This window comes from Silene latifolia, chromosome 11 (assembly GCF_048544455.1).
Source record: "Silene latifolia isolate original U9 population chromosome 11, ASM4854445v1, whole genome shotgun sequence".
Classification (NCBI taxonomy): Eukaryota; Viridiplantae; Streptophyta; class Magnoliopsida; order Caryophyllales; family Caryophyllaceae; genus Silene; species Silene latifolia.
In genome coordinates, this window is record NC_133536.1 from 198779352 (window position 1) to 198851440 (window position 72089).

Below are 72089 nucleotides of genomic sequence, written 5' to 3' on the forward strand. Positions count from 1 at the left end.
AATAAACGAACAGGAGAATCCGGTGATTTCAACTTCTCATTACTGTTTAGGATCTCACACCAAATATTTACAGCTTCAGAACATACTCGATCACCTTCAGGTATAGTCCTCAACATGCTCCTTGTCAATCTCTGAGTGTTACTTTGAAAAAGAATATCACTGCACTCAACAATCAAAACAATCAGATTCGCAAAACAAGCCGTCAGATTCGCAAAACAGTCTATTGGATTCACAATATAAGCCCTACGATTTATAAATTGTCTGATTCACAAAATGAGACCTGAGATTTACAAAACAAGTTCATAGTCAAATACCTTTGTTCTCTTTGTTGAGCAAAGCCCGAAATCCAACAAAGATTTTCTCCTCCCTATTAAAAGGAGTAATAACACCGATGTTTCTTTGGAGATACGGAGATCGATAGGCAAAGAAATTTGAATTATCTCTCTTCTAGGACGCACAATGGCAGGAGTATTGACATCAACATTATTGACATCAACATGATCAGAAACTGATGGTACCGAGAATGTAGGAAATCTGGTTCCCTCATCCTCTTCCCTCTGACACTGATCTATTCTTTCCTCACCTTGTATGCTTTCCTCACCTGGTCCCTCTTCTTCTGCTTTCTGGCACGGACCGGTGGTTTCATCACCGACAAACGGTTTCCATGATGACGACGAATGTACAGTGAGTGACCAATGGTTTTTCGTGCAATTGCTCGATTCTTCCACACACAGTTTCGGAGATGGTGGACGGACGACTGGAATCATTGGAGTATCAGGTAAATCAATAACAATTGGGGTTTCGGCTAGTTCGATAACTGGTGTTGGTGTTGGCTGGGACTGAGGATCAATAGATCTGTCTTCTTCAGAAGACAAAAAATGATCGTCGTCTGCTAGCAGCCTCCACCGTGGGCAATCTGATGGGGTTGGCAATCTTGGTTTACGACGTTTCCGAATGGGTTTGCTTGTCACTTTGGGATCTGGTGGACGAATCGGTACAAAAGTGTCATCCATAATTTCCAATGCCGCACGTAAATCAGCGTCGGACCATCCACCCATCTTGTCCACATCGTCATTAACAACGTGATCATTCTCCACAACATTCGCTGCAATGGATAACGTGTTTTCAACGATATTATTGACCACGTTGTCCAAATTCAGTTCACCGTCCTCATCCTTCTTAGCATCCTCATTATTACCCATCTCTATATTTTCCTCCTTATTCCCATCATCGGCATTTTCTTCATCCCTAACATTCTCATCAAACTCATCCTGTTGGGATGAAATATACCCGTCCGCAATACCATTAACGGCTGCCACCATAGTAGAAACCGCTGCTGAGGAAGGTAGCTTGATCGTAGCTTGAATAGCAAGAGATCTGCAGCTAGCGAAAGCTGCAGCCGCTGCCTTTGCGGCTTCAGCAAGTTTGTGAACAATCTCACACTTACTGTCACTAAGGCCATCAGTTTCCTTGTCACCACAATGTGGAATATCAGACCCTATATCTGGTTTGCCTTCTTCGTGGTATTGGATGGTTAATTTGGACTGAACATGCTCAATCTTTGTGACCGGTGGCTGAGGTGCGGGTGCGAGTGTGTGGTAGCTCATGACAAGGGGAGGCTCCACAAAACCTTGACCGAAACCTTTATTTGCCTTCAACTCCTGTTTAATTCTTTTTGCAATTTTTTCTTTCGTCCAATTACAACAAGTTGGAAACTTTCTTATGACCAATCTTGATTTGTAGACGAAACGGTCCAAGTAAATGTACACGAGCACCATAATGGGTTCACTAAAAAAATTATCTCCTTTCAAGCGTTTGACATCTCTCCACTCCTTGTTTTGCCAAGACCCAACTTGGTCAGCTAACTTCTGTTCGATGAAATTGCACCAATTGAATTCCGGAATCAGTGAAGTATCACCTAAACTTTTTAAAATCCTCAAACTTGCGCGATTCCCTTGCACACCACCCAACAGAGACGAGAATATGTAAACGATGAAATTTCGTTTAAAGTCATCTCCACCATCTTTCTGCATGGATAATTTGTTCAAGACGTGGTGATCATCGATATATTTGTGTGGATATTGCTTTCGGAAGTTTTCCAACGTAGCTAAATAAGCAGGACACTTATCCACATGTGACGCTTCCTCAACAGGTCTTGAACCCATTGGAATGCTCATGCAAAGATGGATGTCCTCCTCTAATACAGGGAGTTTTTTGTCAAATAACCATCCCTTTGCTGGGTTGTAATTTGACACTAGCCAATAAGCAAGGTCCCCGGGAACCTTGTCTTTTTCAATCATTAACAGACCGCCAAAGCCCATGTCTTTTATAGCTTGAATCTGCTGATCGCTCGGTGGATTTTTCGTATCTTTCAGAAAGTTGTACAACCCTTTTGGCGATATTCGAGTCCTCACTGTAGGCAGTCCCTCTGTACGCACCCTCTGTTTTTTTGCTGGCGGAGGAGCGGCAGCTTGCTCAACAATGCCTGGTGCAGAAGCGCCTGTGATGGTCGCTTCATCTTGTAGCCTGTTTCACAATAATCATCTTTAGCGTCACAAAATAAGCTGAAAGGATACACAAAAATAAGAACTAAGATTTATATAGTCTATTTTGGGGGATATGACCGAGATTCACAAAATAACTCTCCGCCACGAAATAACCTCAAGGATTCTTTTCAATAAGGCATAAGATTTATATAGTCCGAATGTTAGGAGAAGACCCGAGATTCACAAAATAACTCCCGCTTCACAAATTAACCTCTATGATTCACAAAATAAGGCATAAAATTTATATAGTCCGAATCCGGGGATAAGACCCGAGATGCACAAAATAAACCCCGCCACAAAATAAGCTATAGGATTCAAAAATAAGCTATATGATTTATAATCTGAAACTGTTCTTGATCCAACGCCAAGACCAAAAGACACCCTAGGAGGGGACGAGTGAACCCTTTTTGGGGGACGGGGTTAATAGTAGGGGCCGGGTGTCCTAAAACGGGACGGGAAAGGGTTTAGGGTTGGATTAGGCGGATCCGCCTAATCCAACCCTAAACCCTTTCCCTTGTACATAGTCATTCGACCAACGACCAGACCAAAAGACACCCTAGGAGGGGACGGGTGAACCCTTTTTGGGGGACGGGGTTAACAGTAGGGGGCCGGGTGTCCTAAAACGGAACGAGAAAGGGTTTAGGGTTGGGTTAGGCGGATCCGCTACCGCGGATCCGCCTAATCCAACCCTAAACCATTTCCCTTGTACATAGTCATTCGACCAACGCCAAGACCAAAAGACACCCTAGGAGGGGACGGGTGAACCCTTTTTGGGGGACGGGGTTAACAGTAGGGGTCGGGTGTCCTAAAACGGGACGGGAAAGGGTTTAGGGTTGGGTTAGGCTGATCCGCTACCGCGGATCCGCCTAATCCAACCCTAAACCCTTTCCCTTGTACATAGTCATTCGACCAACGCCAAGACCAAAAGACACCCTAGGAGGGGACGGGTGAACCCTTTTTGGGGGACGGGGTTAACAGTAGGGGCCGGGTGTCCTAAAACGGGAAGGGAAAGGGTTTAGGGTTGGATTAGGCGGATCCGCGACCGCGGATCCGCCTAATCCAACCCTAAACCCTTTCCCTTGTACATAGTCATTCGACCAACGCAAAGACCAAAAGACACCCTAGGAGGGGACGGGTGAACTCTTTTTGGGGGACGGGGTTAACAGTAGGGGGCCGGAAATGTCAACGGGGCATGAAGTTATTATTGAAGTTATTATTGAAATTGTCATTCGAAGTTATTATGAAACAATAGGGAACGCAAGGATTCACAAAAAACAAAGAACACAAAGCAAACTTCATTAGTAAAACATAGTAGTCATACATTATATTTATAAACTATCGACAATAGAACACGGCAAACAAGATAGCAACGTTCAATGCCGAAAATTACAAAGATAGTATTTTAGGAAAAGGGATGCAAATGTAGGCTATAGGTCCATAATAGAAGGTAAATCAATAGAACATGCATCTATACAATTGCGTAATAAGTTGACAAAGAATAGCAATTGCAAGGTGGCTCGTTCAAGACATCACGGAGGTAAAGAACATAAGTTCTCATAAATTGTAGCGCGATCAATAGCATTCAAAAGGTTCATGGCACTTGGATGGTTATATTGGTGAAAATGAAGGATGAATTTAGCTGACATATTATCATCGAAAACATTTGCACGTATGGAATATTAGGTTAGCACCCCTATGAATAATTAGAATACCCTCCACATGGTTGATTTCAAGAGAAAGCCAATATGCAGCGTTACACCGGAGCATTGGGATGAATAAGAAATATCTGAGACCAATTCCGACACACAATAGCCATCTTTGCCTTGTCTTCAAAGGCATCAAGTTTAGAAAATATATTATGCATAACTCCTTGAATATTGAAAACAGAATGTTGTGAGTGATAGCGAGGGGAAGATAATTTAACTTCGCCAAATCGCTTCCTTAAAAGACAAACTGATTGCGTTTTGTTTTTGACAGACATAAGTCGCACGAAATGACGATTCGTCTTCTTCAAAAGCATTAACGACACACCCTTTGCACCAAGACTCCATAATTCACTAAAAATAATAATAGGAACGCATAGTAGGTTAGTAACTAAATGAATAAGTTTCACAATGGCAGATCTAGGTTTCACAACAACTACTCCAAGATTCACAAAATCAAGTATAGGATTCACGTAATTATGAATCAACATTACAAAGATCGAGAGACAGAAATGAATCTCATCAAGTGCATGCCAGCTAAATTATTATGAAAGTTGTATTCGAAGTTATTATGAAAGATAGATGCTCGAGGATTGACAAAATAAAAGGAAAATAAACTTGATTAATAGAACATAGTATTCATACATTATGTTGATACAACATCCGAAATAGAAAACTACTGATTACATATTTATACAAGGGTGCCTTAGCAAGTATACAAAAGTAAGATTAAATACTAACGGTGATAGACCTAAGTACACCGACCGACAACTAAACATAATAGGTTCATTTGAAATATAATTTAGTAGCTACATCCCTATCACGCGAGGGTACAACTTTAAGTCCTACAATCAGTGTTCATAAGGTATTACTTGTCCTCATATTCAGCTGCTTACATGTAAATTCCTTGTGTTGTATTATAAGGGCATTGTAGGCAAGCTTTCTTTAGATGTACAAGAAAGCAAATATATCAAAGATGAAGATGAGGACGATGAAGATAATCGATCCCTCCAAAACAAGTCTTTCTCATGGCATATATGTTCTGCCATATCCCACCATTTGGTGTTGCTCATTTAGCTAGGAAACCGTCACAACTAGAAGGCCGGGCTAAATGAGCAACACAAATGTTGGGATATGGCGAAAAAATATAGGTCGTGAGAAAGGCTTGTTTGTAGGGATCGATCTTCATCGTTATCATATTCATCTATGATACATATTCTTTCTACTAGTACATGGAAAGAAAGGTAACCTAAAATTCCGTTTTAATACAACCCAAGGAATTGTACAGATGAGGCAGAGTTTGAGCATAGTAATACCTTAAGAACACATTTGTAAGACTTAAAAGTGTACCCTTGCGTGATAGGGAATGTAGCTACTAAATTATATTTCAAATGAACAAGATTAGTCCCTACAATTCAAGAAAGTCATCCGGCAAGATAGCATATCCATTTAATGAGCTCAAACTCTGCCTCTTCAAAGATATCGACTACCCGATCCGTACACCAAGTGTCCATAGTTGGCAATGTATACGCAGACAGGAGCAATTGACCTAGGCATATAAATAACTAAAACAGTTCAGACAAAAATAAATGAAAATAACTAAAACATAATAAGTAATACATTTCATACACATACACAAAATGTCATGTTTCGTATAAGTACATTCCAGATAAGTAGGATTAAAAGCCATATCAAAACAAGGTAAAGCATTCAGATGAAGTTTTACAAATGACCAATTATGGACAAAGTGGTCTATAGGTTTCGCAAGATAAGGTCTATGCTTCAGACAAGCATTCACATAAACTCATCATAAAAAGATTACAATCATGAGGCAGGTTTAACTTCCTGCATTATAATGAGAATGATTCGCAAAATATTCCACCAGATTCACAAAATATTCCACCAGATTCACAAAAACGACTACAAAATTCACAAAATTAACCCAGGTTTAACAACAACACATCAGTCCAATATTCACAATATCACCTCCAAGTTTCATGATACAAAAACACAGAACTATATCGACATTGCAGAATCAACAGAGCACCACAACAACAACAAGAAAAAAGCACAATATTAACAAAAACGAAACATATTAAGCAATGAACAATAAGAAAAACCTAATAAACGAAAATTGACGAAGTAAGTATTGAAGAGAGCGAACAGGACATACAAATAGTAGATCGAAAATGCTCCGAAATTGATTTTGTTGCGTTCGTACTGATCGGATAATTCTTCGAGGATGATTATAACCTGCATTATAATGAAAATGATTTAGCAATACATTATCGAAAAAAATAGTAGATTGAAAAGCGTCTGAAAATAGTAGATCTACAATAATTGATCGAAAATGAAGAAAAATAGTGATACGAATGAGAAGATCACATACCTAGATCCGAAAAAGGACGACCGAACAGAGATGATGATGATGACGATCGCGATCAAAATATCGATGATGAATCTGCGTGTGATTCGATTTATGATGAACGGTTAATCGCAAATCGGTAGTTGAGTGTTGAGAGTGAAGCGAGTAAATGAGTGAAAGACAGAGAGAGGGAGAGAGAGAGTAGAGAGAGAGAGTAAAATGTCGTAAATGAGAGAATTGGCTGGCATTTGCTTTGAGTGTATGATTAAATAGGGACACGTGGCGATCCGGAGTATCTTTAGTTATTAGATCCGACGGTTTAGAAGGTGTCCAAATAGCCTCACCCTAAGAAGGGTGCCTCACATGATTCAATCTCTCTCTCTCTCTCTCTCTCTCTCTCTCTCTCTATATATATATATATATATATATATATATATATATATATATATATATATATATATATATATATATATATATATATATATATATATATATATATATATATATATACTCCCTCCCAGTCACTATATTGTTCCCATTTGATATGAGCACAATACTTAAGGAAAAGTATTAAAATAGGAGTAAAGGAGTTGTGTGGGATTGGTGATAGGAGAGAGGGATGCATTATTAGTAGTTAAATAAAGAATTGTGGGGTCAAAACATAAAGGAAAATAATAAAATAGGAGTAAAATAGTTGTGTGGGGTTTGGTGATAGGAAAGAGAAATGAATAAAATAAGAGTAAAAGTTACTAAAAATAGAAAGGGGAACATTAGTTGAATAATCGGTTTCGGGAAAGAGGGAACATTATAGTGACTGGGAGGGAGTATATATATATATATATATATATATATATATATATATATATATATATATATATATAACTAGGTTGAAATGCTATGGATGCGCCACATGTCAACCCAGCCTTAAATACAACCATTTATGACAATTTAGTCATTAATTACATGCATTAATGTAACATGAATATCAATATCAACAATAATTTAATAAACTTATTTATTAGATTAAATTAAATAAATAATATAGCTAATTTTAAAAATATTTCAAGAAAAATTTCGAAACTGAAATTTTTAAATTTATAGCGAAAAATGCTTTCGTATGAGTATAATTTTCGTTAGAGTTATTAAAATATTAAACTCAATTAATGTGTGTTCCCTATAGAATTGAAGTAAATAAATTATGTGTATTGCACAAAAAAGATCAAATGTTATGAAATGTTTTTAAAACTTCATTTTTTAATTTAAATGCATGTATACAGTACAATACAAACAATCTTATATATCTTATCTTATCTTATATTTATATATATAATTGGGTTGAAAAAGTATAGATTTAACATGTGACATTTACCTTTTTTTTCCCCTTACATTTCCTAAATGTTATACTGACAGTTTTTTAATATGATTATATTATTTTCATGCTCCCATGATAGATAATAGAATTTGAATTCAATCATTAGTCAACGATACGTGTATGAATATCTATGCAATTCTATGTATGCTTCCCCAAAAAAATCAAATAGGGAGTAAATTAAATTTCCAAGAGTTATTAGTACATAAAACAAGGTGTATGCATGTGGACTCTATAGATTTTAGAGTATTCAACGCCTCATAGTCTTATACTGGTTTGTACACATTCAATGTTTGGTGTATTTTTTCTCAAAGCATTCACCCTATAAATTTATAGAATTCTTTAATTCTACCCTACACACCATCTTAAAACACTTTAATTTCTTCTTCACACTTTCAAAAGATAAGCTATATAAAAATTTGAGAAAATTTTCAACTGCTCTGTTTACAAACATAAAAGATACGCTCTATTTGGAAGATCGGTGAGAGGTCAAGTATCAATACTTTGGGATGTTGTGGAACGAAATGATAACACACTCATGTTTTTGTCGAATGGAAAAAAGGTTATGCGGTATAGGTAGGTACATATAAAAGAAAGAAATAAGGAGTGTAGATAATTTTTACAGTAACACAATGAAGCCGTGCTCCTAATTCATTTTAAATGAATTTTGTTTCAGAATACAAAAATAATTTGCATAAGTTTTGGCAAGTAATAATAAGGTAACAAACCTTCCTTGAATTACGATAGTGCGAGTATAAGAGATGGAAGGGTATATCCTACGTCAACAAGTGAAAGGAGTTCTGGGGTGATTAAGATTGCAATTAGCGAGAACAGTAGAGTTCAAAGGCGAGATTAGTTGTTTAAAAGATGATGTGGTAAAGTATAAGATACAAAGGCTATGTTCTTGATTTTTTTTTTTGATATGGTAGCGTTAGGGAGATGTACTATTGTTATTATTCCAGTGGTCTATATGTTGGTTAATAGTTGCTATTAGTATCCTTGCACAAGTTGGTTTTAGTTTAGATTTAATTATGATAAGATTTGTTTATAATAAATCATAAGAAATAAGCTAGAACAATTATATAATCATGAGAATGAGTTGACCATCATTTTATAATTTATGTTGAAAATATTCTTATTCGTCGGAATTATTAATTTAACTTTATTTTTCTTTGTAAGTGGTATTTTAGTCAAATCAAGATAAATATATGATTGAGACATAGGAGTCAAGGAGGTATCTAGATGACATTATTAGAGTATTTAAAATGTCTTAGTTTAATATTTTTCCCGTAAAAATAATGTAAAACGAGATGATGCATGTATAAATGTTGGCTTGAAGGGTCGGTTTCAAATATTGTGTACATAGTAAGTTCATTGGAATGATGCACTAGCAATCAATTGTTCGAAAATAAATGATTTGCAAGTCATAACATTTTGTCATATTAATATTCTTTTCGTCTCAGTTATTTGTTTATCTTTTATATTATTTGTAAGGGTGTTTTTAACAGTTCAACACTTTCTAAAATTAGGAACAATGAATTTTAAACAGTTTAACTTACACAAATGATTATGAATATTTTGAACAATTCAACATTTTAACAATTAATTAGCCTTTTTAGAATATAAAAATATGTTGTATTTATTTATTTTTGATAAATTTAATAAATTTATAATTAGTTAAATTGAGAAGTTGGGTATTTATATTGCGCAGTAGCCTCATGACATATCGAACCTTATGTGCAATATAATAGAAAATGATTTATTAATTACTATATAAATACAAAAAAAATGAAGTTTATTTTTATGCAAGTAATTTGAAAAAAATGGAAAGATGCAGTTTTATACTTTATCATGTTCTAATAATTTAAAATATATTTGTAAGTAAAAATAGGAATAACAATAATATTATAGAATACAACAAGTTATAAAAATAATGTTTTAAGTTAAAGATACATATCTCATATACAAAAAGAACAAAGTTGTTTTTGAGAAAATATATACAATTAGGTATTTAGTAAAGTAAGTCGAATGTAAAAATAAATTCTCATTTTAATAATTTAGAAATTACAAGTTTTAAGTTAAAGATACATATCTCATCTTCCTAGTGTTATTCTAAAGCTATTTTTTTATGAGCCGTCCTTGCTAAACAAATATCATATATCGACTTGGCAAACGGGTTAGTCAGGTCTGGCCAGGCATGTCACATTTTCTATTTTTCTTGTTAGTTCGGACCAGATTGAGGTCTTTCAAATGTCGGGTTTGTTGGTCGAGTCATTTTTGACTCAAGTGGGCGGGTTATTTTAGGCCCGGTCATTTTCAAATCAAGGATTTTTTTTTTGACCTATCCCTATCCTGCAACATTTAAAGTGATGTGTGACGTATCAGTTTCGTGTGTATGCAACTTGTATTAAATATGGCTTCACAGCGCATTTTCGCGACTGCATTATGAAGGCTTTCTAGGTCATGTCCGCTACTAGTCCAGTGAGGTGTAGAATGTGACTCATGTTAGTCGTAAATTGCAGTAACAATGAGAAAGATTAGAGATAACCGATTTGTAGTGACGTGGTATGAGAGCCACTGCCTTGAAAACTATATTCCTGTACGACCGTGGTGACGATCAGCAGATGACCGGTAGTTCCCCAAAAATTTACACTACTGCACTCAGGCACGCCCACTCAAGATTGAGAGCATTGGAACGACATAATTTTCTTTACCCAGAAATTATATAGAAGAAAAATAAGACGAGAAGAAGAGAAGAGTGTTGTGTATATTCTGAAGTGAAAGGCAGGTCCTTTTATAGGAGAAATGGAGCAGGAGAGGAGCCAAAAATGTCTCCACATTTGACGATTCGGTTTTACTATGCACCTGGGCTCTGGCCCAAAAAAATAGGCGCAGCCCGCCGCAGACGATTGCCAAATCCCAAATCACGAATCTGGATCCGGGCCGAGCTGAAGTAAGCATCTCGCAAGGCTTCCACAAAAAGATCCCATGACCCACTAGTGATATGGTATGAGAAGGGTCGTTATATAAACACAAGAAACAAGCCTTTCACTACCAATGTGGGACAAATGAAAAATACTCAAGGCATAAAAAAGCCCCTATTTTCCAACAACTCAAAATATACTCTGTCGGGGCGAGATATGGTGTTTGGCAGCCGCCTATATCACAAAAAAACCTGAAAGTATAGATTGAGAAAGGAGAAGGAGAAGTAACCTCGTGTAAGGCTTCTACACAATTTCCAGTTTACGCAAAGAGAAAACATTGTAAATTTTCAATTAATTATGGTTGTAGTAAGCAACACAATTTTTTTTTTTTTAATTTCATTGTACTTTTGTGTGTATGCTACTCGTATTAAATATGGCTTCACAGATCATTTTGCGGCGGAATTATGAAGACTGTGAAGCCTACCTTGGCCATGTACGCTACTTGTTCATTGTTACCGTGTTTTTTTTTTTTACAATCTTCCATGGCCGATGAGTGGTTCATTCAGTGAGGCGTATCTAGAATGTGTCGACAATTCTAATGGATCTGTAGAGAGGCATAGAGCGGCAAGCCTACTTCGGACCATAAATAAATAACTTAAAGCAAACATCTCAATATTAGTAAAAAAAAACTTATTTAATAATATCATACTTGAGACAATCAATAACATCAAGTTGAGGAATAAAAAAGGTGGGTGGGCAAAATATAGAGCGTGAATCAACGCCGTGGTAAAATTGTCGTATTACTTTACCACACTTGATGTCATATACACCCATATCATGTCCTCCACCCTCCGACACCAATTCCCAAAATTCGCTTTCGTCATCCGTGAAGTATATGCAATTACGTTGCAAACATTTGTCATGTGCCAACGAAGTAGACATAGAAGCGTTATGACCTACAACTAAGGCTATATCACCCAAATCTTTAATGTATTCCCAATTTTTCTCTTTAAGATTAAGTTTGTACACTTGGAAATTGATTGTTCGATAAACAATATCATAATTGTAATCTTCATTATCTTCATTCATCACATGTTCCTTGTATCGTAGCACCATGAGGAGATCGGTACCTGATTGTATCAAATATACTATTCTTATGTATACATACGGCGGCTCCTTGAAAATCTCATGACTACCAGGAGAATAATCCATTGGTTTAATCGCTTCCAGACCGTAGAATTCTTTAACTTTCCAATATGCAATTGCTCCATCATCATATACAACATATACATGATCAGCCATAGCCACAACATCTAGAATCTTAGTACATGTTTCCTTGATCAATATATCAGTCCACAATTGATCTCCTTGCCTAGCAAAAGATATGTAATTGTTGGACTGATGAATTATCATAATAACAAACTCATGAGACACTTTAAGCACAATGAGCCTTGTCAAAAAGTACCGCAAAAGCCAATCATTATAGTCAACGAAATATTCGGCATTAGTTTTATGTAAGTTTACTATGATTTTCAAAGATGGAAAACTAATATTTGCTTTGGTGATTGGATTAATCAATTGAACGGTGTGATCACTTTTAGCGACTGCAACCCAACCATAAGACGAACCCCAGCACCTTGCTCCAAACGTTTCTGGGAGGATCGAGCTATAACACTTGTTATTGTTAAGATTAAACAACTTTCGAACGCAATTTGGATTATCTTTGGTGTTTTCGGCAAGTAAAAGCCAGGGTAGTGCTGTTGCAGTCCTCCATTGGTGCTTAATTGTGGACGAAGCACAATTCCAGGACCGACAAACCGTAGAAAAATAAATAACATCTTCCAAGGATTTCAACTTGAATGCAATGACACCAAGGAGATCCAGAGGTAATGCAGACCAATCTGCCGCCATTGGAGGTTAATACTCCGTAATTGGTATGGTGTTCTAAGTTCAGACCTAAAAAATCCACCGTAATTGGTATGGTTTCTAAATTAAATTTGTAAGTAAGAAAATATGAGTTGAGAATTTGGGATAAGAAATAAGATACGTATATATTTCTACTAGTAGATATTTTAGATTTCCATACTACCAAGGTATTTTATTTGTTTCCAAATATTTAGTCGGAAATCATGTCGTTATTACTAAATTTTTAATCGATCTATAAATTTAATTGTTTAATTTCTGTAATATTTTAATTCACTAATCAATACCGAGTAGTTGCTACTTAATTTATTAGAATAGAAATTAGAAATTTTCCTAAAAAGAACATGGAAACCGATCATGGGTTTTTCTAACATGTGCCCTAGAGCACATGATAAGAAGCTAGTAGGGAATGGTTTTTAACATTATATCATTAATTATGGTAAATATGAGTTTCAACTCTAATTTGTCATGATATATTCCCAACAAACTTTTCCTAATTAGCTTATTATCATCATATCATGTGCCCTAAGGGCACATGTTAGAAAATCAGTTCTAAGATTATACAACTGTATGTACAATGCTATTGTACATCTAAGGATATTTTAGTCTCAAATACTTTTACAAAAAAACAAAATTAACTTAATCCAATTTTCAATTCAATCCCCCTTCTCTCCTCTGACTGCTTCCATATTTTTACATTAGCTCCTATTCTTATTACATTAGCTCGTATTCTTTTCTGCTCTTATTTTAAAGCTCTTAATCCTTTTAAGCTTGTATTCTTTTTACATTAGCTCGTATGCTTATCTTAATAGCTCGTATTATTATGTGCTCGTATTTTAAAGCTCTTGATCCTTTTGAGCTCGTATTTTTTTTTTTACATTAGCTCATATTCTTATCTTAATAACTCATATTCTTATCTTAATAGCTCATATTCTTATGTGCTCGTATTTTAAAGCTCTTCATCATTTTAAGCTCGTATTCTGTTTACATTAGCTCGTATTCTTATCTTAATAGCCCGTATTCTTATATACTCGTACTTTTTAACTTGTATTCTTCTAATAATAGTTCGTATAATTGATATAGAAATTTACCTCAGAGTATTGTTAGATCCATTTTTCCTTCTTGATGATGATGTAAATTGCTTCTCGTTCAACAAAATATTGTTAGATGCGTGTTTTTCCTCCTTGATTATGATGCTAATTGCTTCCCTTTCATCATATTAGAATCAGAATTACGGAAAAGAAAGGTTTGTCGGCTGTCGTTTAAGATAAATTTAGTGAAAAGAAAGAGGATGGATTGTCGATTGGAGAGAAATCAGAATTAGGGAAAAAAGGAATTGTGTATAATTTTTTCTTTCATTGGGCCTAATTAGTTTAATATTTAATATATATGGGCCTGTTGTACAATGCCACTGTACAACAGGTTGTAGGATTTTATTTGTGTTAGAAAATCCGATCCTAATATAAGTGAAAAATTAAATTTAACTTAGGCTCTGTTTGGCAACGAATTTCAGGTATCTGTTTTCATTGAAGTAGCTTTTTTGACAAAAATTTCAGGTAGCTTATTTTTTCGAACGTGTTTGGCAAGTAGCATTTTATAGCAAAACAGGTATCTGAAATAAAGTGCTACATAGAATAACATTTGAGATTTCAGGTACCTGATTATATTTTGCCTACCTGTTTTACCCTTCGACTTTTTATATTAAATATTATTGTTTTTTATATTATGGTCTCGTATAAACTCAATTAAATAGTCTCTACGAAAATGAAAAACGTTTGTGATGATATTGCTACTTTAATTTGGGATGCAACTTGATTAATTTTTTATTTTATTTATGATTTTATAGAAAACTTATTTTGTATCCATAAAGTACATTTTTAGATGATATACTGTTTAAGTTTTTATTTTATTTTATGAAATCCTGATATTTTAATTATTGTTTTCATCATTTTGAAACATGTTAGAAATTTGCGCAAATATAATGAAAAAAAGTACATTATAATTACTAACAACGCAAACGACAATAACAAAACAATAAAAATAAAAACATAAACGATAACAATAATAAGTCATGTCCTTTTACGTCATTTGACCAAATATCAACTACCATTTCAGCTAGTCTTCCAAACAGTTTTTATAAAACTCAGGTACCTTTTCAGGTCATAAATTTCAACTACCTTTTCAGGTTTCAGCTAGTTTTACCAAACGGAGCCTTAGCACTAACCAAATTTAACTGGTGTGAATGACAAGGGTTCCCATCTCTTAAATAAAATAGTCAGATGTTCGATGAGATGGTCACTCCTCATCAACGCCAAAATAAATAGATAAAGAAAAATGTGTTGGATTAAGTAAAATAATGTGTAGGATTTAGCAATTGCGATTGGTATGTTTTCATAGCAAAGAAAAAGAAAAAGACGAAAACAATAGAAAGTATTAAGGGTGTGTTTGTTTCAACTCATAAAGGCATGAGGTATGAGTTTGGAACGAGCCAAACTCATACCAAGTGTTTGTTTTGCAAAAATAGGAGTTTTATATCCATACCTCAAACCCACGAGGTATGGGTTTCTCATATCCAGGATGTGGGTATGAGATTGATACCTATGAGTATCAAATAATAAAACCAAAAACCATGAAAAAAAAACTTATATGGAACATTATAAATGAAATTTTTTTAACATTTATTTGATCAAATCTTCATTTTCATGATTTTTTAGTATCAAATATAATTATTTTTAATGTTGTATTTTAGATTTTTTTAACTTTGGCGAAGTTCGATCTCATTCAACCCAAAAATTGAAACAAACACATAGAATGAGGAATCAATTTCCAAAGTTCAAACCCATACCATCCGGATATGATTCCTGATTCCAAACTTATACCCACGCGCGTATCAAACGCCCCCTAAACAGAACAATCAAGTTTAAGTTTGACCCGATTATTTTCAACTTTTCCTATCTTCCTTCAAACACACCGATTACATCCAAGGTTTGCTCTTCTTCTTTTCTTCTCGTTTCTCTGTTTGTAGTTTTTTTTTTATACTAGTTGTTGCTCTGCGCCCTACCGGGCGCAGTGCCCCAATTTGGTCGAGATTGTTGGTTTGCCCACTGGGTAATACCGTAGAGCAAATGGGATAATTAAGGTTAACATTCACACTGATTTGTGCGGCAAACGGGATAGCACTATTGTGTACAACATACTCCATGTAAACCGAATGTTAAATAGTTCCTAGACCGGTCTTTCATTTGGGTTAAAAATTTATATGACCCTAAAAGCAGATATCACGGGAAAAATTGTCATTGCGATTGAAGCTTGCGTAGTGCATGTTACGGTTAAAAGCAAATGATCTAGGAAAAGGATGTGTGAGATCTACCACTCTTTGGACAATTTGAGCACTCACGGAATCTAAAACAAATACATTGTCGAGTGCTGAAATATACACATCTGGACAGAAATGTATATAACCAAATAAAAAAAGATTTACATACTCACACTACTACATAAAAGGCCTAAGAAACTGGTTTATAAGTGGTCTCTAACTCACAAATATCTTAGCCTAAGAGACCGGTTATTTAAAACGGTTTCTTTGGTAATATCAACGAAACCGGTCGTCACCAAAAACTGGTTTCTTTGATCATAAACCAATTATTGGTCAAAACCGGTTTCTTTGATCCTATCTTTGAAACCAGTTGTGGACAAAAACCGGCCTCTTAAATTCTATTTAAAAAAAATTACAATTCGAGAAAGGAACGACTTCCATAATTTTAATCAAAAATTACAATTATTATAATATTACGATTATCAATTACATCATCCATCAACTTTCAAAATCAACCAATCTTAAAGTTATATTCGGATATCATACAAACTAATCCGGGATTATAAACGCAGTAAATCTAGCGAAATTATAACTCTCGGAAGTTAACTTTGTAGCTCTAATCTGTACCTAAACTCGAATTCATCAAGGCTCGCTCCCTGCACGTAGGAAAAATAACAACCAGTAAAAACTGAATTAATATAGAATGAAGGTTCACCAACAGAACATTGATACTTGTATGAAGGTGTAAATTGCTCAGAAAACAAGAGTATACAAACCATGAATATATAAGATCATACTAAATGTTACAAAGACCATGTAATGTAATTGCTATCTTGTAGGAATAAGACCAATATGTACTATGTAAATAATTGCAGCAAAGCAAGAGGCCTGATCACAATTGAGAGAAAATGTTCTTTACCATATCTTTGAACAACAATAGTTTGCTGCAATTCAAAATCAGATTGCCCAAGCACATATTACATAATCAAAATTATCATTGATAGAGAACCATATAGTTTGTTGCACAAACTAAATAATAATTCATTTGCGGAAAAATATGTTTTATCATATCAATGATAGAGAACCATATAGTTTGAAAGAAAATTAAATTTTGACAGCTATCCAAATATCCAAAATAAATTTGACATTGATGTCGAGTATATAATCATATAGTGATGTTTTTAAACATCATATACGTGGTAGGAAGGTAATAATGGTAATTGAAATGTGATCATGACATTGACTGAATGGGACGTTCACTATATGATTATATACTTGACAACCAACATTACCGTGTTTGGGCATTTATTAAGACTGGTTGACCGTGGATTATTGTTAAGCATTTCTGAGGATGACTACATCAAATCTTAAGCATTCAAAAATTCTGTTAAAAGTTTCTGCCAAGTATACTTATGACCATTGAATCGATGTAAATTGACCAACTTGTGGGGTAGCCTGGAAACAAATCCAACCTACTTGTAAAATCCCTGAAGATGATCACAATGTTGATAGTCTACTAAAAGTAGCAATAGTCTACTTGTGGGGTAGCCAGGAAACACCTCTGTTTTTTTTAACGGCAGTACAATAAGTGATAAGGAGTCAAATGGGTGAAGGTGAGTATAAGGTGGAATAAATCTAGGGAGGGAACTCAGAAAAGAATATAAAAGAAATGAGATACAACAAAGAATTCAGGACATAGAACAAACAAATTCAAGATACGATGTCTCCGAAACATTTGAAACAAATTAAGTTGCGAATAAGAAGCCTTAAAAATCATTATGCATCATTATGCAGCTAAAATTGCTCCTAATGTCATCCTAATTTGTGACAGGTGAGATGCCCTTGTTGGTGTCTTTTGTTAATGAGACAACACTGTTAGTGGAAAAGTACAGTTTAATGTAAAGGGAGTCCTGTTGTTGTTCAAGGCAACACTAAACAAGAGAGCAAACTTTAGGGACCTTTAAATTAGCTTGGTATGCGACTGGGCCATTGCTGACATGGGGGATGGGTCCTAAAACGGGACTCAAACAATAATTAGCAGCGGTAATTCAACATGAGTAAAGTGAGTGCAAAAAAACACAAAGGAAAACAAAATTAAGATGGCGTACTGAATACATGGTTGTCGCCGTAGTCGTCTTTGCCATAGCCATCACAACAACTCCTATGTAAAATAACAAGAATTAGATCAAGAAATAGATATAGCTGGTCTGCTCAAGTCATCAAGCCTACTCTATCAAACAACCGAAGAAAAAAAATTCCCTCCCAAGGGAAGAATTACAAACCGCTTGTCTGCGCGTGTTTGTGGAGTTAAACGCGAAAATAATGAAATCAACAAAATTGGGGGGCTGAATAAACGACGAAACCAAATTTCATAATTAGCATTAGACGCAACTAATTAACCATGCGTAACAACGAAATGAATAAACAACAAAATCAAACTGGAATATCAGTATAATACCCAAACAATAAAGATATTAAACTGAATAAACAATAATGGAAATCAAAATCGCTTTTAATAAAAAGGAGAAAATACCTTCGAGAGATTTTCATTAGAGTTGCTAGCTTTGTCCATAACAAGGTGTTTGAGCTTATGCTCCCTCTTCTCAAGCTTAGCTATCAAAGTGCAATATCAGTATAATACCCAAACAATAAAGATATCAAACTGAATAAACAAGAATGGAAATCAAAATCGCTTTTAATAAAAAGGAGAAAATACCTTCGAGAGATTTTTCACTAGAGTTGCTAGCTTTGTTGAGGAAGCTGGAGAGGTCCATAACAAGGTGTTTGAGCTGAGGCTCCCTCTTCTCAAGCCTAGCTGGTGGGTTGATTAGGCAGGGTTAGTAAAATGGTTTTTTAAGTGCATAATAAAAAATGCTTCTAGGTACTGAAATGCAATCTGACAATGACTCCAATAACTCCTAAGGAAACAATCTCATGAAACGATTGTTGCAAAGGTGTGAGTGGGAGTGTGAGAGTAACAGAGGGCAAAGATGCCACATTGGAAACCAGGGGACTGGAAACACTGTTGGCCTATGTCCGCAAATTAACAAGATGTTGTCGCAGGAATAGAAGAAAGGCGTCAATGGAAATAACAATCCAATTATAAAGGCACCTGAACAAACCAGTCTAAATTAGGCTAATGAAATCAGCACCAATTTTTCAGGCAATGCTAGTGCAACTGCGATTGTGAACCTCAAAGTGGCGCCAAGCTCAAATCATGGCCAGCCCTATAGCTGCACCGAAACAGCAATGCTCGGCACCTCTAAATTCAAACCGAGAGAACCATATCGAAATAATATTCATCACGAAGAAGGGAAAACATAACAACTGACTGTAAACCAGGCGCAAAAGTATAAACCAACACCGACTTCATCAGCAGTAGCAAGTCGCTGATTAACGGCTTAAAGACAATTTTGACCCAAAAAAATTATAGTGTCAAGACAATTTTAGGCCATCAGCAGTACCAAGTCGCTGATTAACGGCTTATTCCTATCCCTAGTTTTAAAAATAATATCATAGTATATGTGTTATAGATACACATTAAAGCGGCTTATCCTTAAACATGTCAGAAACACCAATAGTAATCACCGCATCAGGAGTTTTAGTGCCGCCCCCAAAGACCCAATAACCCTCCCACCTATCGAGAGCTCTTCAAGCACGCCCCCTCCCGATCCCCAAACTAATATTCAGCGACACCAACCGTTCTTATCATCCCTCAAGGCCAAGCAAACTCCATCAACACCCCAATATCCCTCCACAACTAAAATCTATTTACTACATAAGCCATAGGATTAGTAACAGAAAGGGCAAAAGATAAGGAAGCAATATGGAAGAGAGACATGATGAGTTCAACAAAAGTTCGATGTGAAAATCAAACTATACAACAAACCATTCAATTGACTTCCTCGTATCGCCATACCTAAGTAGGTTGTCGCAAATTGGAGCTTCATACTGTCTTTAGAGACCATGAAAGGGGCAGTCATTATTCCTGCATTGCCACTTGAAACAAAGGACGCATTAACAGTCACCTTCACAAAGTTCAATCACAATAAAGTCGGTTAATAAAAAATTAAAGCACATTAACAAATTAAATTAAAACAACATTACCAAAAACAGTAAGAATTATCCAAAGCTACTTCTCTTCACAGATTTGATATTAGCAAAAGGAGCCACATCAACCTACAACAAAAACAACTGAAAACATCACAAGTCGAAGCTCGGGCTTAAGATATTTCAAGTAGAGACAAGCATATGTAAACAAATTAAGACAATCAGCGAGTATAAGGAAAGACCTATTTGGCCGGGTTGATAGCTGCAATGTCTAGAACCATAGGGAAAGACCTCATAAAGCTGCGAGTATAAGGAAACACTTCATAAAGAAACAAAATTAAAACTCAGTAAATCAAATAAAATAGTCAAAACACACATCTCCAACAACATATATGAGGAATTGATAACTGAACTGACAAATTTATGATTGAATATACCAACACAAAAATCGTCAGGGAGGCTAAAGGGCGTAACTAAGTAACAAGCTTACAAATGAGAGTATCTATAAGGAAAGCCAAAGATAAAAAATGCCAATCCCAAAACGAGAATCAAACATCGAACAATATCCATAACACTAATTATAACCGCATTTAACAACCAAACAAAGAGATCAGAAATATCAAAATCACAAAATCCACATTAACAAAAACAATACATGGCCGCTAAATCACTAACCTTTTAGGAGAACTAAACACATCCCCAGGTCCAAGCTCGTGCCCACAACTCTAGTCCCACAAAATAACCATTTCAGAAATTGGCGCAATAAATAGACAAATGAACATATGAACAAAGAGTGAACAGATGAACAGACGAACAAGCTTGTTCATTTATGAATCGGCGCAATAAATACAGATAACCATTTCAGAGTTTCCACACCTCTAACCCCACAGAATAACCATTTCAGAAATAGGCACGATTTCATAAATGGTTATTTCATAGTGCACAGATAAACAAGAAGTTGTGGGCACGATTTTTGAACTTGAGTAATAAATAGAGAAAATGAAGAACCGCACCCTAAAATTTAACAGGGCACAAACAGAAAACAAAGAGTAAACTAATTAACCACAGAATAAGAAAATCAATAAACCCAGAAAACAAACCAATCGTCGTCATCATCAGCATCACTGCATCGTCATCATGCCAGTTCATCATCGTGATTGACTGTGATGGTGTTGAAGGGGAACGGAACACTGAGATGGGGCTATGGAGTAAAAGAATTGAAGAGGGTTTTTTAGAGGGAGATGGATGGAAATAAGCGGATGATACTTTTGGATGACCTAAATTTGTGGATGAGAGTATATAGCAGAGTTTGGAAGGTGGAGATTAAGGGTGGAAATCCAACGACAGGGGGGGGGGTGGGTTGGGTGGGCTATTCATTCATTGCTACAGTTCAATGAACTTCCCATGTTTATAAGAGTAAGGATAATTATAATTATTGAAGCTGCAGTTATTGGTCTTTTCACTGCATCATGAGTTTGTATATTGAAAAGGCTTCGATTCATTAATTATACACTCATAATATATGATGCCATCATTCAATAATTTGTTGTATATATTTTGATTATTATTTATGGGAATCTATTCGCATGTATATATATTCGCTTGTTCTTTGTCATATCTCAATTGTGATTAAATTGTTGAATGATGGGTTGTGAACAAAACGGAGTTATTAAAGGGAACCCGTTTTACAATAAACTTGTGTAAGACTGCCTTATACGAATATTTGCAGTGTTGTTATTATTAAACGAAGTTATTAAAGGAATTGTTTCTTCTTATTTAATTTCTCAACTCTAAACTTCCAGCTTTCTTTAGTAACTTTCATTTTACTGCTGCTATTAAAGACAAAAATTGGGAGAACGTTGAAGATTTAGGTGATATGGCGTTGTTTATAGGTGATAACTCTTCTATGATAGTGTCTTTAACACATGCCAAAGGTTTGCGACGGAGTGATGTATATTTCACAGATGATAACAGTGAGTTGTGGTTGTGTCCACCAGAGCGTGCATTGCTCGCTGGACATGATATGGGGAAGTTTTTGTTTAATTGGGGTTCAAACCCAAACTATTTAACAAAATATGGCGGTTTTCAAACTATTTAACAAAATGGGTCCACGTCAACATTTTTGCTTTTTTTCTTTTTCTTTTTTTTAAAAAGAACTGTATATATCTCGCTGTCTTGGACAGCGAAATATTATGAAAATCGAGAAGCCAGAATCCATCCAGAATGCGAAGAAAAATGAGAAGCAGTTTATTGCTAAGTGGGATAATGAGATATTACAGACTCAATTTTACAACACCATCAATCTCCCTTTCACTTCATTTAAGCGTTTAAAAAAAAAAATTTCCCCCTTGGGTTTATTATTACATGCAGGTTTAGGTGATTTGATTATAATGGAGCATAATGCTCTTGGCAGGGATCGACTGCATTTTTTTTTTTGAAAACACCTAGTATCTTGCTATATAGGACAGTGATACACTGAAGACAATATGTAATGAGAAACATGCAGAATGTTTCTATTTTCTGAGCCTCACATAGTCGCTATATCAAGAGCGAGAAATGGTGCAGCAAGTATATCGCTATCCCAGACAGCGAGACATTACATGCGTAATTTAAGTGCCATTCTGGATGGGTTTTGGCTGCTCGGTTTTTATAGTATCTCGCTGTCCGGGACAGCGAGATATATACAAAAAAAAAGCGGAAATGCAGACGTGGACAAGTTTTTGGTAAATAGTTTGAAAACCGCCCTATTTTGTTAAATAGTTTGGGTTTGAACCCCAATTAAGCAAAAACTTCTGATATGGGTGTATTTAACATAAGAACGAATTGTATATAGCGATTTTATGAAGGCAATGATACACGTTCCTCAATTTGTTCACCAACCTGATTTAAGACGAGATTGAAGACCCCTATACTTGGGGTTTTGAGGTTCCTGCATTTTAATTTTAAATTTGCCTTAGTTTTTGCAATGTAAATCAAAGTTGAGCTCTGGAAAACTTTATTTGTTTATTACTCCCTCCGTCCTGTTTAATTATTGTTCTTTTATTTTGGCACAAAGATCACGGAAAAAGGAATGTGCCAATTACTAAATGACAAGTGAAACAAATTAAATGTGAATGATCAAATTACTCATCAAATTCATTTTTAAAATAGAAAGGACAATGATAGAGTCAAAAAGTGTCGAGTCACTAGGGCCTTCTTAGGCCGAGTTTGTTTAAATTAAGGGTCCTTTTAGTCGGAATAATGAGTTAATCTTCCCGTCCCAATGATTGTCGTGACTAATGCATTTTGACTCATGTGTGGAGCTTTGTATGAGAGGAGAACTCGGAATCCCGAGCATGAGCCTCTAGCCATACTCGTAGACAAGCAATCACGCGGAGACGGCCATGCATGAACCAATTTCGAGGTCGACATTCCTTGATAGAAAGCATGGAGGCTAAGTATTGAAAAAATCGTGAAAAGGAAGTGAAGAATTGGAGCGAAGGTCAGTCCAGAACGCAGCCTGCGTCCTATGACGCAGGCCTGCGGTGTATGACGCAGCCTGCGTCTTCCTCGGCCTTGTGAAGTTGATCTACCGTCCTTAATTATTTTGATGGAAGCCAAATCCGTGTTTAACTTAGATGAGGGTGCAACCATATATATAGTTCATGTTTTGGAGACCTAAAAATGATTTTGTTAAGCAATAATTTCAAAAACTTGTATGTTAAGACTTAAGAGAACTTGGTAGTTTAGGAGAAAAGGGGTAATCTTTGACATTGGATGTTAATCTTTCTGCATTTTGTGGCTTGTAACAAGATTATGGAAGGCTAAATCCTTCTTTGCTTGGTGTGATTCATCCAAAGTTTCCAACTTTGGTATTGTAAGACTCTTTTAATCTCTCTTTATTTATCAATTGATCTTTCCTTGTGCTTATTTTCTTATGTTGAGTAGATGAATGTATGAATTGATCACTCTTGCATCTTATTTACCCAACTATTGGAAATTCTAGAGAAATGGTTTAATCTATCTATGATTAATTGGAGCAATCTTGTTGTATGTTGATTTGGTTTAAAAGATTCATGCAATAAGTAGGAAATTTCATGTCTTTTCTCATTTGTATGGTTTAATCTTGTGAGAATTGATCCTTGCTTCTTATCTTGGTATAATTCTTAATGCTCAGGTTTAATTTTCACTCATGGTTTAATGAATTATTGGTTAAACTTGAAGGATATACATGGATGATTTAATTTGTGTATGTTAACATCTTGATTTGAGAGTATTGGGTGTATAATAAGAAGATAGTTATAAAAGAGTCAAACTTTATCTTTGTTGGTTACTACGGAGGGATCACACCAAATTCTCTTTCTTGCTCACCAAGTGTTTGTTATATTGCTTGTTAGAAAAAGATTGCAACTTTACATTGCATTCATGTTACCAATCAACTCAACCCCCCCTTTGGTCTATGTTCATCTATTGTTTGTCATTGTTAATAACCATTGTGTGTTTATAAACTTTTCATTAGAGCCTAAATTTGTAGTAGAGTTTAAGCTAAGTATTCAATAGTTTACAATCCGAGTCTTTAGTTTAATAGCCCTTCTCTTGGGATCGACCCTTACTTGCACTATATTGCTTTATCAATTGGAGTAATCTAGAGTATAGTTTGGCTTTATAAATTGTTAATTTGATAGTTTAATTCTAGTATTTAGCGACCTAGTCTTTTGCTAATCAGACAACAATTGATTGAGACATCCCAATATGAAAAAGGACAACATATGACTAGAACAGGATGAGTAGTTATTTATCTCAATTCTCAAGGACAAGGATAAATGGTTAATTACCCTAACCATTCTAGTTATTTATATGATTGTGTGAAAACGAATTAGGGAATAGGGTTCATATGAGAATGTATATAGTTGTAACTAATTTAATATTTGCTCAATTCTGTTCTCTTCTACTTCGACCCTTTATATGAGCTCGCATTGTCGTGTCCGACATTTGATACCTGGACATTGGTATGACATTTCGACCCTTCATTTTAAACTAAAAACTTTGACAATTTTTTATAACATAGCTGCGTCTAACACTTGGGTACACACCCGGTCCAACCTTTCAAACCGAGTTGGGTAACATGGCATTCCTTGTGGTCATCTGCAATGGTTGATAGTATACTGGGAAACTTGCTTGGATATGCTCCATATATAAATACCATCACCAGATTGATTTCGAAATTTGATTTTCAGTTCAATGAGGATGTTTTTCGTACAGACTGTGTACGGCTGATGTGATGAGTCCCTACTGGTTTCAAGCTGAACACAGAAGCCTGCACGAGTTTACACGTGAAACCGATCATCAACACTGTATTAAATGAAAGATTGAAATATGAAGCATAGGTACTCTGTACGCATGTTATTTGGATTGATGGTACATATGAGCTAGGTAGCACGGACACTCCTCCTAACTAGCCGTCCCGTGTCCAACACCGTGTCCGACACCCGGACATCCGACACTCGTCGGACACACGCCTAATCATGTTATAGTTTACACGAGGAATAAATTCTCAAAAGAGATTGACTAGAAGATTGGTTTGGGTGCGAAATTAGAATTAGTTATAGTTAAGATCGAATTTTACCTTCAGCTACCTAAATTTAGTATCAAATACATTAAATTTAGAATCAAATACATTACAAAAATAAAATCATACGTTATTTATAACCATAAAATATGTTTTTTTATTAAATTTAAATAGCGTGTCCCGTGTCCTAAATTTCATGAGATGCCGTATCACGTGTCCGTGTCGTGTCCATGTCCGTGTCCGTTTTGGTGCTACCTAGCATATGAGAACAATTTATAAAGCATTTAATTTGATGTAGTATTGAACTTAATCCCGACTTCGGTTGTCGGAGTCTCAAAAACTAATGGCATGACCGTTCTAACGTTCTTATGATACACATTGATTTTATGCTCACATTTTGTTCCATAATTCAATCATGTGCATTGTAGCCCAAACTTTGGTCAGCTATATATGAATACTATTATCAGCCAAAGGATTCGCGCTTTTAAAGCGCAGTTACTAGTTTTACTCCCGTGCAAAAAAAATACACGGGTCGATTTTAAATTATCATATACGAGTATTAAAGAATTGACATTGAATTTAATTGAAATCTAGTGATAATGAATTAAATGAATTATTCAAACACTGAAATTTTAATTAATTGTTGATAAGACTAGTGTAGATCCCCGTGCTACATCACGGTATTTTTTAGTTTTGTTTTATAAAGAAACATTCTCATTAAATTAATTGCTTGAATTAACTGTATTTTTAATGTTATATAATGTACTAATATAATCTTATTAAGAAGTAGAAAATGAAGGTTTATTACCATCAAAAGACACTTTAAGTTAAGTTATTTTTGTGTTAAACCATTTTTAGTTTACTATAAAAATTAACTCTATAATGTTATATCAGTGCATGAAACTAATTTATGATATTAAATTATAATTAAGTGATGTAAAAATCTAAAATCTAATTAAAACGCGTATAAACCTTATAACAAAAACAGGTAAAAACAGTATACCACGCACTAAAAAAGACGATTTACGAATAATTAGACTAATATTTTTATTTCTTTTTTAATTAAAAAATACATAAAAATTATTACGTCCTTTAAAATATACACCATATTTAGAGTGTAACTGATGAATGATAATATAAGAAAAGGATTTACGTAATTTTAGGGTGTACATGATGACAATAATTATGTTAAAGACTGCATAAGAAGCACGTTTGCGTAATTTTAGAGTGTTACTGATGAAGAATAATATCAATGGAAATGATCATAATAAATTATGGATTTTAATGAAAAAGTCATAAATATGAATTTTAATTAAAAGATTAGAGTTTACTTATAAGAGTATATTAATTGAAAATATAATAATGTAAAGAGTTTTTTTACTTGTTACCTTATTTAGCTAGATGTCTTTTGGAGGGAAAGCTAGATGTCTTTTGGAGGGAAAACTAAGAGAATTTTTATTCTCTTAGGAGTAGGGGGGGATTATGGGTAGGCCCCACATTAGAAAATTAACTTTTAACCCTAAAATTAGCGGCAAATCACAATTCTTTAAAAAAAATTTAGTTTTTATACTACGTAGATTTTAGCCAAAATTTGCCAGAGTGTGATTTTTGAAGAGTTATTATGATCTCTCCACAAGCATAGATTATTCATACGGCGGGCGGTCCCTTGAAAATCTCATGACGAGTACCAGGAGAATAATCCATTGGTTTAATCGCTTCCAGACCGTAGAATTTCTTAACATTCCAATATGCAATCGCTCCATCATCATATTCAACTAATACGTGATCATCCATAGCCACAACATCGCGAATCTTACTGCATATTTCCTTGATCAATTTATCAGTCCAAGATTCATCTCCTTGCCTAGCAAAGGTTATGTAATTGTCGGACTGATGAATTATCATAATAACAAACTCATGAGACACTTTAAGCACAATGACCCTTGTCAAAAAGTATTGCACAAGCCAATCATTAAAGTATTTGGCGTTAGTTTCATGTAAGTTTAATATGGGTTCCAAAGATGGAAAACTAATATTCGCCTTGGTGATTGGATTAATTAAGTGAACGGTGTGATCACCTCTAGCGACTGCAACCCAACCATAAGGCGTACCCCAGAACCTTGTTCCAAACGTTTCTGGGAGGTTCGAGCTGTAACACTTGTTATTATTAAGATTTGTAGCCATAGCCATCCATTGGTGCTTAATTGAGGACGAAGCACAATTCCAAGACCGACAAACCGAAGAAAAATAAATTAGAATTTTGAAAGATTCCAACTTGAATGCAATGGCACCAAGAAGATCAAGAGGCAATGCAGACCAATCTGCCGCCATTGGAAGTTAATACTCTGTAATTGGGATGCCGTTCTAAGTTAAGACCTAAGAAAGGCATAGAGTGGCTACATATGCTGTTTCGCCGCCTGTTGATTGCCTATCAGCTATTCTTCCTTTTTATCTTTATTAAATCTGTTGTGAGACGTGACAAGCTTATGACACGTCACAAATGAGAATTTGTGTCAACAATTAGCCCATGTTGAAGAATATGACTGTTGTTCTTACACTCTTACTGCCACAAATTGGCACTGTTTCTACTAATACAATATAACAAACGCAGTTCCAATTCTTAATAATACTCCGTATACTATAACATGTTTAATATCATAACTCGGACACCAAATAAATTGACAAACGACTCAAAATAAACTCCAATCATGTTACTTATCTATATAAAAGTATAATAGAGGAACCACTAGACACGTGGCAGCCTCACAATCAATCTCACAATGACTTTTCCCGCCTAACTATTACTCCTACTATATTGGGCATAGCTTGAGCCCACTTATTTTGTACGCCTGACTATTACTCCTACTATATTGGGCATTATTTGAGCCCACTTATCTACACACCTAATAAACAGCCCATTACGTATTGTTTTCTCAATCAGTCAACAATGAACAATGAATATTTTGGTATTCTTTTCTTAAAATAAGAAATCAATAATATACTTACCATAAAACGAGAGAGAATTATGGCAAAGGATCTTTAGATATTATTTCATAAAAAATCAATAATATCAATAATACACAATTTAAAAAACGCAACAGCCCATTACATATTGCTTTTCCAATCCAGTCAACAATGAACAAGGAATATTTTGGTATTCTTTACTTAAATTAAGAAATCAATAAAATACACACCATAAAATACACACTATGACAAAGGGATCTTTGGATATTATTTCTGGAAAATAATATCAATAATATACACTGCTATCTTTTTCAAAATTCTTTATCCTTTTCCAAACCACTCAACTATGAAATCTTTCGAATCCCTGCAGAAAAAAAAGGCAACAAATCTTTGAATAATAAAACAAAGCTAGACTAATCTTAAAGAAATCAATCAGTTTAACATCAAGTAATCTTTGATTCAGTTAGTCAATCTTTTAATATACAACCCAATATAAAATTCTGAGTATAAAATAATATATACAATATAAGAAGAAAGAACAAAGATTTTCGAATTATATGCTATATCCTCATGTGATAAAATAACGAAAATTTGTTCCTTAATTCTGAATGAAAATCATTACAACTAGGGCAAAGATTACATTTTGAGAATTTATAAATAGGACTACACGTTACAAAGAACTTATAAATAGGACTACACGTTACAATTGATTTTTATTACTCGATCAGAAAGAATAATGTCTGATACTACTTACGATATGATTAAGGATATAACCCAAGTTAAAGAATCATGGCGTATCCAGGGACGTATAATGTACTCCTGGGAGCAAGGTTGGGGAGATTTCGATTTCATAATCATGGACTCAAAGGTAATGCAAGTTATAATTATCAACTATTAATATGCATGTATCATTCATATTTACTAAATCAATTATCTCAAGAACTATTGTTAACATGTATAAATTTACAGTACCAAAAATTCAAGCCACGATAGCCAAGAGACTATTCTTCAAATACAAGTCTTTGGTCGAGATGGTGACCTTCGTTTCATCACCAATTTCAGTGTCAGCCAAAACACAGGGGAATATCGAATAACCAAACATCCATATAAAATAGTTTTTACTGCAAAAACTATTTTTAGTCCCACCAGTGATGTCGTTATTCCCGATCGTCCCATTCAGTTTGCATCATTCAATGATATATTACTCAATAATCTCGATCCAAGATACTTAGTTGGTATGTTTATTCTTCATCAATTTATAGAATATATATCAGAAAATTTCACAAGTCATAATCTAACCATATATATGTTGCCACAGATATTATTGGTGAACTTCATGCTAAAGGTCCAATAGAGAATACTTCAAAAGATAAGCGTACTATGCTAATTGAATTAATTGACTGCGAGTATGTACTTTTTAACTTTTAATCTTCTATAAGAGTTGTTAATAAATTATTTACTCGAAAATTATTAACGAATTCTGTTACAGGGGTCAAAAACTGATTCTAACACTTTGGGAAAAATTAGCTGACCAGATGGCAAGCTCCACAACAGAGTTTGACAAATCTGAACACCGTCCCATTGTTATAATCCGATATGCCAAGATAAAAACTTTTCAAGGTACTTCGTTTTTTTTTTCAAACTTAGCGTGTATATGGATTTTAGCATTAAAAATACCTTTGTACTAACACTCATTGTCGATGCAGATTCAAGCGTATCTAATTCACTTTGTTCGAAGATATTATTGGATGCTGAAATACCCGAAGTTCGCAATTTCATAAAAAGGTTCTCATCTAAATATACTTTTTTTCACTAAAATCGTATTAATAACAACATATCATAACTAAGATATATCATGCTTACCGAATTTCCAGAAAGATAGAAGTTGGTCTGAAACCTTCATCTTCGAGCTCAACAATTCTTACAAGCTACTGTGAATCAGTCGTTAATGAACTTCTAGATTTACCTACTAGACGGACAATTAATGAAATTAGAGAGATCCAAGAGGTATATCAAATAACTATTTAACATAACCAAGTTTGTATTACTAAAAACAATAATAACTTTTTGGATACACTAATTCTGTTTTGTGTAGGAGGGATTTTTTGTTACCTTGGCCACCATAACAGCAATTGACACAGAATTTAGGTGGTACATTGAGTGCTGCAAAAAATGTAAATCGAAAGTGGAGTTAGATGAAAAAGAGAAATGGTTATGTACTGGCAAATGTGAAGGATATGCTAAATATGTCATTCTCAGGTGCGTTACATTTGAGACCTGAAGTAAGTTATTTATTTTATTCATATTCTACTCTACGCACACTCCTAAACAACTCCTTATGTAGGTATAAAGTCAGAGTCAAAGTTGCCGATCATACCGGAAATGCAACCTTCATACTATTTGATACTCAAGCTACTGATTTGATCAAGCAATCAGCAAAGCAAATACGAGATAACCAACTTAAGGTATGAATCATACCTAATCTTTTATACTTTAACAATACTCAAATAAACAAGAATTACTTTGTTTCTGTTATAATCAATCTGATTATATGTATTCCAAACACAATCCAAATAAGCAATACGGCTCATGCACAAAACATCATAGCATTAATTAATGAGTGAGGTTTCTACACTTATCATTAACATTCTCTAATGACAGCAAGGGGATCCGAATGCATATCCAAGTGAACTTGATGTACTGCTTAACAGAAAATTCATATTCAAAGTCAAGGTTGATGAAAAGTATAACCTACACAAAGGATGGAAATCATATGGTGTCAATAAACTTTCTGAGGACAAGGATCTAATCCTGAAATACCTCGAAACCTGCACAACAACACAGGTTTGTATATGCTCTAAGAGTCGTTGATACTTTACTTTGAAACAAGTTAAAAATTTAACGCATATTTGACAATGTAAATACGACAGAAAGACTGCTTGGAAGTGGATTCTCGAGAAGAGAGAGAAGAGAGTGTAGTTCAGAATACTGAAGGAAAGGTGATATTTCATTTTCAATTCAAATTAGAATGAGTAATTTAAATAAATAGGATATCTATTCGATTTATTCTAATCAGCATTTATGTCTCAGGTGACAATCCAAAATACTGTTGAGGATGAGTCCGTCACGAGCTCAGAGAACATCACTCCGACAAAGCGTTCTCTAGATGCATATGAATTTGAAGATGATGCACAGTTAAGCACCACAAAGAAACATGCTCCAGAGTGCATCGCAAAGTCAACTTAGACCTATTTCGACAGATATTATGACTTATTTTAGTCATCTACTTTCACAATTTACAGAATTTGTCAAACACTTACGATATTATTTTGGTTTGGTTTTGATACACTTGTGAGAATAAAGTTTCTATTCTTATGCTTAATTTAACAAAGTTGCTATTATGTTTAATACTCTGCTACCACTAATTAGTTATATTAGTTTACCTTTATCGCCTTCCAATCCATCCCTAGCGTTAGTATGCCAACCCACGTACTGAATATAATAAAGAAGGTGAACTGCATATAAAAAGAAAGTCACACAATCAGACAATCAGACGGTAAATAAGCAAACCATTTGTTGTACTTAAAAGTTATACTGACAACACAAAAATTTCAAGCTCAAACTTCATTATAATCAGTATCTGCAATGAGTATCTCAATTAACTATAGTCAATGAGTAACTCAAATAATTATAGTCACCGCAATAACTATTACCTTTTCCAAATGTTAGACCCATCCCAATAAATAATCTTTACCAAACCAGGTACTCCATATATGAAGCAAGCTGCAGTTAAGTCAGTCACACAATCAGACTAGAAACAACCCAAAACAAACAAATTGTTTAGAAATTAAAATAAAGTGTATAATATTGTGTGTGTAGCTTGCTTCTCATCTCAATTAAACAGTAAGTCATACTAACAAATGACACCGCGAAAAACTTAAAATCTAAGACCTCATCGTAAGGTATCTGCAACAAGTATCTACAATGAATATCTACAATGAATATGATAATATTCATTCTGCAATAATTATGGTCACAATATATTTAAAACTGTAATTTTATTTCTCAAATCCTCAGATTTGAGTTGATACCATAAATGACTCTTCCTTACAATATTCTATAGATATTATTACACCCATAATCTTTTATATTACACCCATAATCTTTTAATATCTCTTCACATAATATAATTGATCTTTTTACTGCATATATTTACCAAACATCACAACTTGAATCCGCCATCCTCACCTGCCTCAACTACAAAGTGTAATTTACATCTACTTACACTATTAGAAAAATGGAACCACAACATTCTAAAGTTTCAAGACAAATCAGACGATCAATACGAAATACAAAGCGCCAAAAATGAACTACACTTGATAATCAAGGTACTTTCAACAACACTCCTTTCTATGTACATATTTATATAGATAATAGATAATTACGCAATGATATTGAACAAACTTTTTACAATATACTGAAAAAAACGCAATCACCATTTGTAATAATGCTTCTTTACCAACTTTGCGAACTCCAACAAAGATTTAGAACCCCATTTTGTGACATCTCCAACGGTTTGAGAGGTAAGATCTATGATATATAAAATTCTTACTATTTATTACTATGAGTATTGACCTTTTTGCAAATCAACAAAAAACACATTCGAACAAGGGGTGTTCATCCTCCAACACCATCAAGAATGAGTAGTCTCGACACACATCCAACTCCATTAGGACATATTTCCAACAGTTAGTACAAATTAAAACTACGTTGATCATATTTTCACACTTTTGTCTAACCGATAATCACATTATTTGCAAATCTACAGTTAGTACAATTAACATCAACTCTGCTACTGACGGTTGCGCTTCACCAACTTTAAGAAGACTACAAACACCTCAAAGTCCATTGACCGACATTTCCAATGGTGAGTCACATTCTTACGATTTATTGCGATAGTAAAGTTTAGGAGATATAAAATACATAATTCTAAATGCATTCCACTCCATTTTGAAAAAAACTAGGGCAATGCAGCAGGCAGTTAACTATCATTGAAAGAATTCCAGGAGAATTAACAACAACTCATACTGGAACACAATTGAATTTCAGTAAATCAACTTTAGTGGAAAGAAGTCCATCTTTTACACCAGGGAAGTATACAATTCAAAACAATAAAGTTATTCAAAGTTTAGCAAAAAACATTCCTAATTCATGTGAATTTACTTGTGAATCAACTGCCGTGGGTAGAAGCTCACCTTTCACATCTGGAAAGTATACGGTTCAGAACAGACACATTGTTCAGACTCTAGCAAAAAACCTTGCTAATTCATGTGATTTCACAGTTACCAACTCAAGTAAGACTCACCTCTCCTATCACATTTTGTATTATTTTTCAGCATTTTGTTAATGTTACGGAACATATATACATTCCTCACATATAACTCTCTTTCTGAATAGGTACCCAATTCATAAATTCACAAGAGTATGGATGTAGAACGACATACGAAAGAGGTATTACAACCTACATTTGACGCGAAAAATGGAGACTTTACACTACTGAATTGTTCAAATGTGTCACTAAAATGAATTGTCTAACTAAAAATGCGTCAGGTGAAAGTAGTCATAATCGAGACACCGATACAAGAAATGTTTCCACTGATATTTTGCACTCCAACAGTGACAACGAAGGTAATAACCCTAAAATATTTGCTTTGTAACTTTAGCAATTTCATAAATAGCAACCACATAGTACATTTATTAATATATGTAAAGTTGTAACCAGAATGCGAATATGAGAACGATGATGATGGGGATTCAGACAAAGGTGATTGAAAATATGTTACATCTCTTAAAGTTTTAAATTAATAATTCGTATGCAAAACATACATATTTACTGACTTTTATCTTCTTCATATATGTACTAAAGAGGACTATGACTTATCTGCATTTGGCAAAGGTATTTATATTGAACTAAAATTTATCAGCCGTTATGTACTGTTATAGATTTTTGCATTAGAGTATTAAAAATTATTACTGTATTCCTAAAGATTATTGGGACATTGGAGATCCAACATGGTGTTGTGAATTTTGTGGATCAATGATGTGGTTCGAAGAAAGAGTGCGGAAAGATAGGAAGTCACTTCATCCAAAGTTTTCGTTGTGTTGCATGAAAGGAAAGGTGAAACTTCCCCGACTCAAAGACCCCCCCACAACGCTGAAAGAGTTGACTACTGTCAAAGATGCCAAAGGAAAACACTTCTTAGAAAACATTCGAGCATACAACATGATGTTTTCTTTTACATCGATGGGGGAAAGATTGATAGGATCACAACCAAGGGCGTTCCCCCTACTCATTCAGGTTACGGGGTCAAAATTATCATAGCATAGGGAGTCTTTTGCCACCAGAAGGAAAACCTCCAAAATTCACTCAACTCTACATCTACGACACCGAAGATGAGGTGTCCAATAGACAGCGAGCTGTAAGGTAAATATATCCAATATGCCTTCATTTTTCAGTCAGACCCATTATGTATCTAAGACAGACCCATTATCTAAACATTTGCTTGCGGACACAAAAATTAGATACATAGAGAATTAAATATTTAGTTAGTATAACTGGTCGTAAATTGTTTGCATTCGGTTTATGAAATTAATATATTTATAATTATTTTCACTAACACTATTGTCAAATGACATTTTTTTCTTCAGCCCAAATAATCCAGATGCATTTGACAGTGATATAATCGCCCTATTGAAGCACATGTTAGACAGTCACAACGAACTCACCAAGGCATTTAGAATGGCCAGAGACCGTTTTTCCGAGAATAATAGCCAAGACTTAAAATTGAGACTGATTGGAAGAAGGGCAAAAGATGGAAGGACATACAATCTTCCGACTGCATCTGAAGTGGCAGCTCTTATTGTTGGAGATATTGGGTGTGGAGTTGATGAGAGAGATATAGTTGTTCAGAGACAGTCAGGTTTGTTGCAGAGAATAAATGAGTTGCATCCGTCTTATCTTGCACTCCAATACCCCTTGCTCTTTCCATATGGTGAGGACGGATACAGTACTGATATTCAACATGCAGACTCAACAGAAGTCCCACCAGAAGACTCACATGAAAAACCTGATGATTCAGAAGGAAATCCAAAAAAACGTGTCAGACTCACCATGCGCGAGTTCTTTGCCTTCAGAATTATGGAAAGAAAAGGTGAAAATTCCATTTTGTTGATAGCGCGAAGATTGTTCCAACAATTTTTAGTTGATGCTTACACGATGATCGAAACAGAGAGGCTAAATTTCATACGCCGCAATCAAAAACTTCTACGTGCAGATAAATATATAACCTTGAAAGAAGCTCTTGCTCGAGGAATTACAAATATTTCAGCGATAGGAAGACGTATATTTTTACCTTCGTCATTCACTGGCTCAGCTAGATACATGACCCAAAACTACCAAGATGCCATGGCTACTTGCAAGGAGTTTGGGTTCCCTGATTTATTTATAACATTCACTTGCAACCCAAAATGGCCAGAGATCACTAGATTTGTTAAAAGGATAGGTGTCCGAGCAGAGGACAGACCGGATATCCTATGCAGAGTGTTCAAGATAAAGTTGGATCAATTGATAAGAGATTTGAAACATAAAAAGCTATTTGGGAAAGTTCAAGCAGGTTAGTCGATCTTTGTAATTGATTTTGTTTGCAGTTATCTATTGCTTCAAAATCATCATTTTTGTGCTATAATTCTCATATTTATAAGATAATTAACTAAAGGGCGTAACTTTTTATGCAGTTATGTACACGATAGAGTTTCAAAAACGCGGCTTACCGCATGCGCACATACTGCTCTTCTTGCATCGAGATTATAAGTTCCCAAATCCGGAGTCCATTGATAAAATCATTTCAGCCGAGATACCGGACAAAGATAAAAATCCGCGGTTATATGATGTTGTTAAGGAATTGATGATGCATGGACCTTGCGGCAGAGCTAAGCTTGATGCCCCTTGCACTGAAAATGGCAAGTGCTTGAAGCACTTTCCAAAACCGTTCAATCCCAACACCACGGTTGACGAAGAAGGATATCCGTTGTACAGAAGAAGAAATAATGGCGCAAAGGTTAAAAAGGGGGATGTTGAACTTGACAATAGATATGTCATCCCGTACAATCCGAAGTTGCTCTTGAAATACCACGCACACATTAATGTGGAATGGTGCAATCAATCAAACTCCATCAAGTATTTGTTTAAATATATAAATAAGGGTAATGATCGTGTTACTGCGGCAGTCTCCGCTCCTAACCCCGACGATGTGGATGAAATAAAAATGTACTATAATTGTCGATATATTTCAGCGTGTGAAGCGGCTTGGAGGATTTTTGGGTTCGATATACACTATAGAACACCGTCAGTTCAGCGGTTAAATTTCCACCTTCCAGGTGAACAAAGCATTGTGTACAATGAGGAAGACTCGCTTGATGTTTTACTTGAGAAGCGTTCTGTTGACGAGTCAATGTTTGCATCTTGGATGGAGTGCAACAAGAAATACGATGAAGCTAAGACATTGACATATGCTGATTTCCCCAAAAAATTTGTTTGGAAAGCGGATTCACGTGAATGGAAACCGCGACGAAAAGGTTTTTCTATTGGTCGAGTATATCACGCTTCTCCTGGATCTGGTGAACGTTATTATTTGAGGACTCTACTAAACCATGTGAAAGGTCCTACATGTTATGAAGATATTCTGAGAGTTGACGGTGAACCATGCAAAACTTTCAAAGATGCTTGCTACTTACGTGGTTTACTGGACGATGATAAAGAGTACATTGACGGAATAAAAGAGGCAAGTCGATGGGGAACAGCTACTTATTTACGGAGCCTCTTTGTGATGCTCTTAACTTCGGGAAGTGTATCAAGACCAGAAGAAGTGTGGGACAAAACATGGCGCTTCTTATCTGATGACATTTTATACAAGCAACGACGGTTTTTTCAAATTCCAGGTTATATATTTATATTTATTTATTTTTCCTGATCCTTCTCTCACACGTTTTTTTTTTACTTAGTAATGTTGAACATCTGTTAAAATGTTAAAATATTTTACTGTTGCCTTCAGGTTTGCAACTTAGCGAGGATGATATCAAAAACTACACTTTAATCGAAATTGAGACATTACTACAACGAAACGGTAGTAGTCTAAAGAAGTTCCCTTCCATGGTTGTGCCAGACGAGGTTCTCACAAGAGATAATGGTAACAGGCTACTGGCAGAAGAGCTACGCTATGACAAGAAATCTTTAGCAGAAGAGCACACCAAACTCCTTCCCCGCTTGACAGATGAGCAAAGAATGGTCTATGATACCATTATGACGGCAGTGGATAAGGACCAAGGTGGTATCTTCTTCGTCTATGGACATGGTGGAACCGGTAAAACTTTCTTATGGAAGACCTTATGTACGTCTATTCGCTCCAGAGGTGAGATTGTTCTTCCGGTAGCATTAAGTGGGATTGCAGCTTTGTTGCTGCCCGGTGGTAAAACAGCACATTCTACGTTCAGCATACCCCTAAATGTTAATGAAGACTCCACTTGCAGTCGCATCACACCGGATTCGGATTTAACAGGACTCCTTATTAAGACCAAACTTATAATTTGGGATGAAGCTCCGATGACAAACAAATTTTGTGTTGAAGCTTTGGACAGAAGTTTAAGGGATGTTATGCGCTTTCACAATCCTATGTGTGCAGACCAACCATTTGGAGGTAAGGTGGTAGTATTTGGGGGCGACTTCCGGCAGATTCTGCCTGTTATACCGAAAGGGAGTAGACAAGATATTGCACATTCTGCACTGAACTCCTCTTATCTATGGCATTCATGCAAGGTTTTGAGGCTCACAAAAAACATGAGACTTCAATCAGGGAGCTCGAGTTCATCCGCAAATGAGATCAGAGAGTTTTCAGATTGGATATTGAAAATCGGGGATGGTGAGGCAGGGGAATCTAATGATGGTGAAGCCACTATAACAATTGAAGATGACCTCCTGATAAAGGAAGCAGACAATCCTATAGAGGCCATTGTGGAAAACACTTATCCATCTATCCATGAGAATATGTGGAATGCCGATTATTTTCAAGAGAGGGCGATTCTAGCTCCTACTAATGAGATAGTTTCCAAGGTTAACGATTATGTCCTATCACAGATGGAAGGAGATGGGAAAGTGTACTTGAGTTCAGATAGTATAAGCAAAGCAGAGGGGTACGCGAGTCATCAAGAGGAATTATATTCAACTGAGTTCTTGAATTCAATCAGATGCTCTGGTCTTCCTAACCACGAGATTACGTTAAAGATTGCCGTACCTATCATGCTTATGCGAAACCTTGACCAGTCTGCTGGTCTTTGCAATGGTACCAGATTAGTGGTCACCCAACTCGGAAACCACATAATTGAAGCCAGCATTATATCAGGCACAAACATAGGTCACAAGGTTTTCATTCCCCGTATGAGTTTAAGCCCATCCGACTCAAGTTCACTACCCGTAAAGTTTCAGCGAAGGCAGTTCCCAGTAATGGTTTGCTATGCAATGACTATCAACAAAAGCCAAGGACAATCTCTTTCACATGTTGGTTTGTATCTTCCAAGACCGGTATTTAGTCATGGTCAACTATATGTTGCTGTCTCGAGGGTCACAAGCAAAAAGGGGCTAAAGATTCTAATATGCGACCACGATCGTCGTATTCTCAACACTACAGAAAACGTAGTATACAAAGAAGTTTTTGAGAATTTATAGTATTTATAGTGCCTTTCTTATTTATTTCACCATTATCTTAACTGGATTGTTATTGGCAAAATGGAATTATTTTGGCTTTTTTATATGAATTCATTTTAATTTCACCATGTTAATTATTATCTCGAAATTTTGGTCTTATAGATAATAACAGAAACATAGAAACGAATTGAATCAATGTCATGCAAGTAACATGGATAAACAGATTAAAATTGTTTTCTAAAATTTTTATAAGTATTGAGTTTATTATGTTCATACCTTTATTTGTGCTTATTACATCATTTCCGCAGTATAAATTTCTGCTACAATGCCTTTAACCGAGTCCATCTAAAAAGGATGTGCAAATCCCGCAAATACGAGAAAAAACGCATGCATCAAATCTCCTTAGCAATCGATACGATCTAAACCGAATTCAAACACATATTTACATCATTGATTAATGTGATGGATCCATTTGCAGGGAACAATTGCATTATACGAATACAATGACATAAAATGAAGGAATTGCTATACGGATTACTTGATGAATGTGTAAAATGAAGGAATTGCTATACGATCTAAACAGAAATCAAACACAATGACTACTCCCCATCTTCAATTTGAAGGAAACAAAAAAATGAATACGGATTACTTGATGAATGTGTAAATATTATGACATCAACAAGTACATTACAGAGTAAATTGAGAACGACTTATACAATATATTCTTAACATACCTTCTTTCAATTTTCTGGGTTGGATTAGTTCGATCCGGCAACTGCTACATCTACACAAGCAGATACGGTGCAAATCGGCGAGGCTACTGATCAACGGATGCGAAATTTGAGCGGGATGAATTAAAGAAGATCGGCCGCGCTTTCCTAATCCTAAATTTGATCAAGGATTCGATATTTACACATGCAAACATGCACAGTTGTAATTAGCACCTCTTTAATTAGAATTAAAAGATGGTAATCGAATATCAGGTTGTTTTTGTGTGAATGGAATTTTTTTTTTTGATGAAATGAGGACTTGGAAGATGAACCTTCTGGAGAAGAGATGTTTAGGATTATTTCATTTTTTTTATTGTTGTTTATAATATGATGACTGTGACGATTAAAACATTTATTTACGATTTTCGGATAAGGCTATTATTTTTTTATACTATCTCGATCGGTTTATTTCCTGAATCCGATTTTTTGGCCTCGATTATTAATTTTTAAGTATACATATTTTTTGTTGTCCTATTTCACTTATTAATGTATCATATACTTCATACGAATTACAAAATAAACGTAATAGGATACAAAAAAAAATTATAATTTTATCAAATAATATCTATTCACCAAAATAGATAATGTATTTATACATACCCGTGCAATTTTGCACGGGTTCTAACCTAGTTTAATACCATAATTCGGACCATGAATAACTTAAATTTGAGGAATAAAAAATGTCGGTGGGCAAAATGGGGAGCGTGTATCAACGCCTTCATAAAATCGTCGTACTCGATCACACTTGATGTAATATACACCCATATCATGTCCTCCAGACTCCTTCACAATTGACCAATAACCGCTATCATCATCCGTGAAATATACACAATTACGTTGCAAACTTTTGTCATGTGCCACGGAAACAGACATAGAAGAGTTACCACCTACGAACAGCGCCACATCACCCAAATCTTCAACGTCATCCCACTCTTTGTCTTTAAGATCAAGTTTGAAGACTTCGAAATCGAGTGTTCGATAAACAATGTCATAATTGTAACCAATATCATCTTCATTCCTCACATGTTCCTTGTGTCGTAATACCATGAGGAGATTACTACCTGATTGTATTAAATATATACTTCCTTCGTCCCGGTCAATTGTTGTCCTTTCGTTTTGTCACAAAGATCAAGGAAAAAGAAGAGGGCCAATAACTAAATGACAAGTGGAACAAATTGAATGGGAATTATCAAATTACTCATCAAGTTCATTCTTAAAATAGAAAGGACAACAAATGACTGAGACACCCAAAAATGAAAAAGGACAACAAATGACCGGGAGAGAGGGAGTACATGTTTTGTACATTCGCAGCCCCTCGAAAATCTCATGGTCACTTGGTGAATAATCCACTATTATGGTCTCTGGGAGGTTCGAGTTGTAACACTTGTTATTGTTAAGATTAAACATCTTTCGAACGCCATTTGGATTATCATTGGTATTTTCAGCAAGCAAAAGCCATGGTAGTGATGTAAGCATAGCCATCCATTGGTGCTTAATTGAGGACGAAGCACAATTCCAGGACTGACAAACCGCAGAAAAATTAATAAAATCTTGGAAAGATTCCAACTTGAATACAAGGGCACCAAGAAGATCGAGAGGCAATGTAGACCAATCGGCAGATGATGAGCTTCTATTTCTACTTAGTTTTGGCACCATTTGGAGCTTATTTGGTAACATTTGGGGATGGTTTTTGACGATTTTCACATTATTTAACCAATTCCGAATGCATTATCATTTAGCATGTTTCTAATGGATAACAAGATGCCAAGAGGACAATGAAAGTGTCCGGTGAAGAACAAGCTTGAAGAAATACCACGAGAAAGCCTTCCAAGGATCAAGCAAAGCACGAAAGAAAAGCGCACTACAGCAAGGAACTCGCACCGTGCAAGTTTCCAGACACCAGACCTCGCACGGTGCGACTTTTCTGGGTTTCATGCCGTTTTGTGTTACGGGCTTTTCTTGTGTTAAGCCCATGATTATTAGGTTACGTTAGATTATAAATAGGATGTTTTCAAGTAGGTTAAAATATCTTATGCACACTTTTAATTAATCAAGTTGTAATTCGGGAATTATTCATCTTTGTTATTGGGTTTAGATCTAGCATGGAGAAATAATCTCCCTTTCTTAATCCGACTCAAAAGTGTAATCTTTGGTTGTAAGACTCCTTAATCTTTCCTTAATTATTATTATTATTCTTAATCTCTTGTGTTTAATTGCTTAATTTTGGAATCCTTGTTAGATTATAGTGATTAAGTGTGATTTCCTTGTTACTTAATCTTTTCAAGTTCCTTAATTTACATGTTGTTGGGTTTATTAAGTGTGATTTCCTTGTAATCCCATGTTGCAACAACTTGTTATTAGACTAATGAATGTGATTTCTTCTTGGTTTAATTAACATTAGAGAGATTAAGTTGTGATTGCTCATTAATTGTGATTTCATTGTGAGTAATTACACCTATTAGATTCTTATTGCTTCATCTTCTTGTTAATTAATATATGTGTGTGATTTCCACTAGAGAAGTTAATAAGTTGGGTCAATTATTAAGTGTGATTTCCTTGTGATTGACTTCTAATTAAGGGAATTACGAGAGCCTCTGTAAGTACTTCATTCATATTATTTACGACTTACGAGTATAATTTCCTTGTGATTGACTTCTAATTATTAAGTGTGATTTCCTTGTGATTGACTTCTAATTAAGGGATTTACGACTTACAAACAAAACGTCTCCATAGGTTTCACTCTCCTCTCATCTCGAGAGCCTCTGTAATTGCTCTAACTCGAACCGATTTACTCAGTAAGTACTTCATTCATATTATTTACGACTTACGAGTATATCACATTAGTCTGTGTCTGTTTTTTTATATTTTGAACCTATTGGTAATACTCCCTTTGTTGTTTATCTTCTTAATTAGGCCATTATTCAAATTGTTTATAAGTCACTCAACTAATTAATTGAGAGTTTGAGACGACAAAAATAGCAGGGAATAGAGAATTCGCTATGAAAGAAAAATATTGAAGTATGAAAAATTTTATATGCCTTGTAATTGCTCTTAGACTAGAAACGACGACCTATATGCTATCGGTTAGCATGCGCTAGCTCATGACCTATCTTATTAAATTTTCTAGCAATAAACGACCATTCTACCCTATTAAAATTGATAAAATAGAGAAAATTATGGGAAAGATTGACTGATTGAATTATATTAATAATTGCATAGATGAATACAGGATGGACATGAGTATAAATACAATTTAGAGAAAGGCACACATCTAGCTAACCCTAAGCTAACAGCCGTATAAAGGCCTTGAGCAACAAGTAATTAGAAGATACAATATTCCTAAGCTAAGACATAAACCCTCGAACAACATCAGATTTCAAAATTGGTTGTGTTTTCACTTTCACATATAAGACCGACTTAAATTTTTCTTGTTATCGAAAATATTTTAAGGGAAATCTTTATATACGGCCAAAAATTGTTGTATTTGAATGTCGTGGCTAACAGTTTTTGTATGTCAGTTTTTTTGAGACGACATAATTCTAAAACATCTAGAATTAGAAATATCAAATATATACGTATCTCGTGCATATTAGGTAATCATATCCCAACTCAGATTTTTCTTTTCCAAATTTAATTTAATTCATGATAAGGTAAACATTAATTCAAATTTATTAACGAAAACAGAAAAAAAAACAAGATTTTAATTAAGGAAATTAGGTAACTAATATAAAGCAAGGGCATACAAATTACGGTGTTTTTGTGATATTTGAACTTTATTGCTGTTTAGAGATGTCTGCTGATAGGCTCATATTTCTACTACCTATTTAGCATATTTTAAGTACAATAAAGCGGCATTGGGATGTGGTTTCACATAATTTACGTCACATTTACCATATTCTTAATGTCGGGTTAGTAATGGAGTTTTGAGCAATGATCAAAAGTAAAGGCATGTCTTGAAGTTTACCATAGTACAAAATATCTACAAGCAAGAAGAAAGGCTAGCTAAGACATGAAGAAGTGAAAGAATGAAGCAATTGAAGATTTGAAGCGTCGTTTGCATAAGGATCGACTTCAAATGAGTATATCTTGGGTTTTAGAGCTCGTATCGATGCAAGGCCAAGTGGAGGTGAAAGCTTATGCTCTTAGTTTTCCAACGGTAGGTCACACGCCTCATTTGGCTAAGTAACGAGAGAGATATGACCTTTTGAAAAAATGATGTCCAGCAGGCAACTCGCACCGTGCGAGAAATCATCAAACTTCCCATTTCAGCTTGATTCTTCACGAGCCCTTCACTTGTTCTTCCCCAATTCTTTCAACATTCAACCTCTCTCTTCATACTAACCCTAACCCACTAAAAATCACTCCCTAAAACCTTCTCAAATCATCAAATTCAAGCAATTAACCTTCAAGTTTCATCAATTTTCATTACCCAACATCAATTTGGGCAAGGTAATTGCAGAAAAATCACAATACCATCAACAATTTCGACTTAGGGTTTCGTGTGATTGAAGATTTGAAGACTGTTGGGTTTGAAAATTGGATTAAGAGGAAGAATTTAAGCATTCTTGATTAGCATTCATCATCCAACAATACAAACAAGGATCAAAGGGAGGTATAAACCTTATTCTTATTCTTGTCATTCATAGTACCTTGATTTCGAAAATTGCTTGGTTCAAAATCGAAATCTTGTTGATTATTTGTGTTGTAATTTGTCCTTAAACGATTTCTAAACTTGTGAGGTGTTTTTAATTCCAACAAATAACTAATTAACACATCATTCTTGTAGTGCATATTAGGTGTTTGTTCTTTTGCTTCACCCAAAATCATTTCCAAAAATTGTGTTTTTCGAAAAATAATTGTTATACAATGGGAAAAGGTAAAGCTACCAAGGATTCCTCCTCAAAAGGACCCAAGGGAGCCTCGGCTTATGATGAGAATGAGTACTCGGGCAAGGAGGGCCTCCGGGACAAAGCCCTCACAAATTGGAAAAAGTTTGCTTCGGTGTCAACCGTAGCACAAACTAAATTCCTTGACCAAAACGTTCTTATCGGGTTGGGAATGCTTCCCATGGCCCGAATGCTCTTAGAAAAGGTCGGGCTTGAGGCCTACACTAACATGGCCGCACCCAACCGGAGAGGTATTACCTTTGAGTTTCTTTCTTCTTTGGAGAGAGTGAAATTGGGAAGGGACAAGACCCCGGGGATCAAATTCCGAGCATGCCGGCTTACCCACACCTTGACTTATGATGAGGTAAGAGAGGCCCTCCACATCACCAAAGCCCTCATCAAAGAAACCCTTGACAAAAGAAAGATGAGTGCCTTTTGGAATGATATCACGGGGGATGTGAGGCATGGAAACTCGAAAAACACAAACCTTCCAAACCCGGTTTTGCGCCTCTTAAGCCGCCACATAAACACCAACTTCTTGGTCATGACCGAACCTACAAAAATTAACTACCAACAAATACAATGCCTATGGTCCATGACCCCGGAAGGGAGGGGAATACCGGATTGGGTTGACTTGTTTGTGAGCGGTTGCCTTGAGTTACAAAAGAATCCAAAGGGGACCATTTTCATTGGGGGCATGATTGAATTGATTGTGGAAAAGACGGGTGTACCAATTCCACCTAATGCTTATGAACTTGACGGTAGTGGTCTCATGGACTACCATTACTTGAAGAAAGCACACATGCTTGAGGTGGTCGACAAAATCACCCCCTTGGTAATTTGGTGCATGGGTGGTCAAAACTACAAGTACTACATGTACTTACCTCGTCCCCCCAACTCACCCTTGGGTTGGGGGAGTGCACAAGACTTCTATATGCCTCCCGACGACGCATTTGTGGACCTTTGGGTTGATAGAGCCCAAGTAGTTGAACCGGATAATGATGAGGGTGGTGAGCAACCACAAGTGGGGGGAGCTTTAGCTTTTGGTGACATGCCACATGATGATGCACCATAACCCATGCCTAATGCTCCGTTTGATGAGCCCCATTTCACTCCACCTCAAATGCCACAAGAACAACAACAACAATATTCTTTCACGGATCCTCAATTCAACTACCCGGCTTTCCAAACATGGCAATCGAACATCACAAACCATGTCTCAAACCTTGAGTCTATCCTTTCTCAAATGCAACTTACGGAGAATGCTCGGTGGGGAATCACCGAAAACCGCTACCACCACTGCCAAGAGGATTTGGAAGAGATGCGTTATACCCAAAACGCAATCTTTGATATGGTGGCGGCCATGAATGCTCAATACATGCAACAATTCCCCACCCAATACCAGGGGTATAATGAGACTAAGGTTGATGAAACAAGAGCCGAAATGGCTAGATTTAGAAGAAGAAGAAGAAGAAGAAGAAGAAGAAGAAGAAGAAGAAGAAGAAGAAGAAGAAGAAGAAGAAGAAGAAGAAGAAGAGAATCAAGAAGAAGGGGAGGACCTCCGGAACATGGAGGTGCCTCAAGCTCACACTCTTGAGTGAGTTTAGGGTGTTCACCTCACACTTTGGGGACAAAGTGAAGATTTAAGTGTGGGGTGGGCATGAGTTGGTAAAATCATGTATATTTTGTAATATATTTGTTTCATGTATCGTATTTCAATTCAAATAAAAAAGAGAAAAAAAAAGAAAGAAAAGAAAAAGAAAACCCGACTAGGATGAAAACCCGAAAGGGCATCCTAGGCAAAAGTGGGAAAGTGGCCGAGGCCGGAGTGAAAACCCGAAAAGGAGCTCGGGCAAAATTAAAAAAAAAAAAAGTGCGAGCCACGAGAGTAGAGATGAGGAAAAGAGCTAAACCAAAAACCCAAAAAGGCGGTTTAGGCAAAATGAGAGAAGTAGGAAAAAATTGAAAATCTTGTTGACCTCTTTGAAGCCTTGAAATCATGTCACATACACGACTATTTTCATTTGGTGTTGGTGACAAAAGTGGTGGAGCTCTAGAAGGCCGGAAGGGTAGGTTAGTAGTGTGCCAAGACTAGGAGGGGGATTTGGAAGCCTACTTTGTTACTAGTGCTTGACATACTTGTTGTTTGGAGTTGAATTGTTTTGACTTGTCTTATGCATTGTTGGAGAGGTTGAGTTTGGTTATTGAGTTGTGAATTGTTGGAGAATTGTTGAAGTATGGAGGTGTTTGATGTTGCCTAATTGATAGGTTAGGAGAGGCTTTGATGACTATGGTAGCCTTGTGTTGAACCAAGTGGAGTGATAAGGGGGAGTAATAAGGAGGATGTGATGAGTTTGGGAAAAGGGTGAATGGTTGAATTGGTGGACTTAGGATCATCTTAGAAGAGGGATGACATAAGGAGGGGGAGTGAGAGAAGAGAGGTTAGTATTGGTGGAATTTGGGTCGCTTACTCACTTATTGGAGCTATGAATAAAAGTGACCATCTTCTTAGTCGAGGGATGATACAAGAAGGAAGAGCGAGATGAAGAGAGGGGAATTAGGAGTGCCCATACTTTCTTGGCCTAGGTGGTGATTAGGTTTACTCTAGTTTGCTCGGGACGAGCAAAGGGCTAAGTGTGGGGTGTTTGATGAGCTCCTATTTCTACTTAGTTTTGGCACCATTTGGAGCTCATTTGGTAACATTTGGGGATGGTTTTTGACGATTTTCACATTATTTAACCAATTCTGAATGCATTATCATTTAGCATGTTTCTAATGAATAACAAGATGCCAAGAGGACAATGGAAGTGTCCAAGGAAGGGTGAAGAACAAGCTTGAAGAAATACCACGAGAAAGCCTTCCAAGGATCAAGCAAAGCACGAAAGAAAAGCGCACTACAGCAAGGAACTCGCACCGTGCGAGTTTCCAGACACCAGAACTCGCACGGTGCGACTTTTCTGGGTTTCATGCCATTTTGTGTTACGGGCTTTTCCTGTATTAAGCCCATGATTATTAGGTTACGTTAGACTATAAATAGGATGTTTTAAAGTAGGTTAAGACATCTTATGCACACTTTTAATTAATCAAGTTGTAATTCGGGAATTATTCATCTTTGTTATTGGGTTTAGATCTAGCATGGAGAACTAATCTCCCTTTCTTAATCCGACTCAAAGGTGTAATCTTTGGTTGTAAGACTCCTTAATCTTTCCTTAATTATTATTATTGTTCTTAATCTCTTGTGTTTAATTGCTTAATTTTGGAATCCTTGTTAGATTATAGTGATTAAGTGTGATTTCCTTGTTACTTAATCTTTTCAAGTTCCTTAATTTACATGTTGTTGGGTTTATTAAGTGTGATTTCCTTGTAATCCCATATTGCAACAAGTTGTTATTAGACTAATGAATGTGATTTCTTCTTGGTTTAATTAACATTAGAGAGATTAAGTTGTGATTGCTCATTAATTGTGCTTTCATTGTCAGTAATTACACCTATTAGATTCCTATTGCTTCATCTTCTTGTTAATTAATCTATGTGTGTGATTTCCACTAGAGGAGTTAATACGTTGGGTCAATTATTAAGTATGATTTCCTTATGATTGACTTCTAATTAGGGGAATTTGGAGATTCAATCTCACTAATAGGACAATAGTAGTAATTAGAAGAATTGATTGAGTGGTTTTATCAACTAAAGTGCCTAAATTTGGGTCGAATTAAGTCTCTCTTAAAATTGATTAATTTCTATCTTAAAACTCTTGATTGATTGCTTGCCTCATACTATAGTATGCTTAGTGGTATATAAACTCACTCAAGAGTGTGAGCTTGAGGCACCTCCATGTTCCGGGGGTCATCCCCTTCTTCTTGATTCTCTTCTTCTTCTAAATCTAGCCATTTTGGCTCTTGTTTCATCAACCTTAGTTTCATTATACCCTTGGTATTGGGTGGGGAATTGTTGCATGTATTGAGCATTCATGGACGCCACCATATCAAAGGTTGCGTTTTGGGTATAACGCATCTCTTCCAAATCCTCTTGGTAGTGGTGGTAGCGGTTTTCGGTGATTCCCCACCGAGCATTCTCCGTAAGTTGCATTTGAGAAAGGGTAGACTCAAGGTTTGAGACACGGTTTGTGATGTTCGATTGCCATGTTTGGAAAGCCAGGTAGTTGAATTGAGGATCCGTGAAAGGATATTGTTGTTGTTGTTGTTCTTGTGGCATTTGAGGTGGAGTGAAATGGGGCTCATCAAACAGAGCATTAGGCATGGGTTCATCATATGGTGCATCATCATGTGGCATGTCACCAAAAGTTAAAGCTCCCCCCACTTGTGGTTGCTCACCACCCTCATCATTATCCGGTTCAACTACTTGGGCTCTATTAACCCAAAGGTTCACAAATGCGTCATCGGGAGGCATATAGAAGTCTTGTGCACTCAGGGTGAGTTGGGGGGACGGGGTAAGTACATGTATTACTTGTAGTTTTGACCACCCATGCACCAAATTACCAAGGGGATGATTTTGTCGACCACCTCAAGCATGTGTGCTTTCTTCGAGTAATGGTAGTCCATGAGACCACTACCGTCAAGTTCATAAGCATTAGGTGGAATTGGTACACCCGTCTTTTCCACAATCAATTCAATCATGCCCCCAATGAAAATGGTCCCCTTTGGATCCTTTTGTAACTCAAGGCAACCGCTCACAAACAAGTCAACCCAATCCGGTATTCCCCTCCCTTCCGGAGTCATGGACCATAGGCATTGTATTTGTTGGTAGTTCATTTTTGTAGGTTCGGTCATGACCAAGAAGTTGGTGTTTATGTGGCGGCTTAAGAGGCGCAAAACCGGGTTTGGAAGGTTTGTGTTTTTCGAGTTTCCATGCCTCACATCCCCCGTGATATCATTCCAAAAGGCACTCATCTTTCTTTTGTCAAAGGTTTCTTTGATGGGGGCTTTGGTGATGTGGAGGGCCTCTCTTACCTCATCATAAGTCAAGGTGTGGGTAAGCCGGCATGCCCGGAATTTGATCCTCGGGGTCTTGTCCCTTCCCAATTTCACTCTCTCCAAAGAAGAAAGAAACTCAAAGGTAATACTATACCTCTCCGGGTGGGTGCGGCCATGTTAGTGTAGGCCTCAAGCCCGACCTTTTCTAAGAGCATTCGGGCCATGGGAAGCATTCCCAACCCGATAAGAACGTTTTGGTCAAGGAATTTAGTTTGTGCTACGGTTGACACCTAAGCAAACTTTTTCCAATTTGTGAGGGCATTGTCCCGGAGGCCCTCCTTGCCCGAGTACTCATTCTCATCATAAGCCGAGGCTCCCTTGGGTCCTTTTGAGGAGGAAGCCTCGGTAGCTTTACCTTTTCTCATTGTATAACAATTATTTTTCAGAAAAACACAATTTTTGGAAATGATTTTGGGTGAGGCAAAAGAACAAACACCTAATATGCACTACAAGAATGATGTGCTAATTAGTTATTTGTTGGAAGTAAAAACACCTCACAAGTTTAGAAATCGTTTAAGGACACATTACAACACAAATAAACAACAAGATTTCGATTTTGAACCAAGCAATTTTCGAAATCAAGGTACTATGAATGACAAGAATAAGAATAAGGTTTATACCTCCCTTTGATCCTTGTTTGTGTTGTTGGATGATAATGCTAATCAAGAATGCTTAAATTCGTCCCCTTAATCCAATTTGCAAACCCAAAAGTCTTCAAATCTTCAATCACACGAAACCCTAAGTCGAAATTGTTGATGGTATTGTGATTTTTCTGCAATTACCTTGCCTAAATTGATGTTGGGTAATGAAGATTGATGAAACTTGAAAGTTAATTGCTTGAATTTGATGATTTGAGAAGGTTTTAAGGAGTGATTTTGAGTGGGTTAGGGTTAGTATGAAGAGAGAGGTTGAATGTTGAAAGAATTGGGGAAGAACAAGTGAAGGGCTCGTGAAGAATCAAGCTGAAATGGGAAGTTTGATGATTTCTCGCACGGTGCGAGTTGCCTGCTGGACAGCATTTTTTCAAAAGGTCATATCTCTCTCGTTACTTATCCAAATAAGGCGTGTGACCTCCCGTTGGAAAGCTAAGAACATAAGCTTTCACCTCCACTTGGCTTTGCATCGATACGAGCTCTAAAACTCAAGATATACTCATTTGAATTCGATCCTTATGAAAACGACGCTTCAAATCTTCAATTGCTTCATTCTTTCACTTCTTCATGTCTTAGCTAGCCTTTCTTCTTGCTTGCAGATATTTTTTACCATGGTAAACTTCAAGACATGCCTTTACTTCCGATCATTGCTCAAAACTCCATTAATAACCCGACATTAAGAATATGGTAAATGTGACGTAAATCATGTGAAACCACATCCCAATGCCGCTTTATTGTACTTAAAATATGCTAAATAGGTAGTAGAAATACGAGCCTATCAGCAGACATCTCTAAACAGCAATAAAGTTCAAATATCACAAAAACACCGTAATTTGTATGCCCTTGCTTTATATTAGTTACCTAATTTCCTTAATTAAAATCTTGTTTTTTTCTGTTTTCGTTAATAAATTTGAATTAATGTTTACCATATCATGAATTAAATTAAATTTGGAAAAGAAAAATCTGAGTTGGGATATGATTACCAAGTAATATTTCTAATTCTAGATGTTTTAGACTTATGTCGGGTCAAAAAAACTGACATACAAAAACTGCTAGCCACGAGATTTAAATACAACAATGTTTGGCCGTATATAAAGATTTCCCTTAAAATATTTTCGATAACAAGAAAAATTTAAGTCGGTCTTATATGTGAAAGTGAAAACACAACCAATTTTGAAATCTGATGTTGTTCGAGGGTTTATGTCTTAGCTTAGGAATATTGTATCTTCTAATTACTTGTTGCTCAAGGCCTTTATACGGCTGTTAGCTTAGGGTTAGCTAGATGTGTGCCTTTCTCTAAATTGTATCTATAGTCATGTCCATCCTGTATTCATCTATGCAATTCTTAATATAATTCAATCAGTCAATCTTTCCCATAATTTTCTCTATTTTATCAATTTTAATAGGGTAGAATGGTCGTTTATTGCTAGAAAATTTAATAAGATAGTTCATGAGCTAGCGCATGCTAACCGATAGCATATAGGTCGTCGTTTCTAGTCTAAGAGCAATTACAAGGCATATAAAATTTTTCATACTTCAATATTTTTCTTTCATAGCGAATTCTCTATTCCTGCTATTTTTATCGTCTCAAACTCTCAATTAATTAGTTGAGTGACTTATAAACAATTTGAATAATGGCCTAATGAAGAAGATAAACAACAAAGGGAGTATTACAAATAGGTTCAAAATATAAAAAAACAGACACGGACTAATGTGATATACGCGTAAGTCGTAAATAATATGAATGAAGTACTTACTGAGTAAATCGGTGCGAGTAAAAGCAATTACAGAGGCTCTCGAGATGAGAGGAGAGTGAAACCTATGGTGATGTTTTGTTTGTAAACGAACTCAACTAAAAACTGATTAGGAATCCATTAACAACAAATTGCCTTAAATAATAGGAAACAACGTTTGACTAATATTTTCGATCAAAATAATCCAACATATCTAACTCCTCGAAAATCTCATGGTCACTTGGCGAACTCCTGCACTATGCTCCAAACGTCTCTGGGAGGTTCGAGTTGTAACACTTGTGTTAAGATTATTGAAGGGAGACGATAATAAGGGAGAATTTTATTATTGATTGGTGGTTGTGTTACATCGATATGGTGAGGTATTTATAATACCTCCCAACTTAACCCTAACCCTAATTTGCTAACCCTAATGATAGCCAGGCCTAGTATAGGCCCATTCTCCTAATAACTTGTTATTGTTAAGATTAAAAATCTTTTGAGCACAATTCGGATTATCTTTGGTGTTTTCAACAAGCACGAGCCATGATAATGGTGGTATTGTAACTCCCCATTGGTTCCTAATTGAGGACCAAGCACAATTCCAAGAACGACAAACGGCGGAAAAACGAATAGAATCGTGACAAGAATTTAACTTGATTATAATGGAAGTAAGAACACGAAGAGGCAATACAGACCAATCTGCAGCCATCTCTAAACAGCAATAAAGTTCAAATATCACAAAAACACACTGATTTGTATGCCCTTATTTATATTAAGTAGCTACTTTCCTTAATTACCGATGTTCCCCGTTTTTCTGTTTTTCTTAATAGGGTTTTTCCAACTTATGCCCACTAGGCATAGGATAAGAAACACAAAAGGAAAGAATTAAATGATATTTTTATGGGAAATTGCAATATCTCATCACTTTTACTTCTATTTACAAGAAACACATTTAATTCTTTCCTTTTTTTGATTTCTTATCCTATACCTAGTGAAAAACCGTTCTTAATAAACTCGAATTAAAAAAGTTTACTATATGGTGAATTATATTTGGAAATAAGAAAAATCTGAGTTGGGATATGCTTACCTTGTGTTTACCTAACATGCACATCGATACCTTATACGTATACGTATATAACTAGTATAGCAACTCGTGCTACAGCGATAATTTTATGAAGATTAATTCTAGGGATTTAGTCTATTAATATTATTTTAATAAATAGAATATGAATTTAATTTAATTTAAATGTACTTTTATATATAAAACGTAACCATAAGAAATATTCCATATATGGGGGCATAGTGATTGACGGCAATATTATTATTAATTGTGTAGAATATTGTAGTAGAAATATTCCATATATGGGTTGACTAAAGTATTGTGACAACAATATATTAGAAGAGAATATTCTAAAAGGGAATATTCCATATGTGGGGAAAGATGAGCGGGAAACTTGAGCGGGAATAACACAGATGTGTTATTCTTTTAGTCTATATGGGATTCTAATACTAGATGTTTTAGAATTCTATACTACTCCCTCCATACCAGACCAATGGTAACACTTACCTAATACGACCGTACCACACCAATGGTAACTTTCCTTATTTGGCCCACAACATTACCAAGTTATCCTTATACCTTTTTTTTGTATTTACACAAAATGGCTTTACATACCCCACCTATCAACCCACAATTAAACTCACAATTACATACCTCACATATTTTTTCCCCTCTTTACCCCTTCTTTTACCCACTTTTCTTAAAAACCCTATTTTTACCACGTTACCATTTGTCTGGTATGGAGGGAGTACAAAAATATTTTAACTTTATTTTCGATATTTGGTCGGAAATAAATCATGTCGTTTCTTAGTTTCATGTAATGGTGTCTCTTCGCATGTTTGGTCTTTGCTTTAACAAGAAAAAATTTAAGTCGTTCTTATATGTGAAATTGAAAACACAACCAACTAACCCTATATATTAAATGAAGTATGGGGTGGTTTGGTTCGCAATGGGAAATTGCAATGCCTAGGAAGATTCAATTACTATGCTATTCTATTTCATGTGAATTTGGAAAAGTTGTTTGGTTGCATGTGGGAACTCCAATTCCACAGGAACTTTCACTTACCTAGGGGGCCTAGGTAAGCAACTTCCTCCATTATGGAGGAATTAGAGTTCCTAGGAAGTTCCAATTCATGTGAATTGGGGCAACCAAACAACTTGCTATTTTTACACTTCCCATGAATTACAATTCATGTGTTTTTGAAGGGCAACCAAACAAGTCCTATATGTAAATAGTTGGATTAATCATCAATATAATAGTTAATAGACTATACAATCAGTCGCCGTGTAGAATCTGAGATTTATATTAAAGTTTCCGAGTTTGTTTTTGTTAGGATTATACGGATTACCAAGAAGTCTTTGAGCATTTTCCAATTAGTCTTTGGCCTATTTACGAGACGGTGTATTCATTGTATTTAGATTAATTGATTAAAGAATTTGAGCTATATCACAAAACTTTTGAATTTACCCACCTAAGCATAAAAAACAATAAACTTTAAAACTTGCACATGAGCTGAGTTAAATATATATTAGTTGTACGATACTAATATATAATTGGGAAGACGTATCAAATAGGACTAAATATTGTTGGAAAAAAAGCCTAAATTCTAGAGAGATGAGAGATAAAGAGTGATAATCATGGATAAGCTACAAAAATCTAAACCGCAAAAAATCAACCCACCTTTTACTTCTCAACCACCGCCAAAGAAAAATACCAACCACCTACACCCTGAGCCACCACAGTCCGCGCCCACGCTTCGCCACCATGTCCCTCTCCCTTCGACCTCTCGGAGTTCTTCTGGTGCGCCTTCGCTTTCTGGTCCTGCCCACCCAATCACCTCCCCTTCTCCATCCCCACCGCCGCCGACCTCCTACCGCTCCGCTCTGTCAAACTCCCTCCTTGAAAACCTGATCCCCCTCCTAACAAAACCCAACCTCCTCCACCTTGTGATGTCCCGACTTCTGCGCCCTCAATCAATCTCCCCCCTCAAGCCCTTCTTTCAATCCGATCGAAATGGGAAAACTCTCTAATCGTGAAACTCACTGGGAAATCCTTCGACTCAAACCACCTCTCCTCATCCCTCCGCTCTCTTTGGAAAATCAACCACCAGATCTGGCTTATTGGCCTGGGTAAAGGCTACTATGTCTGCTCAATTGATAAGAGGGACGACCTTGAAGCGATTAAGGCGAATGGTCCGTGGTTCATTCACGGTCACTACTTGCACGTCCAACCATGGACCTCTAATTTTCAAGCATCTCAGGCTAGAATTCTTTCGATTCCAACCTGGATAATCATGCCGGAACTGTCACTTGAATATCACAGAATGGACGTCCTCCGCGCCATTGGAAACTCCCTGGGTGGTTTCATTAAGTATGACTCCAACGGCCTTGGCAGGAACAATGCTCATTTTGCCCGTATTTTTGTTCATCTTGATCAGACTAAACCGCTGCCGGATTGTGTATGGATTGGTCCATTCCGTCAAGAGATCAAATTAGGTGATGCTACCCCTTTTTGTGTTAAGTGCCAATGCCATTGCACTGGGTTGTGTCTGAGTAATGCCCTCACTACTGATTCCAAACCTTTGCTAAAGAAGTCAACTATCATCAACTTAGACCCTGTCAAACTATCAACCCCTACCATCCATACCTCTTTTGTGAACTCTAAGGAAAATTCTTGGACTCTCGTTCCTTATAAAAAGCCTGTTGAGGCCCCATCTACTGTACCCCCTTCATGCCTTTCCACATCAAATGTCTGTATCCTCCCTCACTTTAAACCCTCCTTGACTACTCTGCTTCTTTCCTCTATTATTACCCCACTTTTGCCTTTCCCTCTGACACACTTCACCTCTCCCCGTCCTTTTTTCCCTTTACCCCTCCCTCCTCCTTTTCTCCCTCTTCTACTAAATTACTACCTTTTCAAAAAGACCCATCAGAAAAAACCAAAAAAAAATAGGCTTCCTTCTACCAATGCCCCTCCACCGCAACATGATCCTTTCCCACACAACCATCCTCTTTTCCTACAGGCGCCCCCTGCCTCTGTTCCGACAACCTTCGTCCGACCAGGAGCTGACCCAGCCAACGCACGTGGTGGTCTTTCACCCATCCGTGACTCCTGAGGCATTCTTTCAACCCCCTCTCTTAACCTTCCCGGAACTCCCCCTAAACAAAGAAACTCTCATTTTCGATCATCGCCTCGTCTCGCCTCAAGTAAGCGTTCCTCTTATCCGAGCCATCCTACTCAACCCGTCCTCTCCACCCCCTTCCTGCCTGAACATCTGTCGGGTAGACCCCCACCTGAGCCACGGGTGTGTGGCCCCTGCTCACCTTCCCGACCTCTCCGATCCCAAAGAATCCCGCCGGTTCTCCTCTGTTTTCTCCTGTGGTCCCTTCAGACTCCTCCTACCCTTCTTCGCTTGACCGTTGTCCCAGAGTCCCTGGAATTCATCATCGATCCGGTCCCAATCCTCCCTCGATTGCGAAGAATCTTTTCGTTGACCTTAACCTCCGTGGATCTTTGGACTGCGAGTCACTCGAACACTGTAGTACTGTTTCGAACTGCAATTCCGATGAGGAAATTACGTCTATTGATGAGCTGGGACTTGATGCCGGAGACAAACCAAAGGGAACTCCTGTTGACTCTGTCCGGAACAAGCAGGACCATTTTCAGTGCTCGGTTAAACCGAGAACTAGACGTAGTGGACGACGGGGATGACCCGGATGCTTTGCTTGAGCTTCTGAACTCTTACCTGGTACACGTCAACATGAATATTTTATACTGGAATTGTCGTGGAATCGCTAGACCTTCCTTCCGCACTCACCTTTTTTACCTTCTTAATGCTCACAAGCCGATTTGGTGATCCTCTCTGAAACCCGTGTCACTTCCCCTAACTCCCTGACCATTTTGCGAAGGCTGCCATTTGACTCCTTTGAGGTTCTCGACCCCGTTGGGTTTACTGGAGGCATCATTCTTCTCTGGAATTAGAGGGACACTGCGGTCACCTTGGTTAGCAAAGGCGCGCAGCTCATGACTGTGGCGGTTCAGGTAACCTCCTCAAACTTTTTTTCCTTCTTACTGCGATCTATGCTAGCCCTAAATTTAGATTACGGAAACTCCTCTGGGATGACCTTACTACACTCTCCCAGAATATCACGTCCCCCTGGATTTGTATGGGCGACTTCAATGAAATAACTTGCTCGACGGAAAAACTGGGTGGAAATGGGATAAAACATAACCGTGTTAATTTTTATAAAACCGTCATGGATAGGTGTAGTTTTATTGATATTGGGTTCTCGGGGCCGAAATTCACTTGGACTAACAAAAGACGGATCAACCTCATCTTTGAGCGCATTGACCGTACTTGGGTTAACCAACCCTGGCTGGACCATTACCCTAACACCCTCCACCAACACCTAACTAGACTCTCCTCCGACCACTGCCTCATTCTTCTTAGATCCCCCCCCCCCTTCCAGACCCGGCCCAGACTCTTTAAGTGCGAGTCCTTCTGGCTCAATGACCCTAGATTCCTCCCCCTTATCTCGGTTTCCTGGTTGAACTCTGTTGCTTGTGTTACTTCTATACTTTATTCCCTTAGCAGTGTCCTTCTTCTCTGGGCTCGCGAGTCCTTTGGAAATCTAGTAATCAAGAAAAACCGCCTCAATGCCAGGTTACTAGGCATTCAAAAGGACTTGTGTACTAATCCCCACTCTACCTTTCTTCATAATCTTAATGACTCCCTTCTCTCTGACCTTGACCGTGTCCTTGATGCTAAGCATGACTACTGGAAAGATAGAGCCCGCTTTAACTGGCTGACTGATGGTGATCGGAACACCTCCTTTTTTCAAAAATTTGTCACCCTCCGCCGTAGTTTCAACCGGATCACCACTTTAGCTAACGACGTGGTCCATTCTATCACCGGGCATGACGAGCTCACCTCTCATGTTACCTCCTTCTTCAGCTCTCTTTACTCTACTGGCAAACTCTGTGTTCCCCGTCTGTCTGATGCCCCCCACCCTCCACCTCTCACCACCTTCCTTATCCCTTGTGAGGCCGAGATCAGGGCCAGCCTTTTCTCCCTTGGCTCCAACAAAGCCCCGGGGCCGGATGGCTATCATGCCGGGTTTTTTTTAAAAAATGTTGGCCTATCATTAAATCGGATCTTGTTCCCTTCTTACAGAACATTTTCTCCAACTAACGCATTCCCCCCGATATAAATGGCACATCTATCTCCCTTATCCCTAAGATTCCCTCCCCTCAATCTATCTCCAACTTCCACCCTATCAGCCTTTGTAACACTACCTACAAATTGGTGACAAATATCATTGTCAACCGCCTTAAGCCCTTTATGATTGATATCATTTCCCCTAACCAAGGAAGCTTTATCCCTGGTCGGGGCACTGATACTAACTTTGTTGTTGCCTCTGAAATTTTCCACTCTATGCACTCTTCTAAGAGCAATGTTGGTTGGTACGCTCTTAAACTTGACCTTGAGAAAGCCTTTGATCGCCTAGAATGTGATTTTATTAGGACGTGCCTCTTCAAGGCTCGTATTGATAGTGACACCATCGCCCTCATCATGAGTTGCATTTCTACCTCCTCTTCCCACGTCATCATTAATGGATGCCTCTCTCCTTGCTTTCTCCCCTCTAGAGGTCTGAGACAGGGAGACCCCCTCTCTCCCTACCTCTTCATCATCTGCATGGAAGATCTTTCCACCCTCATCCATAGTGCTTGCCTGGATGGGGATTGGACGCCCTTTCCCGTTGGGAAAGGTGGATCTACCTTCTCCCATCTCCTCTTTGCCGATGATATCCTCCTTTTTGGCAGAGCCTTTGAGCGTAACTTGTGCGCCCTTCAGGATACTCTTCTCTCTTTCTGCTCCTCTTCGGGCCAGAAAATTAACTGTCTTAAAAGTAAACTTATCTTCTCTAAACACACCCTTCCTTCTGATATTGCTCTCTTTGAAACCTCTCTTAGTATCAAGACCACTAAGAACCTTGGAACCTACCTTGGTTTCCCTCTTACCCCCATAAAACCAAAGAAAGCTGACCTCCACCACATCATTGACTCCATCCAGGCTAGGCTTGCTTCTTCGCAAGCCCGGTTCCTGACTCGTGCTGGTAGAATGTGCCTCATCAAATCCACCCTTAATGCTATCCCCTCCCACTCCATGCAGTGTATCCGCCTTCCCTCCTCTATTCTCCTTAATATTGATAAAATCACTCGATCCTTCCTCTGGTCTGGTCACTCCTCAAAGAAATTTCATCTCTCTAATTGGAATCTTGTCACCCAACCCCTTGCTACTGGGGGTCTCGGCATCAAAGCTTCTCGTCCTCTCAATGATGCCCACTCTACTAAACTTTGCTGGAACTCCTCTTCAACAAATCCTCCTTGGCACATAGTGCCATTAAAAGTAAATACCTGCACCACTCTCCCTCTCCCTTTCATATAGGCTATCATATCTGGAAAAATGTGGGACTCGGGTGGTCTATTCTTAAGCAGCACCTAACGTGGTCCATTGGTGATAGCTCCTCTATCTGCCTTTGGGATGACCCCTGGTCTCCTTTGGGGCCTCTTAGGAGTGTTATCTCTGGCCCACTTAGCTTGAGCTCCAAGAATGCGAAGCTTATCACGCTTATTCATAATGGACAATGGTCCTTTCACTCCCTTGACTTCATCCTCCCCGACCACGCCATCACCACCATCCTTAGCATACCCCTCCCCTCCACTCTGAAATCTGATTTTATCACTACCTCCCTTGCCCCTAAGAACAAATTCTCCGTTGGAACCACCTACTCCTACCTTCTTGACACCCCTCCTCCTAAACCCCCCCCCCCCCCCTCTCTCCTGACCTCTTTTGGCTCTGGGACATCCCCTCCTTGCCAAAAATCAAAGCTTTTCTATGGCTTGCTTGGTGGGATAAACTCCCATATAACCTCACCTTCCATGTTCGATCCATCATTCCCTCACCTAGGTGTACCCTTTGCGCCAGCCCTTCCCTTCCCGAGTCTACCCTCCACGCCCTCTGGGATTGCGATCTTGCTGCTGCCACTTGGTCCCATTTTAATTAATGTCAGCCATTCCTTCTTCCTTCTTGATCTCCAACACTGGATTTTTGAGAACTGTACTGCGAGTGGAAAGTGGCCCACCCTCTTCTCCTTCATTGTGTGGCGTCTTTGGACAAGACGTTGTGACGCTACTTACTCTCCTACCCCTTCCCCCTCTCTTCCCCTGTTCTGCAGTTCCATCTCTTCCCAGGCCGCCTCTTGGAGTGCCGCCAACACTCGTTCCTCTTCAACCACCCCCATTAGCTCACCTGTCTCTGCCTTTCGCTTCCCTCGTAGCTAGCCCCCCCCCCCCCGCAACATTGGTGTAAGATCAATGTAGATGCGGCCTTCTCGCCCTCCTCCTCGGTCACTTGTTTTGGGTGTATTGTTAGGGAGTCTGTTGGTTCTTGGGTTCATGGGTGGTCCAGCCGGTGCTTTGCTACTACCCCCTTTATTAGCGAGGTCCTTGCTATTAGAGAAGGGATCCATTTTGCGGTTTTGTCCACTGATAAGTTTGTGATTGCATCCGACTGTATTAATGTTGTAAATGCTATTTTGAGCTCGGCCTCTCCCTGTGGCCCATTTGCTAACATCATCATTGAGTGTAAGGAACTATTAAAGGTCTCACCAGGACTGAAGCTTGTATTTGAGAAGAGATCGGCTAACAAGGTTGCGGATGCTCTTGCTAAGTTCTCCGCGGCGGATGCTAGTCCTTCTAGTGGTTGCTTTAGCTGGGACTATGCCCCCTCTTTTGTTACGAACTTATGTACTCTTGACTTTTTAGAGGCTTGCACGTCTCTTAACCCCGACCCTCCCTCATGATGTACTTGAACTCTTGGCTTCTTTTTTAATTTAATGTTCATTTCGACCAAAAAAATATATATATAATTGATTGTGGAATAGTATTTGTGCTTCACCTATTGTCGTATTGATGGGGTTTTATATCCACTTTGGATCCTCGAACCCTAAATTAAAAATGACTACCAATGAAATTGTTCCCAGCTAGGCCGGAGCTTCATTAAAATGTAACACGACCACAATCACAAGAAGCAAGATCCCAACATTATTGAAATCTCGACAAATAGCCTAATAATTACATCATGTTATTTAATCTAATTTCGTCTAAGGTTGTCGGATCGAAGTCTGAAAAACTACTTCTTCTGTCTCGGTTATTTGTTGTCCTTTTTCATTTTTGGATGTCTCAGTCTTTTGTTGTCCTTTCTATTTTAAAAATGAATTTGATGAGTAATTTGATCATTCACACTCAATTTATTCCACTTGTCATTTAGTAATTGGTCTCTCCCCCTTTCCTTAGTCTTTGTGCCAAAATCAAAGGATAACAAATGACCGGGACGGAGGGAGTAATATTTATAGCTTGAACTAGTGCATATCTGCTATAGTAAAGTTTTGTTTCTTTGCAAAACTATAATGAAGTCTGGCCGAAGTCCCCCTAAGGGACTTTGTCCCAAGTCGCTCACCCCCTAACTGACTTGATTTAGAATCACGCGCCTTAATATCAACTCTATTTACTTGTCACCCAGGTTATGGTCATCAGAGGCGAGGCCACTATTGGCTATGGCGTAGCCGCCGCTACACTAAAGGCGAAAATTTCGGTTAGAATTTCGTGATTTGCTACACCAATATTTACTGCTTTCACACTAATTATCTATACACTTTATCTTGAGTATATATTTTGCTATACCGAAATTAAAATCCTGGCCTCGTCTCTGATGGTCATTTAGGCGAGGAGCGACTTGAATTCATGCCTAACTTCGGTGATGAGTTGGACTCATTTTGAATAATAAGTTTAAAACTAATCCCATTTAGTTAATTTATTTCGTTTTCAACCCCATATTAAGAAAAAAAAAATCCGATTTGGTGCTCCATTACTCCATAGTAAACTATAGAGTATAGACGCAACTTGCGAAAGTTGTAGTATAAGCTTGATGGTAGATCCGTTTTTCGTGCTTTGACTTGACTTACTTCGTTTACGTACAATAAACTTCACGCAAAATCTTGTTTCATACGATCAATTTTGTCTGGAAAAAAAACGCTAGTGTATCTTATTTTCTAAAAGTGGTCAAATTTAGTTGTAAAATGATCTTAAAACCCCATCTTATTATTTCAGACCAAAATAATACGTCTAAAGGAAGACCAACTCAAAACTTCAACATTCATCCTCTAGACTTTGGAAAACCGTCAATAATCTTTTTTGAAGGAAAGAAGGAAATTTCATTAGCCTGGTAAATCAAGAGCATCGAGCTCTACAAACGGTTCGACACGCTCCGGAATTGACCCAACCCAATACCGAGTAGAATAGTCAATCGGGAGGAGATGGGCTAACTCGTGCGCGACATAATTACCTTCACGATGAGTAAAATTAAAACTAATACAAGAGAAATTACTAGCTAAATCCGAAACTACTTTCCCCATTCTCCCAAAGTAATTTGTCGGGAAGAACTTCGACTTTAGCATAGTTATCAGCGCCAAACAATCCGATTCAAGCACCACATTATCGAGTCCCATTTGCACTGCTGTCCTTAATCCAAAGCCCGCAGCCATAGCTTCCGCAATATCCGGGTTCCACCTGTCACGCACTTGTTGGACACCCACCCGTTCAACACTCCCAGTATGGTCTCTAATCACGATCCCCATACCGCATCCCGCCTCGCCCATAATCGCTGCATCCACATTAAGTTTCCATTGCCCCACTGCCGGTGGAATCCACACTCTCTTGTCCCTACTCCGAGCATTCCCCTGCCGATTACCCATGGGTTGTGCCTGCCTCCATTCAATCCAGAAACTCAACGCCTTCCCCACCCCTAGGGTCAGTCGTCGCATCGCCATAATAGAGTTCGTTCCGGAAATTCCAACTAGTCCATAAGAGGACTAGGTACTTACACGCCTCCTCACTCTGTTCCCGCCTCAATATCCCCTCAACCCAGTCCACTATACTCCCCCCCAAAAACATCACCCACATTCTCCTCCTCTAATCCACCCGCATCCCACACGGCCTGAGCAAAAGGGCAGCTGAATAGGGCGTGAGTTTCACTCTCCACTTCTTTCCCACACCTTTGGCACGTCGGATCGGCCTCGCGGACTCGCTTCTGCACATTTAAACCACACGGTAGAGCACCCTTACAAACCCTCCATACGAAGCTTTTGATATTTAACTTCTACATTCATCCTCTACTATTTGTCATTTGCTTGTACCGGTTCGATACGTAATGGACCATTTTTTTTTTCTTTGGGTAACGAGGGAACCCGCAGCCGCTATCTTTGGTGCGCACTGGGTAAACTCGCGGGTGTACGTGATAGTCTGCAAATTGCACGTATACCAGGTAAACCACCCGAGAGTGACGGGCTCAAAGTCTATTTAGGCATGGACTTGGGCCAAGAATGCTCCACAAGATTTTGCTCTTGGGGAGGCTGAATCTGAATCTCCTTGGAATTTCACGCAAGTTTTAACGGACCATATTTTATTATACCTAATTGACAATTTTTACGAGAGGATAGTTAATTGACAAATTGACCTAGTGGTAAATTGAAAATAGCCAAGGAACACATGGGAAGCACTCCGTAGTTCTATAAATAATAGAAGGCATAATTAAGGTTTACATTAAAGCAAATCAACAAACAATTTACAGTAACATTATTCTCAATAGCACCAAAATGTTGAACCAATCTAAACTTTTTGTCATTGCTTTTATTTTGCTCGTTGCATCAGGTTTCTACTTAATTCCTACTTCGTTTATTATTTATTTCACTATTATACAGTCTCTTTACGTATGTCACAAAGGGATTCGTTCTTTCTCGTCGTATAACTCATAAATCATAAATGTATATACTAGAGAAAAAAAAACAAAGATAAAAATGGAATCATCTATATGACAAGTATTTTGAGATTTGAAGTTGTTCGAGGTTTTAAGTTGTAAACAACCTCGAAAATCTTTTAAAAGTAACATCTTTCAACTTGTGATGTTTTTGTAGATATCAGCTAGTTTAGTAGATAAAGTCGTGAAGAAAAGTACTCGTGATCCGAGTTTGAACCAGTCAACAACTTATTTGCCCATTTGTCCCGAGTTTAATTTTATGTCATATGTTTTCACAGGAGAATTAACGGAGTCAAAACAAGAAGGCGGCTCAGTGAAGGGAGATATTACAATGAAAGCGCATCAGCTTAGCGCATCACGACGCCTTTTGCATTGTCTTGGAGCAAGGTGGAATGTTGATTGTGGATCTTGCCTCTGGTGTTGTTCTGGATCATGCTCACGTGATGCTTTTTTCAGTTATTGTCGCTGTGATTAAGCTAATACTCCTTCCGTGTCAATCATTTTTGTTATTATTAAAACGTCCCTCCATAAAAAGTAGGATAACTAGATAATGTAAAGAAATGATTGGATGGAGGGATTAACTTTATTAGGATAACTAATTGCATTTTCATTGCTGCAAAATCAATAAATAAATAATGTTTTAAAAAACATTATATATTACTTATGTCAAACTCTTTTCATGTTGAACTTATTTTAAGGGAAAAACATTATGTCGAACTTTTAAAAAACCATTACGATGAAAAATGAATAATGTTACTAGCTCGTATTTGATTATGTCGAAATATTCGTTCGAAATCTCGGTTATATTTTTGATTTCATAATATTTGGCGTCAATCATCGGATTCACGAGAGTCGATCTGAATGTTATTTGTATATGTCAGTGCAATTTTGCACGGGGTCTAACTTAGTATATATTCAGGGGCGTCTTAAATAATTGGTTAGGGCAAGGCTCGAACTCGGGTGGCTTGGGCAATTGAAACATGTTTTCACCAATGTGCTATCACACTTCAGTTAATATACATGGAGATTATAATGTATATATGACTAATGTTTTCATAATTTATACGAACACGAGGCCCAAAAATTTGGAGGCCCAGTTCGCGCGCTCAGCCCGCACTTGGTCATAGCCGCCCCTGTATATATTACATGAGAATGTCCATAATTTAAAGTTGAGGAACAAAAAACGTTGGTGGGCGAAATTCGGAGAGCGTGTCATTGCCTTGGTAGAATTGCCATACTCGATCAGTCTTCATGTCATAAACACCCATGTCATGTCCACCCGGCTTACTTCGCATTTCTCAATAGTTATAGGCTTTAGGCTGTACACCTCAAAATAGCGAGTTTGATCAACATAGTCTGCATCGGAATCATCATCAACGAAATTCCTCGGAGTCATCCTTGCATCTGAACACCATAACTGTGTACGTCTATCATCAACCAAATTCCTCAAGACAAACTATGACGATTTTATGAAGGAAAAATCACATGCTCCCTATTTGTCCACTGATTTGGTTTATTCGATCACCTGTTTGAAATTATTGATAGCCTTGAGACAAGGTATTGACTTCCGGGGATTTGGATTTTACTGTTACCATCTCCTTGTGTCATTAATTCTTTTACCTACCCTACTTTGTCATCGCTCGACTTATTTTTCGTTTACTTATCCTATCCATCACGTACTAATGGTACTATCAAGTATCTACCACTTCAATACCAACTCGCGTGACTAAACGGAAGAATCACTTTGGCCAGACATATGTGAATAGATTAGCTCAAGGAGTACTTGCAGAAAGCTATTTCAAAACAAAGATTGACTAATCTTTAAATCACTGAGTTTAAGACGTTGTTACAAATATCGTAAGAAGATAAAAAACAACCAATTCAGCCGGATTAGAAACAGTCCATTCAGCCTAAGTGACAAGTAAAATGTTTTTTTTTCTTTTTTTTTTTTTGGCAGCAGTAGAAAAAGGTGTCCTACATTCTCATGGCCCTTTGTGCGAGGCCATGAGCAATCTTATTTAAGTCCCTTGGAACATAACTAAAACATAAACAATGAAACGAGGAAAACATAAGAAAAATGTCTTCAAGGATCCCTTGGATAAGGTGATGTCCAAGTTCAAGTCCCGCAATTTGATTTACCAGTTGAAGGCAGTCTGATGCAATCTCGAGATGAAATTGTCCATTATCACGCGCCCACACTAGGGCTCTACGGATACCCAATGCCTCCGCTTGCAAAGTTGATTCTGCCCTTGTCTTAATACCCCCTTCGAACAAAACGCCTTCCCTACCAAAAGCAACCCAACCTATAGCCGCGTCATAGGAATTACACCAACTCGCATCAACTTTAATCTAAGTACTAAGACATGAGTTAGGCCCTCCGGCAACGTAAAAAGGACAGCTATTTCTTATCCTATTTTGACTCCGCTCATCTCCAACTGGCTCTGCCTCAGCCGCCTCCTTCACACCCTTGTTACGTAATTTTGCAGCATTAAGGGTCGTCACCACGGTCTCTGACAATGATGTAAAAAACAACCGCGGAATGAACTCCCCACCTCTAAAAATTAGATTATTTCGTAGTTTCCATAAACACCATAAGGTAGCAAGAAATTGCACAACCCGATCTTCACCAGCCTCCAACAAACTCAAGTAACGTAGCCAATTAACAATCCATTCCCCAATATTAACATTATCATTCAGCCTAAGTGAGAAGTAAAATGTTAATTACCCGAAAAGGATTGTAAAACCTCAAATTAGAACTAACCTGTTAAGTTTCACGGGTCACCGAACTAGTAATATCTATCTTAAAACTTTCAGACCTAATCTCGCTAAAAAAAACGATTAAACCCTCAAACACTAATAGAATACCACTTACCACAGCTGCTCTTGCAGAAAAAGTGCAATCATGGTCGCCTTCAAAGTTCAAAACCAAACTCGGTCGCCAGCTTCTTGCCATGAGGATCGCGGCTTAAACTTAATATTTTATATGAGAGTATTCATAATTAAAGCTGAGGAATAAAAAACGTTGGCGGGCAAAATTCGGAGAATGTATCATCATCGCCTTCATAGAACTGCCATACTTTATCATTCTTCAAGTCATAAACACCCATATTTTTTGCAGTCGGCTTACCTCGCATTTCCCAATAGTCATAATCATCATCCGTGAAATAAATACAGCTACGTTGCAAACTCGTAGCATGTGTTACGGATACAGACATAGAAGCATTACCACCTACAAACAATGCCATATCGCCCAGATCATCAATTTCAATCCATCTCTTTTCTTTAGGATGATGTATGTACACCTCAAAATAGTGTGTTGGCGGAACACAGTCTGCATCGGAACCATCATCAACCAAATTCCTCAAGTCAACCTTGTATCTTAACACTATAAGCAGACCAAACCTACCGGACTGTACCAAATAGATTGAATCTGCTCCTGTTTCTGTATACGTCGCGTAAATTATAGACGTAGTCGGTGAATATCTTCCGAACACAACCTGGATTTTCATGGGTGTTTTCAGCAAGTAAAAGCCATGGCACTGGCACTGGCCTCCACTGGTGCTTTATTAAGGTTGAAACGCTATTCCAAGTGCGACATACTGCAGAAAAATAAATAAAATCTTCTATAGCTTCCAACTTCATGGCAATGGCACCAAGAAGATCAAGAGGCAATGCAGTCCAAACATCCATCATGTACTAGCACCACAAAAATTCAAAAACTGAAATAACACAACGCAAAAGAGTTTAAGCATCAACTTACAAGGGGGCGAAGAAGGAATATAAACAGAACCATAAATTAAGGAAGGGAGACTTGTAGGATGTTGATTAAATATATGCACGAATACATACCAACTTTTCACGGACATGCTTTCCAAAACGTTGCCAATAAGATTATCTTTCACCCCCATGTCGAATTCACGAGTGGATTAAAAGTCGCAGGGGACAGGGATACTAATGTAGTCGCAATAAACTAGCATTGGATATTTAGATCCTTACAATATCAAAGTGATTTTAAACAGATGAATTATTTTCTTGAGTTATGCTTCCGCACCCCTACCGTCTATGTTTTATAGATGAATTGTGTCTCTTGGGAGCGAAACAATAGCCCTTAGTAGATCAACAGCCACAAAAGTAGTGGTATCACCTAACCGATTTTAACTAATTAATCAATAAAAATCACGAGTAATTAACAAACAATTTAGAAAACTAGAATTTAAAATGATTTCCGACCTGAGCCAATATCCTGTTGCCGAAAGTTGACACTTATATGCATTTACTAGAGTAGCCGAACCATTAGACAAATTAACATAGTTAGCCCAGTTATCTTATTCCGTCCCTCAGTCCAATTCACTACATTTGACCAAATATTTGAGAAGAAATTTGAAAATTTGAAACGATCGAAAGGAGATACCAACATCTTTCCTTTGCTCAAATTAACAAGCATAACTAGGCAGAGACTCTATAACACAATAAATTAGGCCAAAGATTTAATTACTCCATCCCATTTATATTGTCCTACTTTTTACTTTTGTGGATTTAAGAAAGCTAATAAAATGAGAAGGGTGAGTGATTTGTAGTGTAAATAAATACTTAGAAAGGGAACAATTAATTTGGGATAAATTTTGGTGGCAAAGGGGTCAAAAAAAAAATTGAGGTGGAGGGAATACTACACAATATAAAAGGTAACAAATAATTGGGACGAATGGGGTGCTTGAGTTAGTAGTTACGACACCCCTATTTATCTCTAAAACAGCCAATTAACAACAATAACTAATTAATAAAGCAAAGAGTTAGCGAGGGAAGAGAAGAAGATCAAAGAGCTAACCTCGCGTTTGGATAGCAAAAGAGAAGAAGATCAAATAGCTAACCTTGCATTTTAGCAAAAGTGAAGGAAAAGAAAGGGGAGGGAAAGGGAGGGAGGGAAGGAAGGTAAGGGGAGGGGGAATGGAGAGGTGGAGTTTTCTCTTCAAATCTTTCCTATAGTGGCAGGATTTTGACTAAGCTTGGAGAAGGGAAAATGAATCCCTCCAAATCCGTTTTCCATCCTACGCCTTTGTTATCCAAACAACGGATTTTGTATCCCTCCCTCCTCGTCCCCTTTCTTTCCCTCCAAGTCCCTCATCCAAAGATACCAAAATAGGAGGGAAAAGGAGGTGAGGAGGAAGGAGGGAAGGGAAGGGAAGGGGAGAGGGAATGGGTAGTAGATGTTTGGATACTATCCAAATTTCACTTCAAATCTTTCCTATGGTAAAAAAAATTAATTTGTCGGAGGAGCCATTTTCCCTTCCCCTCCATTTCCCTTGAAAACCTTCGAACCAAACACACCCCAACGCCTTCTTAAAATACAAAAAATGGAGGGGGGGGGGGGAAGAGGAGGAGGAAAGAAGGAAGGGAAAGGGAAAGGGAAGGAAGGAGAGCTGGAATGGTAGGTGAGAGTTTCCCCTCCAAATCTTTCCTTTGTTGGGGAACAATATTTTGGCTTGGAGAAGGGAAACAGATCCATTTCCCTCCCCTCCAAATCCCTCCACCGACATTTTGCTATCCAAACAATGGAAATTGCCCACTTCAAATCCCTCCCCTCCCTTTCATTCAAAACCCTTCAATCCTAATAAGGCCCAAGGGACAATACACAATCAAACACATCCCCTCATGTAGCCTAATTTAATCAACTCAAGTACTCAACCAAGCTAAAGTGGTCAAACATGGATTGAAATCTAATTTAAGGGTTTTACCCTCTTGCGAGGGGGCCCTTCCCGAAATTCTCAACGGCCAGGAACAAGCCCAGGCCAAAGAGGGGGGTTTGGAAATTGTCTTTTAAGCAGATGAAATAATTAATGAATAATTCGGAAAACTGGAAATTAAAATGATTTCCGAGTTGGGCGAAAATCCTGTTTCTCAAAGTCGACACTTATCTGTTGGTTACTAGAGTAGCCCAACCATTAGACAAATTAGCATAGTTAACTCGAATATCTTACTCCGACCGTTCAGTCCAATTCACCACATTTAACCAAATACTACGAAGTATGTGAGAAGAAATATGAAAAATGTGGTGAATTGGACCCAACGGAGGGTAGTATCAACAATCTTTTATTTGCTTGGAAATGTTCAACACAGAAACATGCACCATTGCTGAATTAACAAGCATAATTAAGGGCTTAAGGCAACAGATTTTATTACTACTCCTCCGTCTCAATCATAAAAATATAAAAGTTAAACAAATAATTGGAAGAAATGGGGCAATTGAATTAGTAGTTACTACACCCTAATTATCTACAATAACTAATCAATAAAGTAGTGAAGGGGGAAGAAGAAGAAGGATCAAAGAACTAACCTGGTGTGGATTTTCAAAAAGATGAAACAAAGGATCAAGTCAGTGTGGATAAGACTTAAAAGGTGGCAATCGCGTCACTCGGGTCGGTTACGGGTCGGGTCATGTCGGGTCATGTCGGGTTCGGTGTCGTGTCAGAATCGGATCGGGTAGGTTGCAGTTCATGTCGGGTCATCTTCGGGTCGGGTCATCAGCGGGTGGCAAGACGGGTCGGGTCGTTAGCGGGTCTGTATCGGGTCAGGTTATCAATATATATTATCTCACATGTTTTTAGTTTTAGATAGGTAATTTTATGTTTAAACAATGTGTGGGTGTATTAATTGAAGTTTTTAATTGAAAACAATAAGATTAATGTCAATTTTGTCTTATTTACACCATTATTGTTCGATGGGTTCTTTCAAGCACTTCTCAGCTGCTTCCTTACATATTTACATTAAAGACCTTGTTGATAGTGATTTGATTAATATACGGTAGACCCAAGTTCGAGTTTTCTTCTTAAAAAAGAAAAGAAAAATCAAAACTAGGATATTTTACCCTCGTTTTTCAAACCCTCATATCTACACTCAACTAGAGTTGGCATAAAGGGTCGCGAGATGGTGGGCGGCACGGCTAGGCACGACCCATGGCACGGTCCGGTGAGAAAATCGAGGAACCACGGACACGGCACGACTGGGCTTAAGACGGACTTCGATGCGATTTTCTTCAAAAATTCGTGCCCAGGCACGGCACGGCCCAAGCACGGTGGAGCCCGGCACGCACCAGGCACGACGGGCCTGGCCCGGCCCGAAGAATAGCCTCAAACAAAAAGTACACTATATTTAATAAAATATATATTTAAACCATTAATCATCATTTATTAAACAAAAAGTACATTGATATTTATAATATATATATATTTAAACCATTAATCATCATTTATTAAACAAAAGTACTAAAAATATATCAATTATATAACATTTTTTTTAAAATAAAAAAAATATTAAAATACATGGGCCAGCCCACGGACAAGGCACGAAAAGCCCATGGACAAGGCACTGCCCGAGCACGAAAATGACCATGCCTTGAGCGGGCCGCGACGTAGGTTTGGATCAGTGGGCTTGACATGATACGGTCCGAGAAGCCCAATATCCGTGCTTGGGCCAGGCCAATTTTGGAGGAAGGCACGAGAGACCGACATGCGGGTCAGCCCAACACGGCCCATTGACTTAACCATCTCCTGCCATCTGACATTAGCCACTTTAGTAAGTACTACTTTGGGAGATTGACATTTGACACATTCCCTGGCACTCGAAGAGTGAGGCAAATAATATCCTACTCACAAGAGTAG

General features: G+C 37.3%; 3 protein-coding genes and 3 long non-coding RNA genes across 9 annotated transcripts; 1 reads left to right on the plus strand and 5 right to left on the minus strand.

Moving 5' to 3' along the window:
* Positions 1 to 17765: 17765 nt before the first annotated feature.
* LOC141615300 (uncharacterized) lies at positions 17766 to 19115 on the minus strand. 2 transcript variants are annotated; one of them, XR_012529787.1, is made up of 3 exons: positions 18863 to 19115; positions 18680 to 18754; positions 17766 to 18307 (listed from the first exon to the last, which is right to left on the minus strand). It is a non-coding gene; the product is annotated as an uncharacterized LOC141615300 (long non-coding RNA). The 2 variants fall into 2 exon arrangements; XR_012529786.1 differs by having other exon boundaries at positions 18680 to 18759.
* An 8276-nt stretch (positions 19116 to 27391) lies between these two features.
* LOC141614638 (putative F-box protein At5g55150) lies at positions 27392 to 28075 on the minus strand. The gene has a single exon (XM_074433384.1). The coding sequence runs from the start codon at positions 28073 to 28075 to the stop codon at positions 27392 to 27394; it is 684 nt and encodes a 227-aa protein (XP_074289485.1).
* Positions 28076 to 28826: 751 nt separating this feature from the next.
* LOC141612278 (uncharacterized) lies at positions 28827 to 39752 on the minus strand. Of its 3 annotated transcripts, none has more exons than XR_012529066.1 (4): positions 39741 to 39752; positions 30821 to 30871; positions 30572 to 30674; positions 28827 to 29072 (listed from the first exon to the last, which is right to left on the minus strand). It is a non-coding gene; the product is annotated as an uncharacterized LOC141612278 (long non-coding RNA). The 3 variants fall into 3 exon arrangements; XR_012529064.1 differs by lacking the exon at positions 39741 to 39752 and adding an exon at positions 31464 to 31528; XR_012529065.1 differs by lacking the exon at positions 39741 to 39752 and adding an exon at positions 31460 to 31512.
* Positions 31790 to 39485, plus strand: LOC141612543 (uncharacterized). Its single transcript, XM_074431356.1, has 10 exons — positions 31790 to 31934; positions 33537 to 33635; positions 33733 to 34062; positions 34166 to 34219; positions 34319 to 34396; positions 34491 to 34532; positions 35096 to 35192; positions 35417 to 36381; positions 36503 to 37705; positions 37819 to 39485. The coding sequence occupies exons 1-10, from the start codon at positions 31790 to 31792 to the stop codon at positions 39483 to 39485; spliced, it is 4680 nt and encodes a 1559-aa protein (XP_074287457.1).
* A 23084-nt stretch (positions 39753 to 62836) lies between the features above and the next one.
* LOC141614639 (uncharacterized) lies at positions 62837 to 63448 on the minus strand. The gene has a single exon (XM_074433386.1). The coding sequence runs from the start codon at positions 63446 to 63448 to the stop codon at positions 62837 to 62839; it is 612 nt and encodes a 203-aa protein (XP_074289487.1).
* Positions 63449 to 66302: 2854 nt separating this feature from the next.
* LOC141612280 (uncharacterized) lies at positions 66303 to 70980 on the minus strand. The gene is made up of 2 exons (XR_012529067.1): positions 70766 to 70980; positions 66303 to 68153 (listed from the first exon to the last, which is right to left on the minus strand). It is a non-coding gene; the product is annotated as an uncharacterized LOC141612280 (long non-coding RNA).
* Positions 70981 to 72089: the final 1109 nt, after the last annotated feature.

Coding starts and splice junctions, on each gene's coding strand:
- LOC141612543 (XM_074431356.1), top strand. CDS start 31,790: ATGTCTCAGGTGACAATCCAAAATACTGTTGAGGATGAGTCCGTCACG. Junction 34,063..34,165: donor TTTCACAGTTACCAACTCAA/GTAAGACTCACC, acceptor CTTTCTGAATAG/GTACCCAATTCATAAATTCA. Junction 36,382..36,502: donor ATTTGGGAAAGTTCAAGCAG/GTTAGTCGATCT, acceptor CTTTTTATGCAG/TTATGTACACGATAGAGTTT.
- LOC141614638 (XM_074433384.1), bottom strand. CDS start 28,075: ATGGCGGCAGATTGGTCTGCATTGCCTCTTGATCTTCTTGGTGCCATT.
- LOC141614639 (XM_074433386.1), bottom strand. CDS start 63,448: ATGGCGATGCGACGACTGACCCTAGGGGTGGGGAAGGCGTTGAGTTTC.